The 55185-nt window shown below is 43.1% G+C and overlaps 1 protein-coding gene and 1 long non-coding RNA gene across 4 annotated transcripts; one reads left to right on the top strand and one right to left on the bottom strand.

The window, feature by feature from the left end:
* Positions 1-20823: 20823 nt before the first annotated feature.
* ADAMTS1 (ADAM metallopeptidase with thrombospondin type 1 motif 1) lies at positions 20824-29527 on the bottom strand. Its single transcript, XM_080376349.1, has 9 exons — positions 28456-29527; positions 27694-28040; positions 27119-27251; positions 26526-26693; positions 25802-26088; positions 25368-25554; positions 25091-25266; positions 24041-24216; positions 20824-23672 (listed from the first exon to the last, which is right to left on the bottom strand). The coding sequence occupies exons 1-9, from the start codon at positions 28976-28978 to the stop codon at positions 22931-22933; spliced, it is 2739 nt and encodes a 912-aa protein (XP_080232475.1). The 5' UTR covers positions 28979-29527; the 3' UTR covers positions 20824-22930.
* Positions 28941-54921, top strand: LOC308059278. Of its 3 annotated transcripts, XR_013926189.1 has the most exons (5): positions 28941-29072; positions 32561-32639; positions 32857-32960; positions 37787-53908; positions 54553-54921. It is a non-coding gene; the product is annotated as an uncharacterized lncRNA (long non-coding RNA). The 3 variants fall into 3 exon arrangements; XR_013926188.1 differs by having other exon boundaries at positions 53842-54921; XR_013926190.1 differs by having other exon boundaries at positions 37787-54921.
* Positions 54922-55185: the final 264 nt, after the last annotated feature.

Here is a 55185-nt window from a genome sequence, read left to right as displayed (position 1 = left end):
ATTCTTACTTCTGTCCTTCACTCTAAAGACACACGAATCCTTTATAACCTCAAAAAGCAGAAAAGTTTCTCTTGTAAAGTTTGCCTTGCAACCATGATAAATACTATAAAACTTGGAATTAGAAAACAAAACAAAACAACTTTTCCAGGACATGCAGGTGGGAACTGACATGAGTTAAAGCTGCACATTTCATTTCTAGGACTGTAACTGAGCCATCCTAAACCTGGGCACTTTCAGAGCCCGGGTTTTAAATTTAGTTTTTGCAGATAGGTTTGAGAAATTGATGTTTTTATCCTTATTTTCTTAAATTCTAGAGCTTTTACCCAATTCTAGAGCTTTTCAAAGCCTCCAGGCTTTGGTTTGAGTCAGAAAAAGTAGAACTCCCTGGACGAGAGCTACAGTTTCCTCCCTCAGTCAAATCAGCTCCATCCTTTTTCCTTCCCCAGGACTCACTGACCCAGCCCTTGCCTGTGTTCCCCACACGGAGGCCAGATGATCCCAGGGATGACAGAGGAATTGTGAGACTCAGGAGAGCCACCAGCTGCTCCAGCCTTGGCACTGCTGCTGCATCAGCCCTGAAAACTGCTGGATGCAATGTTGCACTCAACTCTGAACCTCTGAGCCCATGGAGATGGAGCGCAAGAGCTTTCGCCAAGAAACCCTAGTGAGTTTCAAATTAGTATAGTAGAAGAGAGATGCTTCAAAGGCTTATGCATTTAGCCACATTTGGGCAAAATTTCATGAGCAAAGCAGTTTTTCCACAGAGACACACATGGCTCTCCCTGTCCAGGAGTCAAGTTGCTGCTACAAAGCATGACAATCTTGTCCTGTCCCAGTAGAACACTTGTAAGAACTCAGGGACATGGGAAAATGCATCATGCCACAATTATCTTGAGAACAGATCACTTTTTTTCTTTTTTTGGCAGAAATGTTAAAAAAACACATCAGTAACTGTAAAAGAAAACTGCAAGTATTCACCCTGAGACAGAGGCCTGGCATAAGAAATTTCAGAGAACTGAAAAATAATTTACCCCAGCAGAAGCAGGATTTTACAAGGGAAATTGTTGGCCAAATGTAACTTGGCAGCATTGCCAGCTCCACTTATAAGAAATAATGTGCCTATGCAAATCAGCCAGTTCTTGAAAATTTACAAACCCCAAATGTTGTACCTCAGTCATATAGCTGAAAGGGGAAGTTTATTACTTCAAGAGATGCTAGCCATATTTTGAGTAATGTCTTTTCAGGAAAGGCTTATAAAATATTAAGAAAAAAGAGAACTCAGCTGGCACAGTGTTACTAGAAGACACTTGGTAATACCTCCAGCTGCTCTGCTACCACTCTTTTCTACTCCTCCAGTTTCAGCTGGCCTTTCCCAGGCAGGGTGAGGCCCCTTTGAGTCAGGACTGTTACCACATGTTGTCTGTCTCCTCAGTTTCAGCACAGCTCTGAAGCAGTCATACAGGCTTCCTTTGTGCTCGAGCCCCTCCTCAGCACATGCGTACTGATGTCATGGCAATTTCATTTCACAAGGGACTGCGGGTGATGAGGGTTAGACCATGCTTTGAGCCTCTTTGCATGCAGACCCCTGCCATGCCCATGTCCTTCACAGGGTTGATGTTTTGCTCAAAGAGAACATGGTGAGCATCTCAATGCAATCCCTTTGAGAAGCAAGATATTATCTTTCTCTTTGCTTTCCACTCTCTTGTAATATGCATAATATACAGGAAAACACTGTGAATTTCAAGTTGTCTTTATCAAAAGTCAGAGGATACACAGGAGCTCACCTTCAAAACACATCTATATGACAATGGACTTTGGGGTTTTTGCTGTGCACTGCTGTAACTTGCTTGTCATTTGGGAAGTGTGATCAGTGGTGCTGTAGGCTAGATATGCACAGGGACTGCAACCTCTATTTCAACCAAGCCCGGATACCAAAAATTTTGTGTTCATTTGTCACAGACCAAAAAGCCAGTGCCCCAAGTAATAATTTGCACAGCAAATGTGCAATATGAAACATTATGTTCCCACTTTTTTTGGCAGTTTTCTTACTTGCCCTTATTTCTGCCCTCTTGTAGTAATGAGGAGTTGCTAAAAAACAAATTTCTACAATCGACCTACCTTACAATACACTTTTGCTGTCTTGCTTCTAGCAGACTTGGTATATCAGGCACCCTGTCTGTAATCTCTGCAGTCTAGACTGTTCTCCAGTTGTGCATGCTGGAATAGTAGATCTCTATCTTTTGACATTCACCCAGGTATTTATTGTACATGTCCACATCTCTATCCCACTTAAAAGAATCATCATAGAAAAAAGTGAAATAATTGAAAGAAGTCAATAAAGGGAGAGAGTAAAAAGAAAAAGAGAAATCAGTTCATTTTTGACAGATAGAAAAATGTAGCAAACCTAAAAATCTCCTCAGATCCTAATAGCAAAGAAAATTATTTGAGAAAGATAGAGCTATATACTGCAAGGGTAAAATAGGATGCATTTTAATATTTTTAAGCTACCTCATGTTTCACAATTAGTATTCTTACAATAGACAGACGAGTATTCTAGCATTAAATACATTTTTCCCAATATGCTCTTTTATATTTTACACACAATTTGAAACATCTGGTAAATGACTTGTTTTCCTGAAGCACAGCAGAGAGCATGCTTGGATGATCCACTGCTGTTTGTGAAATGTTTCTCTCTGTGGAACACTTCCCTTCCATTTCCTCTCCATTTTTGCTATTTGCTTATTCTGAAAATAATAACACTAATCTGAAAGTACCATAACAGATTAGAGTATTGATTGTGCTGTAAGAATGAAACAATAATATACAACAGATGCCATGGTTTACTACTGAAAGATCACAATGTTAATAAGATGGGGTCTTTAGTAATAAATACGGTTCTCCTGAGAGTGATGAATTGAGATGCCCCACTACTGTAGTACAGACCATTGTGCCATGGCTTATTTGGAATTTGTCATGTATTTTAAGAGTCGTTATTTTTTGACAGGGAGTTTGGTATAGAGGGGTTCCCTGATTCTTAGTATTAGGGAAACATCGATGAATGCCATTTATCTTTTAATATATACACTAGTTATCTTTCCCACTCACTTTCTAGGTGATACACGAGATTTTTCAGTTTTCAGCTACAGTTATAAGTAGCCCCTAAAACTGGGTTGAATTTTTGTTGCAGTAAAACATGCAGCCTGTTATAGTAGCAAATAACCTAATGGCTAGCGTTTTGAGGATGCCACCATCAGCTTTGCAATAATTGAGAAAGAACATAATCATAAACAAGACAGGACTTCTCTTTTAGCTAGCTCAGATGAAATACATTACATAGACATTTGGGGAAGTGTTACCTTTTGCTTTTTGACTAAAAACACCATAAGAGATACCAAAATAAACAAATCTTTGCAATCCATTTATGTATCTTGCAAAATATTACATTGAGTGCTCATTCCACTTACTAAGCCCTACAAGGCCCATACCTGCTTTTTATTAACAATTTTAGTCATGAAATTGGTTGTATTCTTAGCAATAGAATTATAGCAGTCAGCATGCTCAAAGAAGTTGCATTCAAGTACAACAAAATAATACTTACCTTCAAGCCTGTATTGCACTGAGCCAAATTCATCCTTTTAGTTATTTTAGTGCCATCTGTATGCTAGCATACACATTTTTTGTCTAGAAGAAATTAAGAATGAGGTGAACAGAAAGTATCAGCCATTACAAACCCAGTCTTGCAATCCATCCAAGAACAGTGCACTCTTGAGATGAATAATTTATTGCAGTGTGTTTTGCTTATATGAGTCCAGCGAGTGCATAATTTGAGCATGTAGATTTCTGGACTGTCAGTTATTTCTTTTCCTTGTATCTGTGTGAGATTACTTCCAGGGTTAACTAACAGTGAAGGCTTTAACTCAGCCAGTCATTTAAAAAGATATTTTAATTATTTATCTTGCACATGACACCCTTAGCTGGCCCAGGAACTAGATGTGAAATGCAGAAATACAAACCTTTCCCCCTAATGCAGACGGCTACTACATCAAAAGCAAAGCACTTTTTCACATGATAATAATTTTAGAAAGCCTGGGGTGGGAGACAGCTTAAAAATAGATATGTCCCCATAGGCAAGTTATCTTTTAAAAACAACCCCCCAGAATATTAATTACCATGGAATTCACCGAGGCTGAGTAATGACCACAACTATTCTCACATTATATCACAAAATATAAACATATGTTCAGAAGTAGAGCTGGTCACGAGAACCGATGAGGTTATGGAAAGGCAATGGGGAAAGGTTCAAGGAACCTCTCCCTCTACAGACCACAAAAATTAAAGAAAAATGCAATCACAGAACTGGAGTGTGTTTCCTCTGATTAAAAAAAAAAAAAAAAAACCCAAACAATCTGTAGAAACTTGTCAGATTTTCTGACTGGCAGCTATTACCTTCAAAAACATAATGAAAATAGCACTTTGGACAACAGACAATTGCTATGAATTTTACTTTGTAAATGCTAAGTTACTATCTCACTGAAGTCTATAATAGGCCTACTTCTAAGTGGAAATTTTAGAGTCTAGAGGAGTTTCAATTACTCCAAATCTTTTCAGATGTTTTGCAAAAGCAAAGAAGTAATCTAACAACTCTAGGTCATTGATGGACAAATGGGCAAAAGAAGCAAAGGGAGTGAGGACACACACAAGGACATCTGACTTTGAGTCCACCTTTCCCCATCCCTTCTTCATACCAGTTGGCACACTGAGGTCAGCGAGAAATGAAGGTCAGCCATGAACAGAAACAAACAGACGGAAATATAAAATAACAATTTCAAGCTGTATAAGAGATGTGAAGGGAGAATGCTGTATTCTGCATATTTCTCTTCAATAACTGGAAATGACACTGGCTCTTGACTCTCATGCCTCACAGACTGCCCATGCACTTTAGGGAAAAACAGATCACAAATAAATCAAGACCCATATGTTAACTTGAACAGTTATTGAGTTTCTCTGCTGTTAAGACAGTTTTCCTCTTGTAAGAGGTCCTTACTAGTATTCTTTTTCCAACAAGTCAAGATGACAGTTTATTACTCCATTTCTGTTAGAAATAATATCTAGCAATGTGTAGTCATCTAAAACTTACAGACACTGTAGAGATAAAAATTAATATTGTGTGGACTACACAATAGAAAACTGAATTGCTGGAATCTTCCACGCACACACAAAAAGACCCCCAAAGATACAAACCCAGAAGGACTTTGGTGAGGAGAAGTATTGGGTCTGGGTGAGCCCCATAGCAGCCTTCATAGTGCTGTGCTTGTATCAGTAACTAGAAAGGTGGTGCTAACACACCAGTGTTTTGACTACTGCTGAGCAGTGCTCACACAGCATCAGGGCTGTCTCTCCAGCCTTTCCCCCAACTCCAGAGAGTAGGATGGTGGGCCCCAGACAGCAGTAAGCAGGCAAGATCTTGGGAGGGGACTTAGCCAGGACAGCTGACCAAAAGTGGCCAATGGGATATTACCCATACCATATGGCATCTGCTCAGATAAAAAAGCTAAGAGAAAAGAGCAGGAAAGGGGGGCATTCGTTATTTATGACGTTTGTCTTACAGAGCAACTGCTATGTGTGCTGAAGCCGTGCTTGCTGGGAAGTGGCTGAATATCGCCTGCTGATGGGAAATAGAGAATAGCATCTTTTGTTTTCCTTCACTTCCATATGCCTGACTTTATCTATTGCTTCATTAAACTGCCGTTATCATGATCCACAATTTTTTTCCCTATCTTATTTTCTCTCTGAGGAGGGGAGTGATAGAGCAGCTTGGTAGGCACCTGGCATCCAGCCAAGGTCAACCCACCACAGAGGACTAGCTAAATTTAAAAATAAATCTATAGGTACTTCAAATGTTACAGTAATCCTTCAAACCGTGAACCTTAATTATGTTAAAGGAAGATGAGAATTTATCCCCTTACTGAACAGTACCAAGTCGACATCAATAAAATCTTCACTTAGCTGCAATACGAATGAAAACTGGTTTCTCTGATGTTGAGGACAGCTGACATGAATCTGACCAGTCACAATTCCTTGAAACTGCTGGCATAAATAATACATCTACCAGCCCATTATTTATTTTATTTTATTTTGCTGTGGAGGATAGGACTGAAAAGACTTGCTTTCCAAACTGTAACTGGGTGAGAACAACTCTCTCTGCCTTCCATATCTGGAAAGCATGCAAGTGCAAGAGACAAGTGAATTTTCTATAGTGGCAGTAATATGATGTATATATTTGGGAAGCAGTGAAGTCCCTAGGTGGCAGCTGCGTTCACTGACTGAAGCAAGATTTGGTCATTGGAAATCTACTGTGATGACTTGTAAGCAGAAAACTTCAGCTCATATGTTCTTCCCATCTTAACACACAGATGTGGAAACACTGAAAGAAACTTTCATTAAAATATCTGATAATACACTGAATGAATTCATAACACTTAATGAGCCCTGTCAGAGGAGTCACTGGTGACTTATCTCCAAAGAATCCAGAAAGGAAAATGGAAATGGCTGTGTGAAACACAGGGTAAACCCAAAACTTCTGACATAACTGCTCAGTCACTGCAGAAGCTGGAGGAGCACATGAAAGACAATGCGCAGAAACTGTCAATAAAACAGCAGGGGCAAAAAATTATGGGGTTTCACAATACACAGGACTTGAAGAGGGGAGTCACCATGGGCAAGGATGGCAGAACCTTGTTTGCCTCCTTAGAACAGCTAAGTGGAGGAAGGGATTTAGGCAAGGATTAAGAAGTTGCAAGGAGTCTCTGCTACATGTTTGTACAAGCCAGACACTCTGCCCAGGAGGAAGAGTACTGTGAAAGAAGTACTCAGTTACCTAAAATTAGAACCAGTGACATGGTTAACTATTATTCTGCAAGCTGCTGCCTTAGGACATGCTTGATATTGAGAAGATTCATTTCTATTCATGCATTTTAGCCTACCAAGCAAAGTTTTAATAAATAAATGTCGTGGCCCTGAACTTTCCTATGCTTTTATGCAGATCTGAAAAATCACTTTGCCATATTGCACAGATAGAAGCTTGTTTGAAACTGAATGCACTGGAAAATTGTGCAAGAACAAGTGATAAAGAAAATAACTAGAGTTTCATATAAGCACTGATAAGGGGAGAATAATTATATAATTAAGCTTCCTACATGCTCTTCACAAACTTTTGTAACTGGAAATCCCAATACTTTTTAAGGAAAAAAAACATGATGGAGACTGCAAGTTCAAAGATTTTATAAGAACCATGAAAGATCCTTTCTTCTCTTTGCATCTGTCTTGGCCTATGTTGTAGGTTTAATGCTGTTTAGCAAAATCTAAAAATATAGAGAACAGCTTAAAATCAAGTAAATACACTATTAATGAAGTCTAGGACAATAACTGATATATCTGTAACATTACCTCAGAGGTTTCTTATTCATGCCTATATATCCTTTGCTTTTTACTTATTTTACTTAGCTAAAAAAAAAAAGAGTCAAATTTAAGCATTTTTACAGTTAAACCCAATAGGTATTGGCTTAAGAATATTTAGAGCACTGATGTGACACAATGTTACAAATTACGTCAAATTGTACAACCTATCAAGAATTGTTTTCATTTCCCTTCCCTGGGTCTCATTTATTTTGATGACTCCCAAGTAATTTAAAGGTTTCTTTTCACAAATATTAATATATTATTAACTTATACTATTTATTGGAAAAAGAAACCAATGCTGGAAAATCAAGGCCTCTCTAACCATACATGTGGTGCAATCCCCTCTACTTGCCTACAGTCCTTCCATGGGCTTGTCTATTTTTAGACAACTCTGAATCAGAAAGAGAACTAGGGTTAATCACTGAAGGAGTGACAGTATTTTGCATGAGTTTTTGGAACATGAATTTTAAAGCTTGGCTTTCATGTGTTGATGTAAAATCATTCTTTCTGCAGTTGTTTCCAAAAGAATCCATTTTGCCAAACTTTTACCTCTTTGAGGGAAGTAGAATTAGGGAAGGGAAACTGAAGACACTATGGCCTAATTCTGTTCTCAGACTTTCTATGATATCACATTTCTCTCTCCTCTGCTTCTGAGACCATACCTTTAATACCAGAAGGATAGGGGAATGGGTCCAATGCCATGAAGTCATCAGCGTTTTCCCCTTCTCTGTGAAAGGAGTCAGTCTGAACTTGACTGGAGTTAGCTACCTGTGACGCTAAGCCTAGGCAGTGTAACCCCAGAAAGAGGAGACATAAGTGAGGGGAGGCAGAAGTCTTGATGGTTTGAATTACTATGCCTTCTCAGCCACCACTATTTTCTTTCAACATGCCTTTTTGCACTGAGAATACTGGTAAATGCAATTCTCCAAGATGCACCTAACATTGCTGAGAAGGGTGATCGCAGCATTTTCTTAACAGGCAGGACTATCCAGAGGATGTTTGGCAAGCCCGTGTTTTCTGTCCCTCCTCAAAACCCAAACCTGAACGAGGTATCTCTGCTCTCCATGATTCTAAGTGCAGCTGTTTGTTTGCCAAGGAAATTAAGAGGCAGGTAACTGCCCCCATCTCTGAATTAAAACTTCCACCTGAAAAGCAAACTAACTGCTGCATTTCATTGTGTTATTACCTAAACACTACTTCTGTTTAGGAACAGAATCAGTAGATACCGTCTGTACATTTTTACACCCTTCCCGAAATACAGTTTACCCCTTGCCTTGCTCTCCACCCAGAAACATCAGAAAGATACTTGTTTCAGCGTTCCCTCTGTCCTAATAGCTTGATGTCTGTGAATAAGGACTTGGATGTTGCATTTACTACTTCACGTGGACACTTTGCAGAAGATAAATACAAAAGCTCAACGAAAATGTCTCACAGGCCTGCAGCTGAGTCTCTCTGCTCTGCTTTCATGGCCAGGAGCCCTTTGCCTGAGGAGACATGGCCTCCTGCCTTCTCAGCCACCCTCACCCTGCTGCCACAAGCTACTACACACATGGTCTGAGGCCAGCAGCCCTCAAACACGGCTGCACAGGCTCTGGTTTATGCTCACTGTTTCTCTGGGGCTGCTCAGGTAAAAGATAAAAGTGCATCTGCTGGTTTTTGCAAAGGGGGATTGCCTCTGGCCTGGCTGATGTGGCTATCGCCCGTTTGGGTTCCCTTTGTGTCATCCATATCTCTGTTTACTTGGTTGACATTGTCCTTCGTGATTTTAGAGATTAATAGCAAACCAGGTGGTCCACCCTCTTTGGCCAGGGTAGGCCAAAGAGCCGGGATGAAAGCAGAGATAAATGACCCACAGCAGACATGAAGGGGAAGCAGAAGGTGCTCTGAGGTGACCCGACAGGCTCCCGCCTGCCTGACCGATTCCCGTGTCCCAGCCCTCCCCTCCGATCAATGGGGATGCAAAGCACCGGAGGCCTCCTCCGGCAGGGAAGGTGGAACGGGCAGTGGCAGGGGTATGGCATCCGTCCCTCCCGGGTGGGGGCCAACAGGCCTGTGCTCACAAGAGCGCAGGAAAACCAGGGGTGCCCTCCCTGAGCACCCCGCCAGCCCATCCCTGCGTCAGCGGCTGGGCACCGGAGAGGCTCGGGAAGGCCCAGCCAACCGTCTGTTGCAGGTGGTGGCGGAGGAGCAGGGTTACGGAGCCCAGAGCTACGGCACGAATATATGCCTTCTCCTTTCAGGAACGGAGGGAAGTGGGGGGGTTTGGGGTCGTGTCCATCGAGGTGCAAAGAAAAAAATGAAAGCTTAATTCTCTTAGGGGGCTGCAGGGACTAACAGCATTTCATTGATTTTGAAATGAAACTCATCCTTAATTTCAATGGGGAGTTTGAATTTTGCTTCAAAACAGATAGCACATTATCTCACCCTATAAATTAACTTGCTCACTTTTTATTTTAGCGGTCTCTGCATAAGAGAAGTGCACATTTCATGGATGAGGGGGGAAAAAAAAGATAAAAAGAAAGCCAGCTTTTCGATGCAGAAAGAGAATGGAGGAGAAAGAGAAGGCCATATGCCCCAGATACTATAGCTGCTTATTGTACAACATACAGAGACAGGATTTTATACTCTGCTGCTGTGCTTGAATAACACAAGGACACTTGTTAACGTAGAGCCCACCACATTTGAAAGACCTACCTTGGCAAATAAATAAAAAAAAATAATCTCCAATTTTAAACTAAAAACCACAATAAAATGTTTGCTTATTTGTACAACTACTGAGATGAAAAAAAGTTATAGATTAATATAAACAATAAGGGATAAATTATCTTTACTCCAGCCATTACAAAGAGGCTACTTGGTATTTCTTTCATCACCTGCTTTTCAGAATTCCTTTCTTACATTTGCAACACATACACTGTTGCACAATATTTACATTTCAAACAAAAAAGAAAAGCTTCCTGCTCTCAGAAATAGTTGTTTCTGATAAAGGCACTTAAATAATACTCTGGCTCTCTATCTTAAACTCACCAACAGTATAACTTCACCACTTATTACACACGTAAGAGAACACACAAGCTGGAAAGATAAGGACCCAAAAGGCAGGAAATTTAGTAATTGAAGACTGCATCACAATACATCTTAACCTCCGTCACTTACAGCAAACATTGGCCTGTAATTAGCTTTGCTATTGTAGCAGTATAGTACAAAGCATTTTACAGAGAGAGCAAGAAAAAGCCGCTGCTTCAAATTCAGCCATATGCAGCTAATTCAAGGGCTGCAGCCAACATATCCTACTCATTCTTTTCTTTCAAGGCTTATTTCTTTCATCTGCTACCTGGGTCACATTAAACTAATCACCATGGGCCAGCAGAGAAGGTGCAGGCAACCTCCTGGCTTGGCCTGCCTGACCCTCACTCACGTGTACAGCTTCCCCAGCATGCTGCTGGCTGGGCAGGAGGACATGGTCATTCCCCCAAAGCAGTGGAGTTACCTTGAGAACAGCCTTCGGGTTTGTGAAACAGGAGAAAAAAGGGCTCTGACCGATACTCACTGCAAAGAAAATGCCAGAGCTAAGAACTGCTTCTTTGGAGACCACCCCTCTCACATGTGTGTCTGTCTTGCCAGAGCTGCCCACAAGAAGATTTTCCAAGTCAAAAGCCTTATCAGAATCTGTGATCTTACTCAGCTGGGATAGCCCATGATTAAATACGAGTGAACAATTAAAGCTAATAAATGGGCCAAATGCTGACCCCTGCTGCCATTGCTTCCCCTCCTTCAGCAGGTCAAGGGTCTGTGAAGCTGCTGCATCTTCTTCCCCATCCCAAGGACTTCCTGCCCTCAGGTGACATGGAGCACTTTCTCAGCAGATCTGCTCCACATCCCTGGCATGGGGGAAGCCCACCCAAACAGCTGCTGGGTCCTTCACAGCTCTGTCAGAATGGTGGCTGCTGGGCCAATTCCCTCCATTTTCCTGTGATGGAGGAAAGCGGTATAGCTCTGCATTTTCCTGCTTTTTCCCTGCAGCTGTGCCATCCTTGCTCTGCATACAATTTGGACAGATTGGAGAATCTGGAATATTTCAAAGTACCTGATAAGAGTTTCCAGTCATATTGCAACTTTAACAGTTCTAGGCCCAAACCTCCCTGCTGTGACTTTGCTAAGAGGAGTGGGCTGACCTTACTCTACTTATAAAGGGAATCTTATTGACCTCACGTGGCTTTTCTGTTATAAGTATATCCATAGGGCTGGACTCCTTAATCAAGACACTGAGGTTTACTATGTAGTACTAGCAAATGCATTTCATTCCCCAGTCTCTCTTCATCTGCCAATATGCTTTAAGAGCAAAGTGTTGTGGAAAATCACTTCATCAGGAAGGAATCAAACACTGTTGCAAAATTTTCCTTAGAGTAATCCCATAATCTGGCAGTTCTTTGAAGAAGTCGTGCATCTGTAATGTGCAGACATCTTATTGCTAGGGAACAAAGCTTGCCTGCAATGACTATTTGATGTTAAATTTAAGCTTAAACAAGACTGCTGTAACTGTTGCTTCTGCATGTCACTGTCTTCACATTTGGATTTCAAAGGATTGTATTATTAATTTTTTTAAAAATAGTGTTTATTGTTTCTAAAAATAGCACTGCTGTTCTCAGATTTTGAAGTGCTTCTGACTGTGCTTTGTCTTCTGAGGGTTTCTCAGCTTTTCCATCACAGACCCTGTTGAGAAGCATATGGGGTGGGTTTTAATATCTTCAGCCAGCTGAAATGGCAAGTAAGGAGAAATTTTGACTCTCCCAGGTATTGGATGCTTATTTCTGTAAAGTTATGTCCATTAAGATGGTTTTGGTGGAGGTGTCAGTAAACCTCATATACTACCCAGTTCCTGAAATATTTTGAAATCTCCCCGAGGTTTCTGATGGCCCAGATATTTAACGATCATGGATAACTAGCTGGGAAATGGAGACACCTGAGAGCAGACATGTGACACCCAACCTCCTTCACAACCCTACCACATTGTAGTTTGAAATGAGGGAGACAAACAGGAGTGCTGGCCTTTGATCTCCTGTACCTCTGAGCAGCAAGGTGAAGCAGCAGGGAGAACAGTTATTGCCTTCCTTTTCCTCCCACCCAACATGAAAACCAATGAGGAGAGGGAGACATTTCCTAAAGCACGCAAGAGAGAGAAAGCTATTTAATGCTTGTCTGTATGTAACTGGACTTGCCAACATGGCTTTAACCAGTGGAGCTATTTCTGTACATGTGAAAGTGCAAACCTAATTTAGATCAGCGACTGAAATTTCCTTGTTGGTATAGCTTAGATCAGTTCTCAGAATAGAATAAAGAACTCAGGCCAGTAAAAATGCATCTTCATTAGGATTTTTTGCTGTTATAGTTACAACAAATTGGGTTGTGTTTTTCTTTTCCATGTTCTTCAATGACATTACTATGCCAGCAATGCTTTTAAGAGCAAACCTTACTCAGGCAGGTCTTGTGTGAGTCTGTCAAACAGCCCCTAGCAAAAGCAAACAAGCTCTCACTAGTCAAGACGTGTAGGCAGACTTGAAACAAGAAGAGAACTGGCTGGCTACACTATATACATCAGGCTCCACCGAAGGATAACACAAAGTAGATTTAGGCCACTTGACATTCAGGATGTCAGATATTCATGTAGATGGAAAACCCCATGGCCATGTGAACTGTGATGAAAAGCAGCTAAGCAACATGCCTGTAAGTTAAAAATTCTCCTCCAGAGCCACAAAAACGCATGGACCGAACACTTACCTTTTCACAGTTCAAGTCTTGAGTAGCAAATGATTTCCATTCTTTGAAGCACTTTCCTGGCATCCAAATGTAATCAAATGCAAATTGTAGGCTCCATTTTTTTGGTATTGAAAAAATCCACCACCTTTTGGTTTTCCACTACATAGCTCCCAGCACTGCTCCACAACAGGCCAGCTCTTCAGGGGTGCAGAGCTGGGGCTGTGTGGATAACACCAGGTCAAACCTCACTCTTCAACACAGTTCTGTCAAAGGACCCTCCATCATCATTGACATTAAAAAGAAAAGTGATTCTCCCCCAGAACTAACAGCTGAAAACACCTAGACAATAAGTACAGTAACTTTATGAAATTGTGTTTTCTGTTCTCTGACACAGTGTTTCTCTTCAGGCCAAGTCATTAAACCAAGTCTGTGCTGGAGACAATAAACTAAACTTTGCCCACTCCTGATTTAACAAGGTCCTTTGTAGTGTTGCCACTGCAAAGCTGTTTGCACTGAATGACTGGGACATGCTATCTCTGTTCTTGGAATTTATACCCTGTTCATCCCTACAAGCAGCTTTGTTGCTCCACATTAGGTAGGCTGCAGCCATCAGATCAACCATTTCCCATGGGAAGCTCTCTCCTAGTATCTTTAGGGAATGTAGTGTGCAAACCTTGGTTTCATTTTTTGTTCTTTGTACCAATGATTTGCCTGCTACCAGTGAGAACACGTGTATTGAGAGAAACCAGTGATAGGTAGAATCTATCATGCCAAACATACAAGTTGTTTCGGTAGCTCTGAGCTCAGATCAGACTCACCCTGGCTGAAGGCCATGTGTGCTTGTGCTTGGCCTCATGGTGCGGTGGGTTTTGATCAGTCTGTGGCTCCAGCAGCGGTCCTGGAGCCCAAGGGAAATGCCAGTACCTGCAGCTGGGGAAGGGGAACCTGGCTAGAGAGGCTGCTTTGCAAAACCTCAAAGCACCACTGGCACCAAGATGATGTCACTAGCTTACTTTAAACTTGCTGGTGTTGCCAATATCTTAATCTTCTCCTGCAAGTCTTTACATGTCCCTCTCAGTACTAGAAAGTTAAATTTCCATACTGCTGTAAGCAACCCAGAGACTGTTTTGAGTGCTCACGTATCTGTCAAATTCCCAACAAAACATCTATTAGTGTTGTCCATGAACTTTCATCCAGAAGCTCTTGAGACCCCATCTCCCAGTAGGAGAGTCCAGCTGCAAAGCCCTGCTCCTGCCCTCCCAGCATTGGGGGTGTCTGCAGCAGGACTGTGTCAGTCTCTGCCGCCTCCTCCTCTGTGCTATATACCCCAAAGGCAGGAGATCTCCCATTCATTTCTTGCAGTTAAAGCTGTGCAGTTAAAGTCGTGCAGTGCTGAGAACATCTGTGGCACAGACTTAAGTAATATCAATCTACTGATTTTTAAAGTCAGATCAACAGGAATCTAATTTAAAACCTGGAATAAAGTTGTAAGTCCATGACTTAGCCTCACCAAAGCTAGTGTCCTTATGTGGGTAATATCCATTACTTCAGACTGAGCTTTGGAAACCAGCTTATACAAATTTTTGTCGCTATGCAAATGGAAGCATTGGCTCCAAATTGCTTGGCTTTTGCTAGCTTATATCAGATTCAAAATTATTTTATGCAGGATTTTAACATTTATATTCCTTAATGCCTCCGACCTTCTTGTCTGCCAGGCAGCTGTTTGGTGTCCCTTTGGATCTGCTCCAGCTGGAGCTGAATTCAGATGTCACTCTGGGGGCTCTCCTTTCTGACATCAACTATTATTCCTTTAAAAGTGAGAATAAATAAAGGTATAAATTAAAAGAATCAGGAGGAAATATGTGCAGAGGCGTTTTTAAAAATCTTTTATTATTCATCAAAGGCAGCTGAGTCCCTCTAGTGCTTCCGTGTTGTGCTCTGCACTTGTTCCAGCAGGAGGATAATGAGAAATGGAAAACATCAGTCTTCATTATTTTAGCGTATCTCCTAATCTGTGTATTGGTTCACTGGGAGAGAAAAAGGAGATGGACATTATATTGCATTTAATTAACTTCTAAATCTGCCCAGTCCTGATTGCGAAATTTATTTTCTGACATGTTTCAAAAGTTTCCACAATTAGCAATTCCACAAAAGTCCTGTCTCTCCCCTCCCCTCCCCTCCCCTCCCCTCCCCTCCCCTCCCCTCCCCTCCCCTCCCCTCCCCTTCCCCTTCCCCTTCCCCTTCCCCTTCCCCTTCTCCTTTCCTTGCACAGCTTTATCTCCCTGAAAAACTTCTAATCAAATTTTAGCCGCTGGAGTTAATTCCACATGTAATTAAGGTTCAGATTAAACAAAACAAGGTAAGCTTTTCTTCTGCCTCTCTCAGGTTTAACCAGCGCTGTCCTAAATGACGATGGGTGTAAGCATGTGCTGAAGTGCCCTCTTGAATCAGACAGAGCTGTACCCACAAGACATCTTTCATTTATTAAAAGCAGCTACTGCCAAGGCCAGTTTTGTGATTCAGTTTAAAGAGTACTTCATGTTTTTGCTGCTTAAGTTAATTATTCAAAGCTCTTCATAGGCAAAAGTGGATTATATGTGTGACAAACATGAGAAGTACAAACTTTAGTAGGATGTGGTCAATATCTGTGCAACTCTGAAGCCACTTCTAATATAAACGATGCCTTGATGATGTCAGATTTAGCCATCATGCATCTGCCAGACACTGAAGAATGACCCACTTTTCTTGTGCTTAGCTGCGCCTTCAGTGTATGTCTTTGGGCATCCCTCTTTCCTGATATCACAGCATCCATTTTTTTTTTCCCCCTCCAGTCTGGCTGTCAGAAAACTGAAGAAAATAGAATAAAAAACCCAGAAGTTAATTGTTTTAAAGCTTTGTGGTTTTGGTGGCATTTGTTTTCAATTAGAATAAAAAATTAGAAAAGAGTCCCCGTTAACATGTGTTGCCTGGCAGAGAAATTTTTAATCCAAATAATTGAATTGCAATTGGTTTTTTATCTCTAATTTCATCTCCAGTTTTGAACACGAAAAATCTTACAAAGTATAAGATTTATATATATTTATATTTTTTGGGGAGAAGACAGGCATATTGTCTTAGTTATACTGAAAAATATATCGGTGCACAATTAAAATGTCCACTGCTTTCAGCTTGCCTAATTATAATCTCTACCAGATGACTTCCCTCTTCCCTTAGCTGCAGTTGTTCCCACTATATTGGAACAAGCAGCACCTTTTTGTGCTTGTAGGAAAATATATTACAGTTGAGTGCAACTAATATTGGAGAAAATATTAATTTTCAAAGGGAATATCTGGGAAGAATCATGAGCTGGTAGAAACTCAAATTAGTTATGTAGCATTCTTACACAAAGGAACAGTATATTAAGGATGACAGATTTTGCACTGGTCCAACTTAGATTTGGGATGCTTAAATTTAAATATCTGGGATCTCATCTTATGGTCACAGGCTGCAATATGACAAAGGACCGCTCTATCACAGAAGCTATCAAGCACATTTAGCCAGCTTACAGGTGAAGGTACTATATGAAACTGTAGTTCCATTGCCCAACATTAAATCTCTTTTACACTGTCAGATACTGTGACGTAGATCTGCAGCTCCAAACAATGCTACTTTCATCTCCAGCAATAACCAGTCTGCCCCAGACTTCACAAGCACAAGCATTTATTAAAACACCATGTTCATAGCACCACTTGCTGTGAACCTGATAACGATGTTTTGACTTCCCTTCTGTCGATACAGGTTGTTTTGCATTTTGAGGGGGAATATCAAGCAGGAATGCATGTTTGTAGCTGCTGTTTTACTAGTAAAGTATCAAGGCATGGTGCTGCCATGGAAGAGCTATCAAGTGGACGCTGCTAGCAGAGGCGGCAATCTCCTGGTCTGTTCTTTTTCTGCCTCTACGTGTTATAACAGCACATTTTGTTTATGCCAAATGGGGCAAAACGTAAATGTTTATGCAAAATGAGGGCTATTGCTGATTGCTTACTTACACTCCTGTTGTAGCCTAGACATGTCCTAGGGATTTGCCTCTGTTTTCAGGGGCTGTGGGGGTGGCCAATGGGTTTGCTATATTTGGGTGACCTTTGCTAGGGAAAACTTTTCACCTAATTATACCCTCTTTGCCTTGAGGACTAAGCAGTTGTGACTGTATCACACAGGAATTGATCTTTGCTCCAAATGGTGGTTGGTGGGCGTGTTTGCAATTGCAATGGGATAAAAAGCTTTCCCAGGTGTATGAGGCCCAAAGTAACATCAGGAGGTTGAAGCAAAACTGTGTGAGCAATTTTATAGCCAGCTGATGAGCAGAAGCCAGACATTACAGTGGGAGTGTTTGCTGAGGAGGCCAGGCTATTCTGAAGCTGCCTTTCTGTATTTCTTTAGGAGTATTTTCTTATCCATTCACTAAACTATCTAGTGGGTCAATATATTTTGTGTAAAATTTCCCCCCCACTATCACCTAGTACCCCCCGTATCACCTAGCTGTCCCCAATATTCAACAAATCACAAACCATTCCATGATGAATCTATGATGATGATGATGATGATGTCTTTGCATCTGCTTACCCACTTGCAAAGCGGCAATGACAAAGCAGAGGTCTCACTTGTTGTTCTGTACAAGGTGTGCCAGACTTCACTGAAACATATACAGTGCTTGGAGATGCTGATTTGAATGAAAGCTACTGTGAAGCTACAAATGAAGGAATCCAGTTGCCTCATTACAAGCTATGTGGAGCTGCATTTTAGAAAGTAAATTGCCAGCTTTCTAGTACCTGGTAAATCAGTGTTGTTCATATATAATATACATATTGTATACATACTGGTTACATACAATATGCATACTCATATACATAATTATGGGGCCTTTATGCTGTAAGTCAATGCCTGGACATTAAAATTACAGCTCCAGATATAGTCAGGCAGCTGACGGCTCTGAAATGCAAGTATCAGTTGCTGAAGTATACAGCAGCTCTAGGCAATTGCAGGATTTTTCCATACCAGAGATACAGATTTATTTCTTTGCTCTGAAAGCTCAAACAGAGCTAGCTTCTGTAACAGCTACCAACCTTTCTCTGCTCTGAAACCACATGTATTACAATCAGTGGGAAAATAGTTATTTGTGCAACACCAACATCTTTTGGTTTTACAATTGGACTAAAAAGAGAGGAATGCAGCAACTGAAGAACACTATCACATACTGGTGTTTTTTTAATAAAGTTTCAAGCAGTAAATTACATTAGTTATGATTTAATTTAACAGTGCCGCAGGAGAAAAGCTACTTCAAATTTACCAGTAGCGCCATTTACAGTGCTTACCCAACATAGATACCACAATTTTACATCTAATCAGCCTGGAAGGTAGCTCTCCAGTGTAACTATTTTCCTCTTCAAACTCCCAGTTATTTTCTAACTCAGATGGTGAAGTTTGAAGATCTGGTTCTGAAGATCTAGCCCTCAGATTGCACTTCTGTCCCAAGGCCAAGCTTTTTAAGGCCACTGAAAGGCTGGAAAGAGTTTTTCCTCGGTCTCATGATGTCTGAAATGGCAACAAATTACTCACTACTTTGCTTTCATCTGCTGGCACTGCCAACAGAGAAACTTTAACCTTGACAAGAACTGGAAGATCACTCAGCCTTGAAAGCAGTGAAACAAGGGTGATTAAGGAATATTAATTTAGCCACCTACCTCTCCCCACACCTCTGAAAATACTTAAAGACACAGATGTCATCTACCAAGTCTGCACTACTCAGCTAAACCCATTTATCTTACAACACCAAAATGTTAAAAAAACCCCAGGCTACAGCATCAGCATCTGGCTTCTCTGAACTGGTAGGAGACCAGACAAATTTGGCTCCAAACTGGTGTGAGGTTGTCCTCAGCTAAAATGCTGGGCACTGGAAACCACCCACCCAACCTGTCAATCTGGGCAGCTGAGACAACCTGGTTGAAAACAACAGTCTACCTAGGGTCTGAAGCCCATTTGGGTATCGGTGGAACCAGTGGCCCTGGCCCAAGGGGAGAGCACCTGGACTGGGAGAAAGTGCCAGCTCTTATGCTCACCCCAACACAAGTTTCAGCGCCACTGCCGCTCCTGAGAGTGTGCCTTACGAGTCAGCAAGAAAAGACTGCAATTCCTGCTCACAGTAATGAACGTGCACATAACTATCCAGCCCTTTGCAATAAAAGCTATAAATTGACAGGCTGTGCAGGGGATGTGTTTAATTGTGAACTTGATTGCTACACAGCTAAACTATGCTCCACTGGTTTTGCTTGTTTCCTTCTGCTGGGTCACCCAGAGCAGAAGACTTTCTTGTAACTAAAGGGTGCTTTGGAAGGGAACAGTTCTTTGATTGCATTGCTTAATTAATACATTATTTAAAGCACATTTTCTATAATCCAGCTCTATTAAAAATAGGATATAATTTCATGAACCTTATTACTGTGTAGCAGATGTAACTGCTGAGAATTCATGATCTAGTCAAAGAAAAATATGTAGTTGGTAAACTATGACTTGGAAATGCACTTGGTCAGCCGTGCTATGAATATGGCTAACGAGTTGACCTGCTGCTGCTATGTTTATGCTCTGAAGAAATGAATGCCGCCATAGCAAACAGGTTGCTATTATTTCGTAACTTTTTATTACTTCATCAGTCATTTTATTATGCAGTCATTTGCAAGAGTGAAAAAAAAAGTTGTTATTGCCATTTGTTGTTGTAAGGTACCATGTGTTTGATGTCCCTCACCCTTTCTACCTCCTCACTTAGCTCTAGTTGACCAGGGGGTGACTGATCTGATCTAGGCAATGGCAGGCCAAAGCCTTTTGGAAATGTAGAACACTTCAGCACCTTTTGTTAAAAAAGGGGGAAATTGCTGCATTTGATTGGATCCAAATTCCCTTCAGCATGAAGGGTGGTGGCTGTGACACCCCTTTTTTCGCTCCCAAGAGCCTCCTTAAGCGCTACTGCAAGAAGTGAGAACATGTCAGCACCTTGGGCTAGCTTTAGTTGGTATGGGTAGGTCTGGGAGAAGCTGTTTCCTTCGCAGGGCTTTCTTAGCCTTGCCTTGAATATTTCTTCTAGGTTGATGAGAGAAAATTTGGGCAATCACCATCACTCAGCAGTCACAGGACCCTCACCAGTTCTGTAGGTATCGTAGGGTCTTGCAGCTTCAGGACTATAGCTCCCTGGGCTCTTACATGTATAGTGTTTCAGACAACACCAACCAACAGCTACGTGTTAGGAAAATGAAAATAAAAATGTGGGATTTTTTCTCTTGAAAATGTATATATTCCTAATGTTAACCCGCTGTAGTAAAAGATACGTGTATATATATATATATATATATAATTATTTGTTGTATTTAGAAATACTGCTAAGTATTTATAAAACCAGTAATTGGCTTCCTCCTAAATAATGTTTGAAGTAAAATATTCCCAACTATTTTTGCATGTCAAAGACAAAGTAATGCTCAATGAAGTGTGACGTGATGAGAATTTTTCTATGTGCTTTAGAGAGGCCAGGATTTTATCCGTGGAATAAAGTGGGAACTATTTCTGCAAGACAGAGTCCAAACATTGGCAAAGGAAGTTTTAATAGATTTTTACATGACACAAAGCCAAAAGTATTCATAAATGACTGATGTCTCAAATTCCATGGCAAAAATCCTACCGAGTTCAACAGAAGATTTTCCCTCGACTGCAGTGGTCATGAGATCAGAAATGAGGGAGCAAAAATCACTTTCTTGATGCTTAGTATGTATTTTAACATTATAAAACGTGTTACCAACAGCGTTAGAACAGCTCATTCATACAGTACTTCTAATTAGAAAAGCATGATCAGGAGGCCCTCCAGAAATTTGAGGGAAACCTCTGACGGCTAGTTAATGGTTTTGAATTTTGAATGCTTCTTTCCCAGTAGGGTAAGGTTAAGTGGAGCAGGTAAAACTGCTACTTTTGTACATATTTTGTTGGTTATAAGCACTACTGACAGCAATACCCCTTCTGTAAGCAGTTATTAAAACCAGTGGCATCAGTCTAGTTGCACTCCATTTTTTTAAAAGATGAAACAACAGTGCTGAGCACCCTGTTAGTGGTTAAGTAATAAAATACAAAATTACTCCTTTTAACGTGGTATATGACATTATGGGTAGAATTTTCCAAACCCTTTCACTAACACAGTCAATTAGTAGCCTAAGCTACCAGTCATTTTGAAAAATGTGGTTTAGCTTTTTTTATAACATTTGCCTTAGATTCCAAGCTCTTTCCGCTCGATGGACTAGTTTTACTCCAGTGAAATAAAGACGCTCCATTTCCAAAATTTATAGGGTTCATTTATTACCTCTAGTAACATATTATACTGTATAAATACTCTATCCTTGTTATATGTCCTTTTAAAAAAGCGATAACTTAGAAGATCACATTAGACAAGAAGTATAAAAATAAATACGCTCATTATATGCATTTATTACAAATTATAACCCTTCCCAGAAGGGAAAGAAATATAAAATACTTATAAAGTATATAAAATCTATAGTAATATATTTTACTATATACATATGGAAAGCCATATTCTCTCATTGTCTATGGACTGGCACAAACTTTTAATTATGCAAATGTTGGCGTATTGCTGTGGATGGACCTGCTATCCTTCAGCTTTGTCTTCCCGCCTTATCAGTGATTTGAGCACTACAAACCCATTAGAGACCACATAGGAAAGGCTCCCATTCATAGCGGGATTCCTTTCGTCTTTTTTTAACCCAAATGCAAATAATTTCCATTGGCTGGGGTAAGGTGAAAGATTTGGATGTGAAAGCATAACTCAAATGCTCACAAATGCCATCAATCTGCTTGACAGGATGGTAGGACCAAGCTTGAATCAGAAAAACCAGTGGAAGGTATGTAAGAAGGCACAAAGAGCAACTACTCAGAGCCAGCACCTGCTCCATGAAGATTTACACTTTTTCTAGCCTCCGGATTACATGTCACCACAATGGCATTGGAGTGCGTGAGAGAAACAGACAGGCACATTTGGATGATAAAAAGATACTTTAAAAAAATGACATTCTAGTTATTTGTGGAGTTGACTGACTGTTCTTGATACTTCTTACTCAAGGTGGAGAATATGGCTTTATTTTTATATAAAACTATTCTCTGAAACAATAGCAGCCATGAATGACATAGTTAAAGCTCCTTTTTCCAATCTTGTTTTTTGCCCTTCGTGAGGTAGGTAAGCCCTGACCAATTATTTTACGCTATATTTTCTGCTCCCCTTCCCCTCCGCTTCCTACACTTGGGGACTTGATCAGTACCACAATATAAATCCAGAAGAAGGGAGAAATAACCGAACCCCAAAATGTTTGCTTAAATGTGTTTTGGGCACTGCTCATGTTTTGTTTCATTTGTAACAGACTTAAGAAAAGGCAATTATACTGCCCTCAGGTCTTATCTGCTGAAGATGCATGAATGACACGGGTCTGCTATCCCATCAAATTTTCAGTTGGCAGGGTATTTTTAGGATGCAATGCCAACTAAAGCTATTTGCACTGTCCCACCTCAACAGATCCTCACCATGAATTTTGTATGCAAAACCACATGCGCTGCCTCTAGCCCTCTTTTTTTCAGTGCATTGTTCTGAAGGAAAAAAATAAAATAATAAAAAAGTAGCTTTCCCAACTTATACTATTTAACTGCAGTCCGTAACGTTGCAGAAGTCTATTAGGTGTTTCGGTTTCTTGGAAGGCTCACAGCTTTCTTGCGGCAGCACGCTGCCATCGTAAGAAATACATTTCAACAATCTCTTCTTGAAACCTTTCCCGCATGTCTTAGAGCAGGGCGACCAGTCCCCCAGCTGCCACTGTGGGCAGGGCACGTCAGCACAGGGACGGACATCGCTGGGCTTCAGCTCCTGTGTGCAGTCGGTGGCCGGCCGCCCCCGGGGGTCCCGGCACTCCACTGCCCGCCGCTGCCAGCCCGAGCCACACGACTTGGAGCACTCGCCCCACTCCTCGATGACCCACTCAGAGGAGATGATTTCCCTGATGGCGTTGAAGGACTCTTTCTTTCTACTTGGCGCCTTCTCTGACCCAGGCTGTGTGGGCTTCTTCACAAAGTAGGTGAACTTGATCTTGGGCTGTGGCAGGTCCCCCACTGTGAGGACCTGGATGGTCAGAGGTTCCTTCAGAGGGCTGAAACTGCGGATCCTCTCCAGGGCAGCAGAGGAGCCGCTGTACCTCAGCACACTGCCCTTGTAGGTGATGTCCTGCTCCAGCGTTGACAGGGTGTAATCACCATTGAGGACGTAGGTGCCATCTGCAGCTTTGATGGCGAGGAAGCTGCCGTCATGCCTTGCGCCCCTGTGGTTTCGCTGCTTCACCTCAATGTTTGTTGCTCCAGCCGGAATGGTGACAACATCATGGTAGCCAGGTCTGCCCAAGAGAAAAGAGAAAGACTGAGTCCTCTGCTCCCCCCTGGGAAAGGGAAGAAGCTGCCTGGCACAAGACTGAATTCCATTTGCAGCCCAAGCTCATGAGCTGTCATCCTAATCGAATTAATGGATTAAGGGATTTGCAAAGTCACAGCCCATGTTATGGCTAAGGCAGAGGTGTGCCCACATGTAAGGGACTTTCTTTTGCTGTGATCTCACTGTAAGTTATCTTTAGTCACATGACTCCGACACATCAAATCTCAGTTCCAGCGATAAACTGGGGCAACATTTCACTGACTTGGAAAACACAAAGCTTACACCCACAAAACATTCACCAGAACAAAACAACAGCAGCAGTCACATACTCACTTTGCTCTAACAAACGTGCCAGACACTTTCTTGCAGGTGGATCCATTGCCACCGCAGATACCGCACTTGTCAAACTTCTTATTGGATCCTATCATACGGTCGCAGCCAGCCTTTACGCACTGTCCCTGGACACAGACAGAGGTGGAATCGGGGCTACACGGGGTACCATCCACAACCTTTGCAGGAAACAAGCAGTAGGGTGTTTGATTAGAAGATGCACGTTGCCTTGAAACTGAGTAATTCAGACATACAAAATGCAAAATATGGACAGGTGGAAGACCTGCAGCACCCGTACTGTCAGGGCTTTTGAAACTAAAACCCAAAGCAGCCCATAGATAGTTGGAGGTATGTAGTGCCACTTCATCTCACTGGCCAAAATCATGCCATGGTGACAGAAGAAAACAACCAACTTCAATTTTTATTACCACCACCTCCACTGCCCTGAACTGTTTCACTGATTTCATATAAAGAAAGAACATTGTTTCCTCATGTCACTAGAAGGTAGTCATGTCCTCAAAGTACAGGATCAAAATTGCTTTTAATGGTGTTCAATGTATCTCTTATTTCTAGTACTGCTCTACAAAAAACATCTGTGTTATTGCCCTGGTAATTATTGGCCCTCAACACCTTATGACAGCGAGTTCAAGTAGCTATGCAAGACTAACATTTTCCCTTTTGTTTATTTTAAGCTGTCAGCATATTAGTAACCGGTATGAGAAAGCACCAATGTTTTGGCAAAGAACCCTCACAGTTTTCCAAACATATCTCAACATAATCAAATTGGTGGAAGGAGAGGAAAGGAAACTAGGGTGGAGTGGGTAGAAGAGACAGTATGTGTGAAATAACTGGAAGGACTGTGCCAGAGTATTTAAAGCATGCTTGCACTGATCAAGCTGTTCATGAAGGAAGAGGAGAAGGAAAAATCTAGCTTAAATACAAGAGGCACAATTTCAGATTTCTACACTGCTTGACTCTTAACTTCACATGCGGAGTTTGGGGAAATAAAAATCCTGTTCATGATTAGATGGAAGAGGTATAGTCTTGAAATACCTTTGGCTGTAAAACAAAGAAATATCCTGTTCCTTTTGCTCGGCAGACCAGCTTGCATCTGTCCTTTGGAGAAACACCAGCAAACTTGGGTGTCCACTCCACTGCAGGTCCACTTCCAAAGGCAGACTTGGAAAATTCATTGTGCTTTTCACATTGTTCTTCCCTAAAGGTTTTGCCTGCAGGCAAAAGACAGACAAGTGGACATTAGATCATTTCTGTACATGCTTTTCCTCCACAAGATACACTTATTCTGCTTCAAAATTGGGGAAAAGATTACCATCATTGTCTGGACAGTCCTCAATGTTACATGATCTGTATTGCACTCGCTTCCCTTCACAGTATTTCCCCCCATTCCTTGGGACAGGGTTGTCACACTCTCTGAAGGAGTACTGCACTCCACCGCCGCAGGTCCGAGAACACTCTCCCCAGGACCCCCAGGACCCCCAGCTCCCATGCACCGGTGTCTGGAATGACAAGAAAAAGCAGAGCAGATAAGTTAATACAGTAAAAGAAAAACAAAACCAAACCACAAAACCCACAATCATGCTCATTTTTACCCAAGCAACTTTTTAAAAAAAGTAGCACTAGGTTTGTTTTATTAGCTATCTGCCTCCATTTATTCAAGACCTTTTAACTGATTACTCCCCCTGAAGCATGATTCATGCTACTCTGCAACTCAAGATATATTCAGATTTCTTTTTTAATACTTACATCATAATGCTTCTTCTCAGTTTTATTCACACACTTGCCATTCATACACCACTTCCCTTCCCCGCAACTGGTGCCATCTGCCCAAGGGAAGTGTTTGGTTTGGCACACAAGCAGTCCTCCAGAAGTGCCAGTACACCACAGCGTCGTACACGTACTGGCTGCATCAGGGCAGTGTTTGGACTCATCGCCAAAGGTAAACTGGCACTGTCTGTTCGCATCGTACAATGTGCCAGGCAAGTCAGAAGGAAGCTGGATTGGTTTGTGGGGCTTGTCCAACAAACACTCACCTGAAAAGGAACAAAAAAGAAAAAAAGAAAAAAAAAAAAGCAGGTGATGCTGTCAGTGTCAGTGAGTTCAGTTTCAAAAGGGAACTGTATTTGCTTTGAACCAATCTGTGCCACCATATTTATAAAACTAAGGGTCTTCTAAATTCATTGGCAGCATATAAAAGGTTAACTCCGCAGCAGCAGAACACTCTGTTAAGGAAAATGAAAAAGAGGGAAAGAGGGGAGAGGAGGGGTAGAGAGAGGGGCAGAGAGAGGGAGGGAGGCACAGGGTGTGTGGGAGAGCCAGAGGGGAAGAGAGAGGGGGAGAAGGGGGGGGGATAGGGAGTGGGGGAGAGAAGCAAGGGGGGGAGAGTCAGTGGGTCAGAGACAGTGAGGGCGCAAGGCGGTTCAGCACAAGAGCTTAAATGCCATATGAATGGAAAGCTTAATAATCTTACCATGACCATTATCCAAAAATGTTGTAATCATGTAGGCACTACATGGAGACCACGGCTGGCTGCGATCCAGATTGGAAAGCATAGATGCCATCATGTGGAAATCCCGGCTTATTCCATTAATACCAGCACACTGCTTTGCATCATCATGAGGCATGTTAAACACGTGGCCTTCAAAAAAAAAAAAAAAAAAAAGGAACGTTTGTGATTATAGGAAGTCTGTCTTGTGCGTTACCAATATTATTTTAACTATTACGCTAGAGCTGCTCATAGCCTGGTCTTTAATAACCTCAATCCAAATAGTGCCAAATTTTAAGCAGACGGCACTGTATCCTTGCCCCCCTCACGTTCTCACACGCTTTTTTTCTGGCATCGGTCAAATATACAGCTCTTGCAGACAACGCTGTGCAGACAGGATTTGCCTTCTGCAGTTCAACCCTGCTACAAGGCAAAGTTTAAGTTTTGCCTCCTCCTGACTGTGCTGGCGAGCACAGGGCGCTCGGTGCCCCGCAGTGTGGGCTGGGCAGCTCTTTGCTTTACTGCATCGAGCTAGCTTCAATTAACCATGGGAAATCACCTTTCAAAGTTTCAAGTACCTAGTTCATGGGCTGTTGTAAAGGCAGCCTGTAAGCCATCGTCTTCTATGATAGAGCAACTGCGGTTTAGATCACAAACTGTTCCCACATCAGCCATCCCAAGAGTATCACATGTCTTGGCACCACAGAGGTCCTGTAAAAAAAAGGCAGTTTCATTATTAATCAGATCAGAGACTTAACCTTGGCAGGAAACATCCAGCCCTGGCAGTTTGCCTTTACTTATGGAAAGAGCATAAATATTCAGCACTTCAATGGGTACGATGGCAAAAATCTGTCTTTGGAACACACACAAGGGTTACACGCAGAAATAAAATGCATAATTTCCATACTAAATCTGCTAAAAATATATGAGACAGAAATACACTGCACATTCTATGAGCTTCACCTGGGATGGTGCAAACAACAAAAGAAATGACTAAGTAAAAAGTAGTTAATTTCATTTTTAGCCTACTTTGCTGAAGCTGTGGTGACACAAAACTGCCTCTGAATGCTTTTTCAGAGGGCTCGTGGCAGAGAGGGCCTCTGGGGTAGGCAGCAATGGGCCTGGGAATGGATTTGACCTCGGTGTCCCTCACCTGCCTGGTGAAGAGGATTGCCGTGTCGTAGTGCTCCGCATGCCGGTCGCTGGGTGGGTTGTGCTGCTTCTGCCAGCTGCAGAAGTTTCTCAAAGTCAGGGCCGCATTGGAAGAGATATCGGGTCCCTTCCGCTCCTCGTAAATGACCATGATTTTCACCACCACCAGGCTGATGGAGTTGCGGATGCTGGGGTGCTTGTACAGCTTGGCCGCCACGGATAGCAGGGTCAGGAGATAGTGCTTCAGCCCGCTGCCATGGAACTCGGCCATGGACTGGTCGGCTACCAGCATGGTCTCCACGTAGCGGGGGCTGGACACGAACCTTTTCTTCCTTCTGCTTCTTGTTTCTGCATTAAAAAACAGAAAGGGAGGAAGAGGGAGGGAAAGTGCAGGTGAGCACAACAAAAGAAATGCTGCTGCAAGAGACCACCAAAGGAACCCAACACCCACCGATACTCAGCATTTGCACCCAAGGAACGCACCCAACGGCCCCACGCCCAGCTCCGGCCCCCGAACTCCGGCAGCCCGGGGCTCAGTAACCCCTCCAGGCCGCCGCCGGGCGGAGGGGCGGCACCCGCACCCCGGTGGGCGCACCGCCACCGCCTCTCGGGGTGGGGATGCGGGGGAACCCCGGGCAGGGCCCCGCCGTCAGCCCCGTCGGGGCGGGGGCGCACAGCGAGGCCGAGCTCCCCCTCCCCTCCCCTCCCCTCCCTCCCTCCCCTCCCCGGCCCCGCGGAGGGCGGCGCGGCGCCCCGACGGTACCTGCGTTCCCGGCGGGCTCCGTCCCCGCCGCCTCCGCCTCCGCCCCCGCCTCGGTCACGGCGCAGCGGGCGGAGGGGGCGGCTCGGCGGGTCCCGCGGAGGCGGAGGAGGTGGGCGCCGCGGCGGTGCGCGGTGCCGGGGGCCGGCTGGATGAGGTACTGGCGGCCCCGCAGGGAGAAGGCGCCGCGCATCCCCGCGCATAGGCTGAGGGCGGCGGCGGAGCTGGGGTCCCGGTTGACGGTGCCCGAGTAGAAGCAGCGGGAGAGGTCGTCCTCCGGCGACGGAGGCGGCGGCGGCCCGCCCAGGTACTGCAGGGTGAAGTCCGGGGCCAGGAAGCTGCTGTCCGGCTCCAGCTCCAGCTCCAGCCGCTCCCCGAAGGCGTCCAGGCGGAAGCGCTCCCGGCCGCCGGCAGCGCCCAGGCGCCGCGGTAGCACCAGCGCCCGCCGCTCGGCGGGGAGCTCGGCGCTGCACAGCCCCAGCAGCGCCGCCAGCAGCGGCACCGGCAGGCGCCCCCCGCTCCTCATCGCGGTGCCGAGCTCGGGGCTGGGGAGGCTTGCGGCTGCGGCCGCTGGCTTGAAGGAGCCCTTTTTATGGCTTTGGGGTTTTTTTTCTCTCTAGGTATGTGTCTATGTTCTGGAGTTTTTGCTTTCAGGTTTTGGGGGTCTTAGTCTCTTTCTGCTGGCGGAGGGGCGGGGAGGGCCGGGCGGGCGCTGGGTCCCGCGGTCACTACAGAGGCGGCGTCGGCTTCCCCATGGCCGGGGCGCGGCGGCGGGGAGCGAGGGTCTGCTAGGGGAGCAGCCGTGCCCCCCCGGCCGTCTCTCTGTCCTCCTTCTCTCGCGGCCGTTCCTCCTTCCCGCCGCCTCCTCGGCGCTCCCCAGCAGCGGCGGCCGCGGAGGAAGCTCCGGCGAGTCTCCGCTCGCCCCTGCGGCAGCCCCGGGACGGTCCCGCCTGCACTTCCACGGCCCCGCGAAGCCTCCCGGTCTTGCGGAGCGGAGCCGCCAGCCCAGTGAGCGCCACCCCCCGCACTCCGCGCCGGGCCGGCCGAGCCCCTTCGCTGCTCTCCGAGCGCCTCCGCCGTGCGGGGTGAGTGCGGCGGTCGGGGCGGCCGCTGCCGCCCTTTATGGGGTTTGCCCGGGCCGCCCCCACCCCCGGCGCGGCCCGCCGCCCCCCGCCGCGCCGCCCCTCGGCCCCGGGCCGCTGAGCTCACTGCGTGCGTAACGCGGCCGCGGGCGGCCCCCGCCCCCCCGTTCCCCCCACCGCCCCCGACGGGGCGGGACGGGGCGCGGCGCGGCGGGCAGAGCCCGGGGTCGGCCCTCGGCTGCCGGGCGGGGGGCGGGCTGCGCCCAGCCTCGGCGTGCGCCCCTCCGCGGCTCCCCCTGCCCGGGGCCCGCCCGACGGGCGGCGGGGTGGCCTTTCCCCCGAGGGCAGCCGGGCCCGGCGCGGGGCGGGAGGGGTGCCCTCTCGCTACTCCGCGCTGCGCTCCGCGGGGGCGCAGGTCGCCCGTCGGAGCGCCCGGATGGGCCGCGGGCGCTCCCCCACCCTCTCCCCACCCCCACTCCGGGCCGGGGGCTCGGGGCTCCGCTCGGGGCTGGGGAGCGGCAGGTGGACGGCCCGGAGCTCCTGGCGCGCGGGGGCGGGGGGGTGGGGAACGGGGATACGGGGGAGAGAGGTGCCTGGTTGCGTTCGTGGCTTTTCTTCCCCCCCCCCCGCAATTATTGCCCTTTCATGGCCCTCACAACTGTGCACCTGTACTTCTGGGAAATGGCTCCTTTTAAATCACTTCAACAGAGGCGTTTGCGTGGGTGCAGCCACTGTTCTCCGAAGCCAGAGCCAACCGGAGTGGCACGGCTAATCCACTCGGGGCTGGGCGTGCAACGCGCAGCCCGGCTAATCCTCCCTTCTCCTTGCTGGGGCCTTTTTGGAGGATGAGGGCAAAGAAGTGGTGAGCAAATGTGTGAACGAAACCAGAAGCAGCATACCTGTTGGTGACAACTCCCGGGCTTCCAAATTAAACAAAGATATTTTATTTCAAACGTTTAACTTCGGTGTCAGTCAGTGCTGCGTTTTACGCAAGTGTAATAACTCAGAGGTTGAAAACAGAAGTAGCAAAATAGATAAACCTTGTGAGAGTGCAAACTTTTCTAAAATTTTATGTATCTACTGTTGTCTTAGGATGGAGTGTCCCATTTATGCCACTAAATTTAAACCAAAGGGTTTTCTTCCCAGTTTAAACCATGTCAGATAAACTTGAAGCCATGCTTCTTTGTCAGTTGCACAGATTGCCTGCTAGGTTCTGATAATCCATGACATTCTGTAAATCATACAAGTTTAGAAATGCACGTTTTTCAAAGTTTTACAAAAAACATATGAAAAAATGAACCCAGTTTTCCAGTTACTTATTCCACAAAAGCGCTGCTGTCCCACATAGTGATGAGCAAAATCAGAACTGGGCCTCAGATGAGGGATTTTCCTTGGTATACAGCAGGAAATGCTGGGCTTGAGCAGAGTTTTGGCTTTGAGGGGCTGTGACTGCTGCCCATTAATACATCAGGAATGGAAATATCCATCTGCTTACAGCAGGGGCCTGATTTTTTGCTCATGCAGAAGATGCATGCCCATCTCTACCCTTACCTTTGAGATCTGGTGACATGTACCCGACTCTGCCCTGCTTCTCCTAGGATAGAAAACTTACAACAAAGTTCATTTACACTATTAATTTTGTGTGGCATATGATACATAATTACACTTGTATGGATTTTGAATATTTAGAGAATTACAAGTTTGAAAGTCTAGAAATGTGGTATGCAAAATACAGAATTGAAAGGAAAGCATTTTTATAATTTATTTTTGAACTTACGTTAATTCAAAATAGTTATGTTTGCAAAGAGATTACAAATACTGAAACATCCTAGTTTGTCAGCGTAATTCAGCGTAATTCATAGCTCAGCAGGGACTAGAGCTAGGCCACTTCAGTCTCCACCAAGGACATGTCCACCCAGCTGTCAAGTGCACCTTTGTGGTAATGTTTTGCTGTTATTTTTTGATGTAAAATCTCCAGTTTGAAAAAGTCCTGACCACCTTAAAAGAGCTTTTTAGTGTGAAAAGTCTGCCTGATGTCCCACCAGGTGGCACTCGCCTATAAAACATTTTTCTTGAAGAGCATTTCACTGTTCATCTCCCAGGTTTCAAACTGCTCTGGTGGGAAGTACTGTTCTCGACAGTCCCTGATTAACATAAAATTTTCCTGACCTTTATATCTACATCCAAGAAAGTGCTTTAGTAATGAATCCGGCAACTGCCCTGTTTCCCCCTTAGTGCCAGGTGTGCTGCTGGAACACACAGGCAGGCACATAAATACTTTGCGCTATGTGAGCACGAATCACGTCGTGAAGGAACATTTACAAAAGGTTTGCGTCCTAGAAAATGTGCAGCGTTGCTACACACCACACGTATAGTCTTGCAAGTGCTTAAATCTCTTTCTGTGAGTAACCCCAATGAGTTTAGCTGGTTTATTGAAGACAAACGTGTATATGTATTCACAATCCATATCATAGCTATCATACTCCAACCGTATTTTTTTGTACGTCAGAATTTAGAAGAACTGTTGCAAAATTTAACTTCGTGGAATAAAAACCGAAAAATTGGTTTTAAAAAATAAATTCCTAGTGCTGCCTAGAAAATAAAACACTGAGGGAGATACAAAACCTTGTAACGCGCAGAAAGCCACCAGGTGGCGCTAACAGATCATCATATTGTGCAAGACTATCAGCACACAGTGCAAGAATAGCTATTTAACGGTTGGACATGGTGCAGCTTTAATTTCTTTGCCAGTGTTTGCATAAAATGCTGCTTCTAAAATAAAAAAAAACAACCAAACAAAACCCAAAAAACAACCCCCAAACAAACCCCACACTTTTCCAGCCTATTTGTTTAAATGCTGCAGAATGGGTGCTTCCTTCAAAAACTGTTATAATTTAAAATTAGAACAGCAGATGGCAGATTAGGCCCACTGAACAGGGATTAAAAACCTGCTGAGGTTAAAATTCTCAGAGGAACACTTCCAATAACCTTAATTTTTTTTTTTTTTTTTTTTTTTTTTTTGTCAGAAATGCATCTGATTTGGCAGAACTCTTTCCCTGTTGCTGGTGACTACTGAAAGACTGACCCCCAGTCAATACTTCTATTGTAAGTGCTCTCTTTTTAGTTGTTGAGCAGCGAGCGTGGTTTGGCGTGTGCAGGGGATGGGAATCCATTGTCATTCAGGCTGAATGACTGTACGGAACAAGATCTGTTTATGGAGATCGTTCCGCTATGATGCCTTTTGTAATATGCGTGATTAGCTTAATATTTTTCCATTTATTGTTGATTTTGGTGTCATTAACAGTTGTTTTTTGTTACACAGGATAACAGGGATAAGAGGGAAACCCTCTAATTTTGCCTAAGTGTTTTGATAATCAGCAGTAATGGGAAAAAGCAGAAGAACGTCCATCATCGCTTTAATGAGAAGTATGCATTTTTATTTTGGAGGAGGAGGATCATGTGATTTAACATGGTTATCTGTTTCCCCATAATTTTCTACTTTTACATGAGCTATTTATCACAAGTTGCTGAAAAAAAATAGATGCAGAAATTTTGGAAGCCCCCAAATTTTATTAATAAATAGCCTATATAGGCCTGTATTGCACTCAAAATGAACCACTACCAATTCTTTCTGTTTCCCATTAATAAACATTTATCAAAATTGGATTCCATGGGAACTTGCTCCACCTGTGGCTGCGTGAGTAAAACATTTTATTATTCAGCCAATATAATGCACCAGACTTTGGGGTTCAGGATTTAGGTTAGTTCAATTTATAAAGGTAAGGGTAGCCAGGAAGCTTCATTTAGTTAAGACCCGACAACATTTGTAGGAATAAGAATCTGTTTATTTGATGCCGGTCCTTGTTTAGCTCACAAAGACATTTTCTGTAGGTATTTTGCGTTGACTAACATAATACTGCTCCAGTGATTTTAATACAATTACAGGCATTTTAATTGATGGCATAATTTCTGTCTTTAAAAACTTTTTCTTGGGCACAGGTGAGTGCACATGTAATCCAGGTCACCTAAGGACTCTGTTATCAGTTGTCAAATTATCTTTCAGCCAAGTTTTTTTTGTGGCTTCTTCATACAGGTTTTTACATCTGGTTTATCTGTTCACTCCTGAAAAGCGTGGTGAAAAATGTATGAAGTTTTGTCCACAATAAAATGTTTTCAACCAGGAGTGGAGCGAAATGTCAGGAGTGGAATAAAATGAAAAACAGGGATGGCAAAAGTCAGTTACAGAGCATAAAGACTGCAGCCGTGGGTCTTGATGTTTCTTTACTGTTTATCAGGCAGCTGTAAAATCTCCCTAGTCACCTGTGGTGGCTCTCAGTGTCCTCCTGTGGTGGCTCTCAGTGTCCTCCTGTGGTATATGCATAAGTCATAGTCTTCTGACACGAATAGTAGGTCAGATCCAGTGATGAAGATGGTGATGTGGGTTGTACTGGGACAGATGTGGAGCAGCTTTCCTTCTCTAGCTGTCTGCATCCAAAGGAGGATGGCAGTGCATTGCTAATGGTCTACATTGGCTGATGTACCTGAGCTGAATCGGCTCTGTGCGGAACAGCAGGCCTCGGCCTTGACCAGGAGCTGGCCACGTTTATAACCATGTGTGTAACTGTCTGCTGTGGTATCCCTGTCTGATCGGAGACATCAAAGGCTGTTAGCACCTCCCAGCTTTTTGTTGATTCATGTACTTGTCAGAACCTGTGAGCTAATGCATTTTAAGTGTGATGTTCTAAGAGTAAGCGGAGGCAAAGCTGTACATATATTTACTACTAGATTTCTGGCTACATCAACACCTAGAGGATGGTCTAGCATTTAGTTTTACGTTAACTTCTCCCCGCAGCTATTGTCAGTCACATACCACAGCAAACGTCTGTTATCACAGCACGCAAGTCTGAAGAGGGAGGTCTGCATAAGAATGTGTATTCAGACATGACTGTATCACACATAAAATCACCGGCAAGTCATTTAAAAGACTATTGAAGTCTGACATGTGTATCTCACTTTCTGGTGGTAGTATTCCCACTGAAGAATTTGTGTCACCGTCTAAATTTCTTCTGAACAGCTGACCTAAATCCAAATTTTCATGGTCAAAACAACTGCTAGTGTCAAATATACAAAAAGTCTCCCTGGAAAGACAGGATCAAATAAAAGCAATCAGGCAAAAAAAAATGTTACATTATAGTATGTCTGCAAAAGTGTTTCAGAAGTTAAATATAACTGTAATATTGGCTGCAAAGTCCCTCAGCAACTGGCAGGGAGCACATTCATGCATACCCTGACCTCCACTGACATTTTGATATTTTTATCACACTGTGATTTCAACAGATACTACCCTTTCTCCATGTACTTTAGACAGAGGATTTCACGAGTACTGCAAGAAGTGTTACAGTTTCCATGAAAGTCCTCATAATGAAAACTCATCACTGTACCTATTAATATTTCTTTACCTTTGAGACTTCTGTGTGATGTAGTAGACAATTACCATCACTTAGCAGATGTGGACATTGGCCATGGTGATTCCAAAGAGATTTCCATCTTGCCAGACAGTGCTCTGCTTATTGCTCTCCTGATCTACCTGGATGTGGTGGTCATTCTTTGTGATCAGAGTCTACATAATTCTGATACTCCTTATAAAAAGTGTTAAGAAATTTGAACACAAACCACAAACATTTTTGGTGGAGTCAAATTCCAAGCTGTGCAGTTCCCTTACCCTAGTTCTTGCACAGCCTTGCAAACAATTGTGTCAGCTTAGCAGAAGGTGTGATGCACTGCAGCAAGTGGTAGAAATGGGCAGCTCAGCCTGGAGGGCAGGGTAAGGGCAGGAAACCCACTGAGCTGGTGTTGCTGTCCTATATTACTAGATCTATTAGCTTGTTGCAGTACTGCTTCCATGCTAAACTGCCACGTACATGTCCTACTGTACTGAACTTAACGTGCATGAGGACATCATAATATGTGGATCCATTTTACTAACCCTCTTTTTCTTCTTTACATTCTCCCTTTATGATTTTAATAGCCTCATTTACAAGTTTCACCTTATGTGTATTTTTGTTTCATCCCCTTTTACCCCACCCTTCCTCCCTCTTACGCTGGATAATCAAGAATCGGCAGTAAGTGTATTTAACAAAGGGCAAAAAACATTAAGGAAAGTGATTAACCACTCTCCACTCCCCAAACAACATACATACATGTTTAGACTCATCTAATCTGTGCTTTGCTAAAAGTGGGATTAGAGGGGATTTCCTCTTGGTTTGCAGGGATGGGGTTGGCCCTCTCAAACTGAAGTTCTTGGTGCTCCTCTGAGTCTCGGTTTGTTTAATGGGGAAATGCCTTTATTACTCAAAAAGTGGAGTGAAACTTTGTGGAGAAAAGGGTACAGAATCAAGCAACAGTTCCTCATTACTGCATCCAGTAGTTGAGTAAGTCTCAAAAGCTCCGAGCTTTCGTCTTGTAAAGAGAGAGGCTTTGATATGTCAGTGCATTTTTTTTTTTAAGGCCAAAAGAGTTGTTAGTCCCAGTGTTTTCACTAATCTCTGCACTACCTGCAAGCAGTCATAATGGAGGTCGTCTGTTAGCTTCTATCTTGCTGCCAAGCTGGACCTGTATCACAAGTGGAGAATGTGCTACCCAGCCAAGCATGAAATACTCTTGTCTGCATCTCTTTTATTCAGAAGTGATGGAAATTATATGTAAGCAAGTAAAAATCTCAGCAATACATACCTCAAGGGAGAGAACCTTAAATGGCAGCTTCACTTAACAGCAAATTTGGGGATTTACATCAGGTTCTTTATTTAGATGCTTTAGTCTGGGCATTCATCAATTTATCCCATGACCTAAGCAAGTATTTTAGAAATGCTGCAAAAGATTATAATGCAAAGTCATGATTTTAAGCACAGTTCTGTGTTTCTTTCTTTCATATTTGCTGTATACCAAGATAGCATAAGATGTCTCTAGCTCTTGGGAGACCTAGCTGTGCTACAGCATTCTTTTGAGATGAGAAGCAAATCACCTAATCTTAGGTCCAACAAAAGTGATAAATGCATAAAAATCAGTTGCTGAATCCAGTAGCTGGGTTGACTCTGTTTTTTAGAAGCTTACTGGCTTTCAGGAACCCTCATTAATCACCTTCTCCTAAGCATTATATTTTTGACTCCCTTGTACTTATATGGCTCTCTAATGAGCAATCGCAGTCATGAAGGACAATCTCCTCAAAAGCCCCTAGCAAGTGTTATCCTTATTTAACAGGTAGAAAACTGAGGTACAAAGAGATTCAACAATTTATTAGCAATAAGACAAAATACCTTTGTCACCTCAATGCAATTCATAGACATTTGCAGACCCTCTAGCTCTGCCATAACTTGTTTCAGCTACTTCAGGGCAGGGCTTATGATGTTGCTAATCTCTTCTTGTTTTTCGACAGTTTTATCCACATTTTTAACAGGACATGGGATGGCTACTTCTTATTTTTTTCTGCTTTCAACCCCCCTTATTTTTTAATGTTAGGCTGGAGCTTCATGTTACTTCCTTGCAATTCTTTAATGTTAGGGAAAAAGTAATTGAGAAATCCTTTTTTACTCTAAGGTACAAGGACACGTAAGTCAGTAAGATTTGTTAAGGTGTCTTGGGATAGAACATACACCTAAAAGGTCTTTCTCAGTTCTAGATATATCCATATGTCAATGCTGACCTGTTGTTTTAATCACAAGGTCAGCTGACCTGGAGGCAAGACTTCATCACAGATTTTGTCCGATGCATTGGGATGCTTAATATCTCCATTTCATCAATGAAATTAGTAAAATAAAACGTTGTAACACTAATCTGAAACAAAGAACTATAGGGTAGTGTGGTGGGTTGACCTTGGCTGGCTGCCAGCTGCCCACCCATTTGCTGCTCCCTTATTTGTCCTCCTCAGCAGGACAGGAGGAAGAAAGTAAGATAGAAAAGCTCATGAATTGAGATAAAGGCAGGGAGATCACTTACCGGTTACTATTATGAGCAAACCAGACTTGACTTGGGAATAATTGATTTAATTTATGGCCAATTAATATCGAGTAGGATGGAGAAAAACAAAGACAAGCTCTAAAGCTCTAAAGCCCTTCCCCTACTTTTTTTTCCCAGGCTCAAAGGCACTCTTTAATTCACAGCTCCTCTGCCTCCCTTGTGAGCCGTGTATGAAGATGGGGAATGGAGGGTTGTGGTAAATCCATGGCAGTTCCTTTATGCTGCTCTTTCCTCCTCAGATATTATTCCTGCTCCAACGTGGGACCTCTCCATGGGCTGCAGTCCTTCAGAGCAAACCTGCTCCAGCGTGGGTCCTTCCCGCAGGCTGCAGGGGATCCCCGCTGGGCACCTCCTCCCCTCCTGCCCTCTCCCCTCGGGCCGGCCGGGCTGTTCCTGACCCGTTCCCCCTCAGCGCCGGCAGCGCTGCCCTCCCTCCCGCAGGTTTCCCCACGGCCATGGCGGCTGCGGGGCCCGGCCGTGCCCTGCGCTGGGGCCGTTGGAGCCGGCTGGAACCGGCTGGAACCAGCTGTGCCCGGCACGGGGCAGCCCAGGCCGCTCCCCACAGGGGCCACCCCCAACCCGTGACAGACCCTCCGCACCCATGCCCCGTACAGGTACTCTGATTAAAAACTCTTCAGAAGGGCGATGCAGAACGATATCTTGTAGTTTTCACTTTCTAATTTATTACCTTTTTTCCTGACTTCACTGTCTCTGTCACCCGCTGCCCATCCCCTTGGCCTTTTCCCTCTGACAAGAGGCCCCTGCTAGCCTGGGGCGCCAGGGAGGGGGCAGCAGGAGCAGGGAGAAAGACCACCGCAGTGGTGCCACCTTTGCTGCTGTCGCAGAAGCTAATATCCTCAGCTTTTCTCATCTGCCTATTCACACTGTGAGATTTTCCCAAGCCATGCAAAAACCTAATACCAGGCCCCCTGCTCAGGAATTAAACAGGGTGGGATTGATGATATCCCGTTTTTGGCTGTCCCTTGCTGCCACTTCCTCTGGTCCTCTCTGAGGAGGGCAGGTGAGGTAAGGAGGCCTCTTGGTGCCCTCTGCTTCCCTCTCTGCGCTTTCTGCCATCAAGGGGCTGGGCCAGAGCGTGGCTGTCGGCAGGGAGTGTGAGCACGGCGGCAGCGTGGACCTCCCTTTGCTGCTCCCTTCAGTTTTTGGAAGGTTTTAAATCGATGTCATAGTTCACTGCAGAGTGATGCTCGCTATCTCCCCGGCTGATCTGGAGCAGCTGATGTGAGCCACTTCTCTGGCACAAAACCTCTTTTGCACAACTCTGCATTAAAACTATTATTATACTTTGCCCACGTGATCAGCCCTAGCTGCAGCAATGTGACACGTAGCTCAATCACATAATGTTAACAGGGAGAACTAGAGCAGACACGTAGGCCCCAATCCTGGAAATATTTATAGTTAGGCTTAACTTATAGCATCTTGCTAACCCCTCGAGTGTTCCCAGTATTGAAAACAATAAAATCTTGGCTAAAATATTCTGTTTACAAATGATATGAAGAGGAAGCATGTGTAATGGCTTATACAAGAAATTAAGTTTTTAAAACAAACCACTCTTCCATCCATCCTCTGTGTCGGTTTATACCATAGACAGGATAAGAAAGCATGGCAAGAAATAAAGATACACTAGTAAACAATATCCAGATTCTTATTTTCACTCTTGTTACTGATGGGTCTTCTGGAAAAATATCATTTGTGCTTAAGACCAAACACCATAAAGCCAGTCAAGAAAACTTTATACTTCCATTTAGCATCACTGAATTTATCCTCTTGGCTTTAATATGCAAACCCTTATGCAAAGCCTTTGCTGTTCTGGTGTAGACAGGCTCTGTGATTTCCAGCAGGTATAAAGCTAAGCATGCAAACAGGTTTGCAAGAGATGCTCGGGAGCCCTGTTGATATGCTGCCTTTGCTATGCCACCAACTCTTTTTTGCACAGTGTGGCACAAGGTATATTATTGGTTTGGATGATAAAGTACTGAAAGCAGGGAGCATGGGATGCTCATGAAACCTTTTAATTCAGTCTTATTTCTGTGACTGCCGTGGGGAAGTCACAGCATTTTTGACTGAATGGTTCAGATTGCCACATGGATGCTTTAAAGTTAAAAGCTATAGTTAAGGCAAAAGTAGAAGTTTGGGTCTATGATTAAGGTTGATTAAGGAAAAAAGTCACAGGTTTTGAAATGTCTCAAGCCTTCTAGGAATATGTGGGCCTAAGAAGAGAGGGAGGGGTTAAAGTGAGCATGGAGAAAGCTTTTCCAAATATTATTTTATCTACCAATTAATCTCAGTATTTTGACTCATTCTCTTATTGTTGAGTTCCACCTTCTGTTTATTTAGAGGACTCTAAGTTTTAATTTGAAATATATTTAAATATGTGATTAAAATATTGCAGACAGAAAAATGCATCACAGTTTCACATAGAATAAATTTTTTTTAGCAAAAAAATTGATTTTCTTGCTTGCACAAACTCAGCCATCATTTCTGATCATCCGCCGGGCATAACTGGAAGGCAGGTGCCATATACCCTTATCCGCTGGCAGTGCCCTCTCCTGTTGTGAAAGAGGCCTGGGTCTGATGACTAGTTTGGCCACTGGCTCGCTAGGATCCACAGGGAGTGCAGCTGAGGCAACCCCAAATTCTTTGGATTGCAATTGCCTCTGCCTGCCTCAGCTGCACGCTGAAGCCTGGGCAGAAGCGCATGTGTGGTGCCCCTTGCAAAACGCAAGTGGGTGAAGAGGTTCAAGAGTGTCTTCCAGCTGCTTGTGGCTGATTCGGGCTGTTTAGGGCTCAGTAGAGCTGCTGGCTGAAGTCGTGTGGCTGCTGATGGGCTGCTCTTCAGTGATGTGTTGGCAAGAGCAGGGTGGCACTGGGCTGGTCCAGGGGCAGCCCAGGATATTCCTGGGGAAGTTCATGAGGAACATGGACTGGAGGAGTCTTTCTGGGCCTTTGAGGCTGACATCTTTAGGGGAGGCATGGTCTGGTTACATATTATGTGGCTTCAAAGGCATAAACGAAAGCAGCTGGGGAAAATCCCTTCCCTGAGACCTTCAAGGTCCCATAGGAGGGCTCCCTCTGAGCATGGGCTTACTCTTACACTTACAAAGTAGCACAGCACAATTCCTAATCATCTGGAAAGCGAAAATCAGTGTTAATCTGTGCTGCTTCTCTCACCAACGACGTTTTCTTTCTTGATCATTTAAAAGTCTCTGAGGTTGTTGCTCAATAACATTTATGAACTGGGTGTAGTATGAAAATCCTAGCAAATATGCACAGCTGTCACATGTAACACTCCTTGTAAAACCAAAGCATCATCAAGTATTTAAGCAAACAGGTAAAAAAATTCCACTTTATAAACCCCTACATTTATATAATTCCAGCGATGCCAACTGAGCTGTCATTGCTTTATATGGTAAACACATGAGCTAAAATGGGTTGTGTAAAGAAATTGCTAATAAGACAAAAAAGTGAAACCAAATTTAACTGAGAGGGCCCTGCCAGCTTTATTAATTTGGATTTCAAAGCTCTCCAAGACAAATGTTCTCTTTTTACCTTTTCAAAAGAATTTAAACTCAAAACATACTATTGGAAACAAGCTGAAAAACTATAAACACTCAAGCTGTGACATAAGACACTAAAAGCTCAGAAACGGTAAGAAGTGACAACATTAACTCATGCTGTTTGCTTCAGGGAGGGCAGACAAGCAAAAGTCAATTACGGTGAGGACATCCACTGCCAAAACTGCCAACATTTGTTGCTTTATGTTAATCTCTGTGGCCCCAGTCCCACAGTATTTTTCACATATTGGCAGACAGCTGTGCTTGAACAGAGACCCATTGACGACTTCATGTCATTTGAACATCTCTTTTGCATTTGAGGGCTTTGATCTGTGTGGCTGGAAGTCTCTTCTTAGCTTCTGTCTATAGCAGCATCCTAGCACACCCTCGGCACTTTTTTAGCACAGTGCAATTATTCTTGACTACTGCAACTCTGCAAAGAACTATGGAAATACATTGTGCATTATTTTAACTCCCATTAGATCATTTGATTGTACAGTTATGATATGAGAAGTACCAAAAGCTCCAACTGTGACCAATCTAAGTGGTGAATGTTTAATTATTAGTGTTAATGAAGAGACCAGATTATTGATGACGGAGGCTGCTGCATCCATGGCATCTCACAGGTGCAGTTTCATGATAAGGCCTGCTGTAGATGCACATGGGTAGACCTGCTTTCCGATAGAAGGAACGGAAACAAAGGGTGTGATGTTTGTAAAATTGAACTTGATGAATTTCTGAACTGAATTACATGCGTCTATCTCCTACTACAGCAGAGGAAGGGATACACTGATGAAGTACTTTCCAGACTCATGTCCCTAAAATGCTACAAAGAATACATGTATAAACTCCCTGCTTGGGCTTATTTCAGCATCCAAATAAGCTTGTGAGCAGTGTTTCATTATTCAAGAGCAGGGTAATGCAAACCTTCTGACACCTCCATAAAGCCTCCAAGAAGCACTTGGGCTAGGAAGCAGTGCTTGGGGAGCATTTCCACACGGAGATAAGCTTAATTGCAGACATCAGCATTTGCTGAGGAGGCTGCCTTGTCCAAAGTTTTGCTATGTGTGAGTATGTCATTTCAACCCTAACAGCTAGCAAAAAAGGATCAACTGGTGCTCTAGAGTCCAAGGCCAAATCTACAACAAATACTGTTCCATGTGTGAGTAATTCCTTTGGCTCTGTCTGTGCTGTATCTGGGACCATGAGTCAGGCAGCACAGTACAAACCTTGACCTGCTCTTTGTGCTCCTACATTGCTGGCAAGGGGATATCCAGAGCCCAGCTACCTCCAGGTCCTGTGCCTTTCCCATCTCACGTGAAATTAGGATTTGCTATGGAAAGTAGCTCATTTGTTCTGGGGTAGAATGGGATAAGAGGTAGAAAAGCCTCTCGTCTCTATGGGGAAAGGAAACCCTGCTGAAAGCATTACCTACTTCACTGAATTTGTTCTTCCCTAAGATGAAACCAGTTGACCACCAACCTTTTCAAAGGGATGTTGTCATCTAATCCTATTTTAGACCATCTGTTGAAAAGACGGGGGTTTAAGGCTAGATTTGGTTATTAGTTACCATGTACCAAGTACCATGGGCATAGTATTTCATGTGCACTTTTAATTCTATGGCATCAGTTTAGGTCTTAAGTCGTCTTTTTGGATGGTTGGGGGTTTTTTGGTTTTGACATATGATCTGTTTTTAGAGTTAGCAAGGAATACAGAATAAAGACAATATAAACAATTTTTTTAAATTAGTTTACTCTTGGTCTTATGTGAGGAGTCAGAAGAAAGAAATTTGGTGATATAGGGCGTGGCTGGGATACATAGATAATTATCGTATAAAATAGCACGAACATTGGCCAAACTTGGAAAGAAACAGTGTTTCTAAATAGGAGTGTATTTGGTGCTGGGGATTTGGGGATTTCTGTGCTAAGAAAGGGTGGGGGGATTTCTTTATGCAGCATGGAAACACTCCCAGCAATTCTTCCTCACATTGAGTTTGTCATCTGACTACTGCCACTCAGCTGTGTATGGTCTTCACTTAACTGCAGCTGTGGGGAGGGGGGGAAGGCTGGAAGCATTTTGATGCTGGAAGAAGACTGAAATCTCGTAATTAAAGGCACACACCTTTTTAAATGATTTCCCCTGAAAAATTTTAAAAGAATGAATGCAGGACACTTGAGCTGCTACATAGGTGTCTGCTGCCTATCAAGGTAATCTGCAGTTATCATGAACCAAACAGTGTAAGCAGAGGGTGAGATCTGGTTGATTTTACAGAGGTGCACATATACTCCCACGCTATAGGAGTGCCTTGAAGGAGCTTGTAGAAACTGCAGTATTTGTCCAGTTTCAAAGAGCTCCTCCAACCCGTTTTCCTTTCAATTCTCAAAGTAGGTACATGAGTGCTACAGGCACTTCCCATCCCCAGAATCTCCACAACAGCCTTGTGCCAAGCAGGAGGCCTAAACGCCTGTTTTCTCATCTAGCTGTCAAGCATCAATCTGCCTCTATGGTTTAATTACACCTGCTGTCACCGGTTGTACCTCCTTGCCTTTGTTTCACTGATTCTGCCAGGCTGGTCCCATGGTGGCAAATAGTGCCCCCATTCCTGCACCCCCGACTAGCACAGCTGAAACCAGCGCAGCCTGCTTCATCTCTGCCCATTTCTTCTTTAGAGTGCTCACATACATTAGAAAGCAAAATCTTATGGAGAGCTGTAATCTAGAATAAAACCCCCAAACTCTCTGGAAACAAGTTTAGGGAACTAGTAACACATGGCTTCCTAGCCAAGGGAATGATGGCAAATGCGTAACTGATTTAATTGAACTGTTCTGTAGTATTAGGACCACCCAAAAGATGGCACTAAACAACCTTTAGTCACACACACAGGCAAAATTTGCTGATAATACTCAAAGAAATAGTTCACTAGCTTAATTTTGTGTTTAAAAGTAGAAGTCACAGAATCACAGAATGGTCAGGTTTGGAAGGGACCTCTAGGGATGATCTAGTCCAACCCCCTGCTAAAGCAGGTTCACCTACAGCAGGTTGCAGTTACATCCAGGTGGGTTTTTAATGTTTCCAGAGAAGGAGACTCCACAGCCTCTCTGGCCAACTTGCTCCAGGGCTCTGTCACCCTCAAGGTAAATAAGTTCTTCCTCATATTCAGGTGGAACTTCTTGTGTTGGAGTTTGTGTCCATTGCCTCTTGTGCTGTCACTGGGCACCACTGAAAAGAGCCTGGCCCCATCCTCTTGACACTTGCCTTTAGATATTTTTGTAGATGTTGATCTCTTTCCAGTCTTCTCCTCTGCAGGCTAAAAGGTGCAGCTCTCTCAGCCTTTCCACATAAGGGAGATGCTGCAGGCCCCAGCCATCTTTGTAGCTGGACCCTCCAGTAGTTCCCTGTCTCTCTTGAACTGGGGAGCCCAGCACTGGATGCAGCACTCCAGATGCAGCCTAACCAGGGCAGAGTAGAGGGGAGGATCACCTCCCTCGACCTGCTGGCCATGGTCCTTCTATTGCCCGCCAGGATCCCACTGGCCTTCTTGGCCCCAGGGGCACCCTGCTGGCGCATGGACAACCTGCTGGCCACCAGAACTCCCAGGTCCTTCTCTGCAGACCTTCTGGAAGACAAACACTTTTATATAAGCAGATAAACATTGTACTGTAAATATTACCTTTCTAGACCCACATGAAATATTTGAAAACATGAAAATGTAATATTTTGTAAGTGAAAATGTGTGAAAATTACTTAGGAGTTAAGCACTGCACTTAAACTATTTGTTTCTTTAGAAGCTACTGATGTCATTGCTGTACATTGACCTTTTAAAATCTGTGGTTATTTGGCCAAAAGTGCTGTTAATTTATGTGGGTGCAATGTGGAATGATTCCAGCAATGCCCACAGAGCTACATGGAATGACAAGTGTTAGCAAGGGGAAGCTCTGGCCTATTGTCATTGCGTTTTTTAATAGGTAGGGCTGATTATTTTGATATTTAGATCAGCTTAGTTGTCTGTGATGGGAAGAACAAGACGTGTTTCCACTAGTCACCTTCCATTTTATGATGGAATAGCTGAAGGAGCAAAAACCATCTCATTCATACTTATAATCTCTGAAAATTCAGTAATGGGATCCAACTTATAATAGATCCTAAAGATGAGAGTGTTCAAAAAAAGTGCTGGAGGAGGAATCCTCACATCCTGTAGGAGCAATTATTTACTGTGCCTTCAGTTTCATGATTTTAATCAAATACCACATGTTAATAATAAATGATACAAATGAAAGAACACACATTTGCTTAGAGCAGAAATAATCTAGGTTACCAAAAGGAGTTGAGAGGTCTGATGCCTTCCACAAATGTTTGATTCCCCTGGATTGTGAGGCTTCTCTTTTGGATGTGGTTGCCTGTAAACCTACAGCTGATGTAGAAGGATAAAAAGAAACTTCCCAGGAACCAGGAGTGATGTAGTGGGAATCGAGCAGTAGAAAGTCTGCCCAGATAGAAAAAGTTCTTTCACCACTTTCTCCAGAGCTTGTCCCCTCAATGAGTCCAGTATTTTGCTCACTTCTGCCTTCTTACTGCCACACCTAGCACAGATGCATACGGAGTGTTGAGCTCTCCATAGATCTATGCACTCATGAAATTAAAGGCATGTAAAACAATTTGTCAGCTCAGAGAAGGGAGCCAAGGTTTTACATTTGAATAGGATTCCCCTCCCCCCCCCTTTTTTTTTTTTTTTGATAGCTCAGGTAAGGCATTTAGCTGATATAATAATTTGGTTATAATATGGTTAAGTTATAGCCACTATTTAGTTCTAATTGAAAAAAGAATCTTGCATGTCAGAATTTTCTTCAGGGAATGAGCTGGAGCATATTCAAGGGAATTTAGTGGTACCTGTGGAAAAACTTTGCGCAGGCATGGAAGCAGCAGCTGGCTTGATTGCATTTATTCACCATGGCGTAATGAAGCCAAAAAAGAAGAGATAGTGGATGTATGCATACAATGAATGGGCAAAGAGCTGGGTTCTATCTGTCCTTATAGCACAGCAACAAGATCTACTCACTGAGAGGTTCTGCACAACACATAGCATTCAAAGCCACCATATTTTTCATGATTACATTTTGAATCTCATTTTCACAGTTTGTTGAAGCTAAAGGCTTACCAATATTAGATGTATAATAGGGATACTGAGTTGTAACAGCGAGTACTAATATATAATTCAATATTTGAGTTTAAAAGCTCTGTAGTAATGTATCATTTTAATATTGCATGTCAAGCCTAAGTGAAACAAATACTTGCGCATCCCTCCAAGGCCTTCATAATTTGATTTTAAATGGCTTAATCTTAGTAAAAAAATATGCAAATAAGTCTTAGCATAAAAATTAGATCACTCCACAGGAGTATATTTTGGGGTGGGGGGAGGGAAGGAAAGCATTTTTCTGACAATCACTGCGATATGTATAACCGTCACATTATGAGGGGTTTTGAATTCACTGCAGATATTTTCTATACCAAAGAGGATGTATAGTTTCTAACACAAGGTTAAAGATAACTTTGCAATGAAGTAAGAGCTGGAGGATGTAAGGGGAAGGGATGATAGGGAGGGAGAGAGTCTGAACTGGAACATTACTAATTCTCACAATGGTAGCTCAGTGAAAAAAAATACTGCAGAACAAACCTGCCTTCATCCAGTCAATTTTTGGAAAGAATTGCAGCCCTTTGGAGCTGAGTTTTTACTTGAAAATCTTTGGAAACTGGATACTGCTCCCAAGAACTTTCAGCCCTTTTGGAGCTGGGATGAGATTCATCTCACTCAGCTTCAGACATCTGCACTGTAGCTGCCTATATCTGAAACCTATCTCCCTTTGTCTCTAGAAAGAAATACACATTTGTAATGTGCAATTCATCTAACCTGTTATGGACGTGTACTGTAGAGTGAAATGAATAGCATGTGTGAAGTGCCAATTTTATCCCTGTTCAATCTAAAAGGCACCTATAAAGACTGTTTCAGATGCAGATTTGAAAGTCCATGAGAGAAAACCCCTCCCCACTGTCAAAATAGGTTTTTAATTTTTTTGGAAGACTATGAAACAGTTGCTACAATTTTATGTATTTAGACTTTAAAAAAAAAAAATAGTAATAGGAACAGTGTAATACACTCTTGGCAGACAAAATGCTACTGGAATAATTTATGACATCAGTGTTTGTCTTTATAGACCAACTTGCATAGAAGTCAACCATTGTACCACAGGGCAGTCTGTAGAGCAGTTGGACATCAGGGATGGATTTGCCTGGTCAAAGGTGGAAGCCTTCTCCATATCTAATAACCTAAACCCATGGAGAGAAACAAGAGCTTGTGGGCTGTGTTCATCTTACCCTAAGGTCAATGGCAAGAGCCACAAGTTTGAGTGCCTACTTTTCTGTCAATTAGCACAGGTGCCTAGGCTGACTAAATAAAGCCACTTGAAGAGCTACTGTAGGTAGGACCGATGCTCCTGTCTGCTGCGGGGAACTGCTTCCTTCTGTGGATGCCGCTACAAGGGGGGACCTGAAAGAAACAAATGGCTGAGAATGTCAACCTGATGCTGAAAGCAGCTGTGAAAAATCCTGGTAAAGGAGGAACAGTTGTTTTATATCACTATTTTGGAGCCTAGAAGACCATGGTACGTTCCTGGCTGTGTTTCTGCTCACTGTGTGACTTAAAACAGGGTAATTATGACTTTTATGTCTTCCAGTTGCTTCAGCTGGGAAACAGGGGCAAGGATATCTTCTGGTGCCTCTTTGTTTGTCATCACTTCATTTGACCTGTGTAAGCATAGGCAAGTTCTGAAATCTTGCAGCTCAACTTCACCATTAAGGGAAATGTGGGGATATTTGATTAGGATTATGCTTCAAATGGCAACACTTTCTTTGAGCTAGGTTAGTCCTGGATCAACCCAGCATAGCTTGTTTGGGAGAAAGTCCAAGCAATGAATCAGTGAATCCTTGGAGATGCAAACTTCATTTTGTGGCATCATTCGTATATGCTTTGCCTTTTCTTCTAATTTCTTTTCATTCTCCTGTTGTTGCAATGCATGTTGGCTCAGGTTTGGGAACTGGAGACAAAAGCAGTGAGCAGACATCCCTGTTGGTGTGCAACCTTCTTTTTTGAAACTACTCCACAGAGGGGGCTCATGTAACTCTGCCATTAGCCACACAACTTGCTTGCACACCAAGAACATGCGTGAGGGGGCCTCTTGATGACTCCTGCCATTAAGCTAACCAGTGGGAAGGCATTTCTAAATACTCTGAAGTCCTATTGCAATAGCTCTTTATTGTATTATAGAAGCTAAAATGCCTAACATAGCTATATAATACATCACTTGCATGGAGGCAGTGAAAATAATTTTGAAGGTAAAAATCTCAGTAAGGCTGGTACTTCATGGGGAGAAAAAGAGTTTTAATCAGTGAGAACTGCATTAACACAGCATACTAGGCAATGCTGAGCTTGGAAGCATAACTGTAGTAATATCGTCGTCACAATTTTGGATTGGACCTGTATCTCTGCTGTTACTTTTCCTTTCCCTATATTTTTCATAACCTCAGGCTTGTACTGTATGTGCTTTTGGGTGCTTGCACTGTCTACACTGTATTTCTGCAATTTGTTTGCAAAGTATCTTGTAGGCTGAAGCTACTGTGGTGGAAATTATTAATGATCACCATGTGCAATGCCTAATTAGTACTGGAACTTGAGCCTTGTCTTCTCACACACCACCAAAAATCTCACAGTGACTTGTATCATGATGGTTGTGTTGCATGTTAATAAAACTTCCAAATTTAGTCAATAAGAGAATTCCTGCTTTTTAAGTGGCTGTTTGTCTCGTTGTCACAGTTCTTGATTAATTTGATTTTTTGACATTCTTGCATATTTGTATTAACTTGCTATACAGGGGCTTGAAAGAACAGCACATGAAACTGTGCTCAAGTGGCCTGTTACAATTTTTTCTCATAATAAAAGAGCATGAAATCATCCAGCTATCTGCTGGAAAATGTACTAATTATTTTGTGAGTGGGTAAAAGGTCACAGCCAACAGGGCAAGGGAAAGACAAGGAAGCTCCACATAACTGTGCATTGGAATAATGTCTAGGGAGAGAACATAATATTTATAAATACAGTCAATAAAAATAATTGTAAAGCTTTTCTAAAAGCTTTACCCTGTTGTCAAACAGGAAATTTAGAATTATTTGTGTCAAGACCAGAAAGGCCTGCTCATAGAAGCAGAGTTTTGTACTAGCAAAGCACAGGAACATTTTATTTTCAAATTCATAAAGCAAACTTTGATCATCATGCAGGAAATATGCGAGACTCAAGAAATCCTGCCACTGACCTCTATGGTAGAATAAAACTAAGAGAGAAGGGGAAATAACTAACAAATTTTTTAATTACTATTATGGCAAGACTTTTAAGTCCGTTTGAATCCCAAACATGCATTCTAAGAAAGGAAAACATTTTCTTTCATTGAACAGCCCTGAAGAGTGGCTGGGTTTTTCTCTACCATAACCCGCTCCCCCCCCCCCCGCCCCCTGAGATTTTTTTTTTTCTTTTTTCTTGCATGTACGTGTAAAAATACAAAGTCATTTGCAAGAAGTTCACTTAATTCCTCACTCTTAGCTCACATTTGTTACAGATTTTGTTTTGGCTTCCAGTTTGCCAGAAGGGAAGGGAAGTGTGCTCAAGCCAGGGAATGCTGCTGTCCACTGAAAAATGTGTTTGGATGGAGGAGCTCTTTTTCATGGATGGATTGTGGCTTTTGGCAGCAGAGGTGGCAGGTTGCCATAACTACTATACCATTAAAGAAAAAAAAAAAAGGTTTTAAGTAAAGAGACATTTTTGAAATTACTCTTTTATTAACAGCCCTGGTAGAATCAATCAGTTCAGTATGATGGGTGACAGGTTACTGAATGTGGTCTCTTGGGTGTATGCTAAGGGTATCCTTTTAGGGCTATATTCAGGCATTGGCTTGTAAGGTACATAGGGGAGGAAAATATGTAGACAGCCAGAGAACTGAACATAATCTGCCTTGCGTGGGATTTCAGGGCTTGGCTAGAATCACAGTATGGTGTTAAATAGCGCACTAAAAAAATAAAAATATATGTTTTTCAAAAACTTTAAGGATGGGATTTACAAATTTACTGAAATGATTTAGAAATATGAGTTACATTTTAAGTCAACACTAAGGGCTGCCTTAACTGTAGATATAACTTAATATGTATCTGTATTCAAGTGACAGATACTACTCAGATAAAAAGCCCAGATATAGCTGGTTAACACTGAATATTACTGGAGTAGACCCAGAGATGGTTTATACTGGGTCAAACCCAGACAAAGGTTTTTCATCCTCGACATTGCACCACATATTATTGTCACTGGCAAATTGCTTTGGCACTTTTTTTTGTGTGCTGTTGGAGTCAGAAAACATTTCATACTGCTAAAATAACCTCTGTCTGTTGCCATACAGATACCAACATAGTTTTTGTGGTCCTCTGGCTACTCCCCTGCAGTGCTTTGAGATGTGTCCCAAATGACCGAGCTATTTATTTACTCACGGGACCTTTACTGAACTAGTCACGTGAATTGGACTCATACCCCTGCTTAAACAGTGGCTGCCGGGCAGGCTTTATTCCTTCATTCTCACAAATTTCTGGGGTCAGAACCTATGAGACTGTCTCTCAAAGAGCCTTTGCAACCCATGGTCACGGTGCACCTTTAGCTGCGACCTTTACTCTGGTCCCGTGGAGAGAAGAAGTGCTCCCATGTTTTGTTCAGCCGGTGGCTTTCTCTTGTGTGTCAACATCAAGACCCCTTGGGGTATTTGTTAATCAATCTGAAATCTAAATCCTTTGTCTGTGAGGTGCGTTTCCTATGGTACATCTTACTAGCCTAAGCACGTGTATCAAAGAAACTTTTTAGTTTACCCACCAACCCTTTGCTTTAAAAGCAGGTGTTACATGAGGAAGTACATTAGGAATGACTGATTCACTCACACCCCTTTGTGAGTTGTAATGTATATTACAGCTACAATTGCTTCCATGCAGCAGTAGGAACCTCCTGGCATATCTAACTAAATAAATCACCTAAGATTTTATTTCAAGCTTTAAAACGGCTTAAAATGATGAACCCATCTGGGCTGCAATCTTCAGGGTTTTTTTAGTAACAATATCCACATTGTCATAAAAAATCGGGCCATGAAGTGTTCAGCTATTACTTCTAATGGAAATCCATATTTATCCTTATAGAACCAAAATTTTTTGTTCTTTACATTTATCTGATAAGTTTAATCTTGTATGAAATTATCCTAAACTGTCTGAGCTCCCTTCTGAGTTACTTCTTGTCCCTTGCTGTATCTAACTGAAAAGTAAAGCATTTTTTCCTCTGTCACTACTCCCTTCTCTTATTTTAGCTGTTCTGCTTTGTATCTTGAAGTTTACCCCAATGGATGGATTTCTGTAAGATCTAAATTAACTCCTTGAGCTTTCCAAAGGTTTTGGATGCTGTCTGGTTATAGCTTACACCCAGCCTCAAGACAGAAAAGATACTGTTTGTAGATACTGTTCCTTCTCAGAGCTTTTCCCCCTCTTTTTCTTTGTAGTTGTAAATAAGAAGTAACTACATCTCCTACTTTTTTTGCTGATGTGTTTTTTTTTCCCCCTCCTTAATCTACTTGGTCTTCAACATCCTCTTTTATATATTTCTAGAAACCTGACTAGCTCTGAAAACAAACCAGGTGATGACTTAAACATTATGAGTGCAGCCAAAGGAAATGGCTCCTGGGGTAGAAGGTGCAGGCTCTGGGGAACAGGAGCCTGAGACTGGAGCTGTACTGGGAAGGCCTTCAGCAGGCTGAGGCAGGCAGAGACCTTTTGGAGGCAAAGTTGTTCCACAGTAACCTCGTAACTTGTTTTAGGTTCTAGCTCTGGCTTGCCTTAGGAAACTTTTTTTTGGGGAAAAAAACCTGCCAAAAATACACAATGAACTCATCCCAAAATAATAATTACTCTGATGGAAAGGGAAAGAAAACATCCTTTGGTTCTTTCTCCTCTTCTCTGAAGAAAAAGTTCATATATATTACTTCAGATCACTATTTTGTTTTAACCCGGTGAAGGGATAGCGTTTTGATGGTGATTTCCTGCATACATGAAGAGGCTGAGGTTTGCACAGAGAAGTCCTGCAACTTCCCTTCTCCTTTGAAATGAAGCTGAAGAGCATTACAGCGTGCCTGTGCAGCCAAGAGTCTGACTGTGTATTTTGGCATTTGAATGCCAGACTGGTTGGTAATTTCCCCTTAAATCCTTTCATAGCTCAAATTCCTGTTGAAAGAACCTATATCTCCGTAGCCACTGGTTTACCATACGGAGTCTGTCTGTGCTCTCTGCGGCTGCTCTGCCGTTCAGTGTACCCCTCAGAAGCAATGCCGTTTCATGTGCTTTTATTCGGTTGTGTGCAGCATATATTTAAAATGAAATATTGGCTGAACCCCCTTTGGATGGCTGTCAGATCTTAGTATGCCACATAAATATCAGTGTGAAAACATTCCTCCCAGCCCACACAGAATGCATCTAACACTGTTTTTTCTGGACAAAACCAGCGCTAGCACAGCGAGGCCTTCAGCAAAGGACCACTTCCAGTGGGCAGGGCCCTGTCTTAAATTGACCACTTTAAAGTGCTCTGAAAGTTTCCAGTATAATTTTCGTTGCCCTTTAGTTACAGACCACCTTTACTAGGTAACTAAGCTTGTTTGCCAACCCGTTGGGTAGCTGCCATCTAAGCAATTGCCTAGGTGGCCTGCTGCCAGCTTCCAACTGTTTCAAGATGTGAGTTACCTGATGCTCTCAGGCACTATGGGACCATAGCGATGTTCACTGCGCCGGTGCCTTCCTGCTTACCAAGCAGATGTTTCTCTGTGGTACCTTCATGGCCTTAGGGCTGCACAGGGTTGGTTTCCAGTGGGCCTCCCTACTGGATTGACAGTCAAGTGCAATTTGCACATTTTTTTGCAAGGATGTGCACCAATACATGCATATGGACCTTCTGTGGTTATCTGCCTGGCTCAAGAAGAATTTACGTCTGCAAACCTTATAAGGGCATATGGCCTTCAATCATCACAGCAGATAAGCAAAATTATCAATGGGCACGAGAATACCCAGCTCCCACCAGCCAAGGTCCTGGGCAAAACACCTGCCTCCGCAGCAACTTAAACCTTGAAAGGAGTAAGTGCCTCAGTGCCCCTGGCGCAAAAAATGCAAAATCCACTTCGACTGCATTCCCTCAAAGTAACACCCCAAATATGCAAGGGAGGGGGGGGGGGGGGAAGATGACTAACAGAGCCAGCGCTATAAAAAGGTTTAATTTCTGATGCACACCTGTGCAAAGCACTCGGATGAGCTAGAGATAGGCATGTTCTTGCACATACACAGGATCTGAACGTTCAGCCAGCTTCACCCCTCGAGACAGCCCCAGAGTCAGTGCCAGCGGGGCTCTTGTGCAGTGCTGCCAGGCTCACCCCCTGCTCTCCTCTTCTCCCAACAGTCACGAGAGCAGGGGACACTGTTCCTTTGCTGCCCATCTGGCAGCAGTCATGACTTACTGGGAAGCGTTGCTGCTCACCTGATTCAGCAGAACTCAGGCTTGTGCAGTCAGAGATGTGCAGGAGGGTTTGGCTTTAATTCTACATATTTGGGTCCCTTAGGTAAAGTCTTACTGAGACAAAGGAATAGATGGAAGAAATAAAGACACAGCAGTGAACCAAATTACAGGTAGGCAAAAACGTATGCTTATGAGGTTCCTGTGGCAAAATTCATTAAAGCCAACAAAGATTACAGAATGTAACACTTCTTACCCCTTATGCGTTTCGAGGCATCTCTCTCTCTCCCATACCTATGCACATGCATTCTCCAGAATTTCATCTGACTGTCCTGTCTTACTGTATTTGTTTAGCAACACTTGGAGCAGTGAGACTGTGGCGGCAATGGCTGTTTTAATAAGCTCATCCTTAAGTTGCGTGTGATTGCTACAACAAAGCTTTCTTGAGCAGCTGCTTAAAAAAATGTCTGTGCACTTTCACTTAGACATACTTTTCCCAGAATAATCAAGGGAAAGAAAAGAGATTGCCGCCCTGGTCCTCCAAGCATGGAAAATAATATTTTTTACTTGACTTTTGTTAAATTATTTTTCCCACACATTTACTCTTCAACCCTATCCTTGGGTCAGCTTAGAATGCCAAGTGATCTAAGTATGATGAATTTATTACTTTGAACTTTGCAGAGCACAGCATAAGGAGAGTGAGGTAACAGTGTAAGCAGTGTGGAAAAATTGAATGTTTTCTAGTTTAATTATTGGATATAATTTGAGGTTTCCAAACTTTTTTTGTTGTTTGTTTTTTGTTTTGTTTTGTTAACAGGATCAGTTTGACTAGAGGATTGAAATTGGATCAAACCCATCTTGCATCCTCACCTAAAAATGAGATTTGGGTCTTCAAGTTCAGAATCTTGGGAATAGAAGTCTCCCTCCTCATGTGTAACTACATGTAATTTCTGAAGAGGTGAAATGCCACATTGTGAAGAGATGGAAAATACATTAAGACAGAATGAGTTCATCTTCCTGATACAGAACAGTCCCTGCACTGTAATGGGATTATGACAGTGCTGGACATCTGAGAAAGTCTATACTGCTGTGTCAGCCCTATCTAATTTGTATACAAATGGATTTCCATTCCCAGTAATGGCTTTCTCTGAGCTACTGTGGAAATAAAAATGGAATTTTGGCAAGATAGGACTTGCCAGAATCACTTGGTGATATTGCAGCTCGCTATGCAGCCAAAAATACAGAAGAGGTACTGATGTATCTCTGAGATGGTAACACTTGTGGAATTCTGTAAGAGACAAAAAGTATCTAAAGTAGAGGACAAAGTTGTGGCATAGTTTGCACGTCTTCTATTTCTACCTGCAGGTGAGCAGGAGGAGACAAGGAGTTCATGGAGGTTTTGCTCTGCTCTGGGACTCTGGCTGAGGAAAGATGCAGGGAGGGAAGAAAA

This window comes from Falco punctatus (assembly GCF_963210335.1).
Source record: "Falco punctatus genome assembly, chromosome: 2".
Classification (NCBI taxonomy): domain Eukaryota; kingdom Metazoa; phylum Chordata; class Aves; order Falconiformes; family Falconidae; genus Falco; species Falco punctatus.
Note: the sequence above shows the minus strand (reverse complement) of the source record. Positions and strands in the feature narration are given on the sequence as shown.

Excerpts from the sequence above, each read along its gene's own strand:
- ADAMTS1 (XM_080376349.1), bottom strand. The coding sequence starts at position 28,978 with ATGAGGAGCGGGGGGCGCCTGCCGGTGCCGCTGCTGGCGGCGCTGCTG. Across the intron at positions 27,252-27,693 it reads CAATCCTCTTCACCAGGCAG|GACCTCTGTGGTGCCAAGAC; the intron begins GTGAGGGACACC and ends TTTTTTTTACAG. Across the intron at positions 24,217-25,090 it reads TCTTTGTTTTACAGCCAAAG|GTTGTGGATGGTACCCCGTG; the intron begins GTATTTCAAGAC and ends TTTCCTGCAAAG.